The sequence below is a fragment of the Phocoena sinus genome, chromosome 5 (genome assembly GCF_008692025.1).
Source record: "Phocoena sinus isolate mPhoSin1 chromosome 5, mPhoSin1.pri, whole genome shotgun sequence".
NCBI classification, from domain to species: Eukaryota; Metazoa; Chordata; class Mammalia; order Artiodactyla; family Phocoenidae; genus Phocoena; species Phocoena sinus.
The window spans coordinates 17,244,458-17,316,546 of NC_045767.1; the positions used below are offsets into that span (position 1 = coordinate 17,244,458).

General features: G+C 37.0%; 1 protein-coding gene across 5 annotated transcripts; it reads left to right on the top strand.

Moving 5' to 3' along the window:
• Nucleotides 1-13,966: 13,966 nt before the first annotated feature.
• Nucleotides 13,967-57,611, top strand: ANKRD50 (ankyrin repeat domain 50). Of its 5 annotated transcripts, none has more exons than XM_032632749.1 (5): nt 13,967-14,259; nt 15,777-16,729; nt 43,293-43,522; nt 49,434-52,981; nt 54,500-57,611. In XM_032632749.1, exons 2-4 carry the CDS (start codon nt 16,218-16,220, stop codon nt 52,976-52,978), a joined length of 4,287 nt encoding a protein of 1,428 aa, XP_032488640.1. In that variant the 5' UTR covers nt 13,967-14,259; nt 15,777-16,217; the 3' UTR covers nt 52,979-52,981; nt 54,500-57,611. The 5 variants fall into 5 exon arrangements, with proteins under 5 accessions (XP_032488640.1, XP_032488642.1, XP_032488641.1 ...); XM_032632750.1 differs by having other exon boundaries at nt 13,984-14,259; nt 15,846-16,729; XM_032632748.1 differs by lacking the exon at nt 13,967-14,259 and adding an exon at nt 14,266-14,315.
• Nucleotides 57,612-72,089: the final 14,478 nt, after the last annotated feature.

The window sequence follows — 72,089 nt, forward strand, 5'->3', positions numbered from 1 at the left end:
AAACGGCCTGTTGAGGGAATTTCAGGTAGTGTATATTCAGTACATAACAGGTGAGACAGAGAATACCAGTGGGGTCATCATGAAAGAGATCTTTTAAAAATGTGGAAACGACTTTTATATCAAAAAAGGCTACAGTGGCAGTGTTACAGAAATAATAATTAGTAATAATACATTGCTTTGCCTTTATTTAGTAATAATTTTTTCTAAGGCTTTTACTATGAAAAAAGAATCCTACGATGAAAAATGAATCCAATAACTAATTTGATTTGCCCAAGATTAGAAGTAGAAACCTGCTCTCTGGGTTTCTAGTTGACTCTTCTGATAGGTCTTGCTCTCTCAGAGAATCCAATAGTTGTATCTGAGTGGCCAATAAAAGAGACTACAACTTAACTCTGCCATTTTATTTCATCAATTCTCTTCAAATTACATTCAGTAAAGTAAAGAAGGTGTGTCTGTGGGAAAGGACACACAAAATCAAAGGGTGGTTCCTGCAGAGATATTGGCTTGTGCTCCGGACTTCAACTGAGGGGGCAGACTTTACATGTATCATTGAGGTATTGAGAGCTTCTGATTGTCTACAATTAAAATGGGCTCATACACTCAAATAACAGGACAAAATTTGCAATCAAGAAGAGGCAGGCACAGAGATTCAAAGCACAAGGAGGACTTGATGTGTCTTTGCTGGCTCTGAAGCAAGAGCGGGTCATATACAAAGGAATGTGGGTGGTCTTTGGGAGATAAGACAAGGCCCCAGCTGACAGCTAGCAAGGAAATGAGGGCCTGCAAGGAACTGAAGTCAGCCCACCATCTGAAGGAGCTTGAAAGTAGATTCTTCCTCAGAGCTCTACATGAGCAAGCCTGGCTGACGTCTTGATTTTGTCTTTGTGAGACTCTAAGAAGACCAGAATAGCCATACCAAACTTCTGACCTAGAGAATTGGGAGACAATAGATTTGAGTTTTTAAGGTTACTACATTAGAGGTAATTTGTTACATGGCTATAGAAAACGAATACAGTTATAAAGATTCTGCCCCCCAATTAGGGAAAACGGAATCAGTCTTGCTTGGAAGTCTTGCTTGGAAGGCTCCATTAGGTTTCAAGGCCCGGGAATATCCTCAGTGGCTTTCCTCCCTGCCTTCTGAGATCTTAGCTGTGAGTCATCCTTCCTTTATCATGAAAGATAGATCCTATTTGTAGCTGAGTAGTAACCCTGCTTCGTGCCAGGAGAATTTGGGGATGCTGAGAGTCTCCTTTTATTTCACGCTCTTTCTGTCCCTTACAGTCTCAGTTGGCAGCATCCCTGCTGATAAAATAATCCCAAGTACTTTATGGCTTTCTGTGGCTTTCTGGGGGATCACTCCATTAGACAAAAGGCTCATCCACAGATTTCTTTCCTGAGATAATTCTTTTCTATTTTTGGCTTCAGCTGAATTGCTAAAGCACACTGCCCATAAAGCTTCTTAGAGGTCTTCTGGTTTGATTGAGATCTATGAAGCACACCTTTAACCTCGGGTGATTGAACACCCTGAACTTTTGATCTTTTCAGGGTTGCAGCGAAATATAGCCACACCTACAGTTTTTACTCTGTACACACTTTCAGGAGTAAACTCTTAATTTTAGCATCTTTTGCCATCTCTATAGGCTTAGAATGTCCTAAATCAGCATGTCCTGGTTCCTTTTTGCTTAACAATCTCAATTCAATATCCAAGTTTATTATTTATGAGTTCTGCTTTCTATATAACTGCAGGAAACAATTTTCCTAAACTTCCCACTACTATATAACGAGGATCTCTTTTCCTCCAGTTTCCAGTAACGCGTTCCTCATTCTCTGCTGAGCGCTCACCAGCTGCGTTTTTAGTGTCCATATTTCTATGAACAGTCCTTTCAAGCAGTCTAGGCTTTTTCTATCATGCCCCTCGCAATTCTAACAGCCTCAGTTCACTGCCTGCTTTCAAAATCCCTTCCACACTTTTGGGCATTTGTTATGGTGGCACCCTTGGTACCAAAATCTGTATTAGTTTTCTATTGCTCCAAAATAAGTGATCACAAACTTAGGAGCTTAAAACAACATATGCTTATTACCTCACAATTTCTGTACATGAGAAGTCCAGGCAGGCTCAAGTTGGTTCCAAGAATTCAAGGCTAAACTCAAGATGTCGAGTGGCTGTGTTTTCATCTGGAATTCAAAGTTCTCCTCCAGCCTCATTGTTATTGGCAGAATGCAGTTCCTTGCACTTATAGGACTAAGTTTCTTTGTTGGCAGTTGGCCAGGAGTCACTCTCAGCTTCTTGCAGCCACTCTCTAAATCCTTGAGCATGGCCCTGTCCATCTCCAAAGGCAACAATGGTGTATTAAACCCTTTTCTACTTCAATCTTTTTGTATCAAAGAAAAAAAAAGATTCTACCTTAAAATAATCACCTATGGTTGGGTTTAGTTCTACTGTGAGGCTTCAACTGTGATGTTTCATTTTTATTTAGTGTATAATTTGTGGACTTTAGTTCTAATGTAACCTCGCCACGTGAACTTTTCAATAATCATTTCTGCCTTGGCCTGAGCACATACCTTGATTAAAATATGTTCTTCTCTCCAACCTCTTACTCTTGTTATCAAATAACCAGCACCTTGTTCCTCTTGAATTTCAGGAACTGTGTGAGAATTTCCTTTATGTAACCTGTGTACCTATCTGAAAGTCTTGCTTTTATCTTATCAATTACAGATTATAGACTGAAAGCCAGGTACTTACTTATGTAACATTTCTAAATTATTCTGGAAGCAAATAATGAATGTATACAAACAAATACAAGTAAAAAATAAAATATTCTTTATTCACTTTAATTGGAAGTTAGCCAAATTAAACTACCATGTATTATAATACTTAACATTACAAAGGTTATGTTAAATAAGAAATATTTCTCAATATCTTGAGAAGATATGGCTGATGTCAGTTATTTAGTGTGAAGTTATTTTTGAAAAATGTTCACATTGATGTATCTTTTAACACACACCAGTTAATTTTTTAATAATTAACTAAAACTAAGCAAAGACTGATACTAAGCAAAAATTCTACTTCACTTTCCTGTTTGAGGGAACTTCAACCACCAATGACTAAAGAAGATAAAATTAAGTTGCTTTTAACATTTTTAGAGTAAAATAATTTAGAGATAGAATGACAAATTGATTAAAATAAGAACATCTTTATAGAACTAGAAAAGAGCATATTGTCTTTTGTTATGTATTAATTTATATAAGTGACATTCCATTTGAAATCAAACAAATTATCAGTCTCTGTTCAACTATGATATTCACGTTTTCTGCGCCTTAACTCCCCAAAGTCCTATTGAGTAAAAACATAATTTTTTATAAATACAAACCCTAACACTGAGAAAAATGTCAGTGCAGATGGACATACTTTAAAAAATTGTTTTGACTGTATTCCTGTTTATTCCTGTTAGGTGGCACACTGAATTTAGGGGAAGCTCTTTAAATCAGAATTTCTTAGTTTCTTAATCTGGAGTCCTAGGACATACAAGGGTATCATTCCTTTAAAATTAACACAGACTTTGTGTATGTGTACATTTTTTTTCTTCTGGTGGAGAGTTTATGTCATTTGTCAAATTCTTAAAGATTTCTATTTGTCATACTTAAAGAAACAGGACCATCCCAGCAACAGGTAGAGTCTTTCCCCCCTCTTGAATCAGTCCTTGTGAATTTCTTTGACCTATAAAATTTGGCACAAGGGTTGCTGGGTGAGTTCCAGAGCAAGGCCTCAGAGGCTTTCCAGATTCTGCCTTAGCTCTCACTGTACTCCAAGGCCACCTTGCTATGAAGAAGCCTGGCGAGAAAGCCACCTCATTCTTTGCAGCCAAAGAATGATGACCGAAACATGGGAGTGAAATCAGCTGAATGTACCTAAATGAGGGAGCCCAGGGGACACCAGCAGAGGAACCACTCAGCTGATCCAGAGAATTGTGAGAAATAATAAATTAGTGTGGTTTTAAGCCACTTTTTAGGTTAGGGTATGTGATGTAGCAACAGATAACTGTTAGGTCAAAATCTAACACTCCACAAAAAACTGGTTTGGAGACAAAAAGCGAGTTCACCTTGAAATACTTTTCCCTTTACTACAGAGCCTTTTGGACAAATGTATTAAAAAAGGAGACTATTTATCAACATTTGATGATATCTCTCTTCTGCTCTCGAGGTCAAAAGGACTTAACATTGAGTTTCAGAAAAATGTATTATTTTACAATATTTTGTAATAAAAATATATTTAATGGGAAATGGAAACCACCCTACTGCCCATATTGGAAACAAATAATGGAGTAGATTATGGTCAGAAATCACTTGTTCTCAGCAATGGCCCTCTTTTTTCCTTCTTTCCTTCCTTCCTTCCTTTGCAAAATATATATAGATATATTTTAAAAATAAATTTTATTAAGTAAAAATTATATATAGATTTTGTTTCCTTTGAAGAAGTCAAAGTTTCCAGGATTATTTTATCAATACAAGAGTTCACAGGCCTAAACTCATATTCAGCTTCTCAGGGTTAGGTAGCTACTTTTGCAGGTAACATTTGCTCTGCCCTATTATTCCCTGATTTCTCTTTTTTCTTGATTTTTCCTCCTTGGCACAGAGAAGTAAGAAGTCCTGTGGGGGTAAAATTGATCTATGCCAATGTAGGAAATAGAGCCCAAATCTAGGAAATCTTGTTCTCTAGATTGAGAAGCAAAAGGGTTACCTGCCTCAGCAGACTGCAAAACAGGATTACACGTATTACATTGACGGGCAATTGCTTTCTTTAAGGGGCCTAGTAAGCTTACCTTGTTATTTTTCTTCAGCCCAAACTCTTACAACACTGTCAGTGGAATTTCTTGACCTTCTTTATGCAAACATATAGAATCTCCAATTTGAACTTTTAAAAGCTCTCTTAGGGGAGAATTCTCCCTCTGAGAAATTGATCACTTTACATTCACTGTGTCTTGACTCAAAAATAATTATATATTTAGATCATTTATTCTATATCTCCTTTGACCTGTTTATTCCCTGTCTGAATGAGTGCATAGAATATGAATTTAAATGTGGTCTAACTTAAATAGAAGGTGATCTCAATTCACTTGTCACTGATGGTTTACAGATAAATGGTGCTGCTCTTCAATCCATGATTTATTCAGTTGTCATGTGACATTAAAATGCTTAGCTTTCCTCACGCATTTTCATTAAAATAAAATTTTAAAAAATCTTTCAGTTATCAACTCACCACCTGTTTTTATATTAGATTTTCATTGTTAATGTCTTTATTGATTTATTATCAGTGTAACAGAAATATCATAATTTTAAGACAAATTCAAGTAAAATTTCCTCCCTAAGGTTCAGAATGTTAAAATAAATAAAATAGAACTACTCGGTGAATATTAAGTTGAAGGGAAATAATCTGATGCCAATAAAATGAAAGAAATTATTGACTTTCTCATGTCAATTTTTTTCCGAGGATTTAAAAAGAATCTTGATATTTTATTATAAACTTCTAGTCTTCTATCATTTTTCTTAATAGGTGACGTCCCTCCTAGCTTTATTGAACTTCTTCCCCAGTATGCACTGCACAATGGGCCATTTCAATAATGACATGCATTTACCAGAATAATGCGTTTCCTTAGCCTTCTGCTATTTTTCTTTGACAATCCCCAGCCCTGGTTTGCCCCTTCTTGTCTGCTTTCTTCATTCTTGCTCCAAGGATGCTGAGCAGTCCTAGAGAAAGTCACAAAGCTATTCAGATATTGCTAAGTGTCTTCACAATGAACTGTCTCTACTTCTTACAATAGAAACCTGATTTTTTTTCAGGGCAGCAATGTGTCTAGCTAATACAATCTATTTCCCAGCCTACTTTCTGTAGTTCTGGTAAATTAGATGTGTGCTGAGAATTACTGGGAAAGTTTTACTTTCCTGATAAAGGTGCCACCCATTTCTTATTCCCTAATTCTTCCCTCATCTTCTTCCTGGCCCCAATGGATATGAGAAGCTGGAGGTAAAATGTCATCTTGAGACTATGTAGGGTCACCAACTGTCCTGGTTTACCAGTGACTAAGGAGGTTTCTCAGTGTGTTACTTTCAGTTTTAAAACTAGGACAGGTTGGTCATCCTACCATGAGCTGACAAGGAAGTGAAAGATACTTAGGATGGCAGAGAGAAAGATGAAGGGGGCTTCCCGAGTTCTGTTGAGCTACTACGTAAGCCATGCCATCAGGCTTTTTATTACACAAGAGAAACAAGCCCTTATGTATTAAGCCATTGGGTGTGGGTTCTGTTACACTTGCTCAGACACAATCTCTAACCGCACTCACTACCTTGATACAATCTGGTCTCTTTGAAGTGGATCATAGTCCATTTGAATGGTGTAACCTGCAGTTGTGCAGTGAACAGCCTATGCAGCTGTATCTGGTGACCCTTACCCAAACTATACTTCCCTAAAGCCATGAACCTCCTAATGTTTCAACCACGATTTGACCTTACAGACAATCCTCTTTTTCAGATACACTCCTTCTCAAAATATCTCCAAACCATTTCCCTTTCTTTCTTCCATGTGAACTCTTAGAAAAAAGGATTACTTCTCCTTCTCAAAGTGTACCTCTCTCAGGATAAAGTTGGTCATTTCTCTTCCCACCTCCTCTGGGCTCTCAGTTCACCTGATTTGATTGAAAAATATTCAGTTTTATTATCTTTTTTTGATTATAACAACCAATTTGATGAGATTCTCACATAAAGGTATGATCCTTGGGTAAACCAGTTTGTCCCCATGTTAGATATTCTAATATTAAAAGTAAAATTTTGATTTTTAATGAGTTTGTTCACCCAAAATTTAGATCTATCTTTTATCTGCATAAGTTTCTTAATTATGTGTTCTTAGCAAAATATAGAATCCCCTAAGAAAAAAGAAACAGAAATGAAACAAAACCTTTTTATTACTTAAGGCTAATGCTAAACCAAAATGTTTTATTCTTTTTAAATTTTGAAGTAGTCAATCTCTAGGCATTCAGAAATTAAATCAACATTATTGAGATTATGTGCTTCTGATTTAGATTACCCCCGACACACCATCCCAGTTATATATAAAACTATGTTGGCAAATTGAGAGGGCAGCTTCTGATTCTCATTTATTTTAAGGCACTTTGCTAGAACCAGATGTTTTTTGTTTGAAAATATCATATGGCTGTCTGACAGGCTAGAATCAGAGATGTTCTTGTTGAGTAAAGGTTTCTAATATGATAAGAAATATGCAGTGGGGAGAAAAGAAACTTGGAAATAAATATAAATTCTCATTCAGTCTATAAAATTTTAAAAAGTTTACTTCTGTCTCATTTCTCTAGTTCTCAAATGGATAGAAAACTAGGATGGTATAAATAATGTTTCAGTTCTTCAGAACTACTTCAATTGCCCAAAAGACTAGATGAAGAGAGAGACAGAGAAATAACGTAATAATTGCAGAACACTAGGATATTTCTTATTTCCATCAGGTAGTGTTTTAGTTATTTATTACTGTATAACAAATGACTCCACAACTTAGAGGCTTAAAATAGCAATCATTTTGATATCTCTTATGGTTCTGTGGTTCGACTGGACTCAGCTGGACAATGCTGCCAGTGGGCTCACCTGGGGTTCTTCGTGAGGTTGCACTTAATGGTAGCTGGGGCTGGAGTCATCAGGAGGCCCAACTAAGATGTTGGGCTGGCTGGACCTCTCCACATCTCCATCTGACCTCAAGTCCTCTCCATGTGGCCTTCTTGTGTGGTCTCTCCACATGGTCTCTTCAGCAGGGTAGCCAGACTTCTTCAACAGTGATTCCCAAAGTTGAGCATTCCAAGACGGGACACAGAAGCTGCCCGTCCTCTTCAGATCTAGGTCTGGAGTGAATATAACATCACTTCTGCCACATTCCATTGGTTAATGCAAGTCACAGGTCAGACCAGGTACAGTGGTGAGACAACTGCTTAAGCGTGTAAATTTCATCAGGTATGGTTCCTTGGGGGTGTCTCTGTCCTACCTACTCTGGACTGGTAGCATTAACAGTTGGAAGAAAGGCATAAAAACATTGCTTCCTTTTTCAGGAGCATGGGGATCTATACATGTGCCTTTCGGAAAATAATTTGGGATGGTATTTTCAGTATGGTTCTAGAATAGCGATCATCTCTGATAGGGTGCTTGCTGTGTTTCATGGTTAAAAGACTTGGCAGATGGCAGACCTCAAACAATTCAGTTCCAGACTTGGGATTTTAGTCACATTTTTCAGTCAGAAGAATTTTTAAAAACAGAGAGGGCTTACTCAAAATTAAATGAACACGTAAGGGATGAGCTAAAGGAATGATCACATTTTAGGGTAACTGAAGAGTGCTAATAAGAAATATAGGCACCCAGATAAAACTGACTATTAAGGAAATTATCAATTACCTTTCGGGGGTCATTTGACATCTAGCCTAATAAAACAAATGAGCTTTCTGAGAAGTTAACTGCCTGCCATGGGCCTCTTGGCGCTGCACTTCTATATTGTACAACTGTCTCTGCCTGCACCATCACCATTAATATAAACGAGTTCCGTGGTAACGTGTGTGGGATAGGAAGCGTGGGATTCCCAGGAGCCTCTGTGACCTTAGAAAAATGCCTTCCAAGATGAGTTACTCCCACAGACACTTCGTTCAGCTTATTTTTATGCTTTCTAGTATATAATACTTATCTTCCAAATGAATACAAACCTATCTCTCAGAGGTTGCTAATACCAAGGTATGTTGGCCTAGTGAGTAACAGACCTGGAAAAAGGCAAAATAAGGAATGATTCTAGAAGAGCAGAGGACAATAATATCTCTCATTTATCTGGGAACCTATCAAGTTAATAACTATGTACAGTAAATTGAGATTAATTATATTAATATTTCACTGTAATTCGGTCAAAGAATGCATAGTGGACGTAATAAAGTTATGCAAGTCTACTTTGATCAATGACATTTAGCATTAGTTTCAAGTTACTATAATTATATCTAATTATTGCTATTTTTACATATAACCACGTGACATAGGAGTCAGGAAGGTAATATTGCTAAATCAGTTTCGATTGTCCTCATATGTTTAAAATGAGGTTCAGAGACTACTTCATGAATGACTTTTTTTAGGATGAAAGATTTGATAAAAGAATGATGGCGAGTCTGTGGTTGGGTATGGGCTTATAGAATAAAACGTAGGAAAATGCAATTATAAGAATCCATTGGAGGGACACATTTTAGAGGATCCTAATTTGCTTCTTTAAATTCCTTGCTGTATTTGAGAGGTAGACCAGAAGATGAATTCCGGTTTCATTCTGTCATGTGTACCGTAGGCGTAATTTTGGAGTCTATTGAGAGTTTTTGTTCTAAAAGATTGTAGATAAGGTGGAGCCTTGTAAGCAGCTACTCAGTAACCACAGCTAGTGTGTCTGAATTCCCCTTGGCTGGTAATTCTGCAAAATAGATCTTATTTTGGAGTTTGTTTAATTCTTTGAAAGAAAGGCCTATACCTTACACATTTTGTAAGTAAAAAACTCTTTTTAGGCTTGTCTTCAAGAAAAGGAACAAATACAGCTGGCAACAGTAATTTTAACATGTAAGGCTTAAATAAGCATTCTTTTAAAAAGGGTATTTAAGAGGGCAGCCACAGCTGGATGTTCCTATCATTATGCTTACTTTGTCAATCAAAGGCTTTCTATAGTCTAGGACCACATCAAGTCCAATTAACATAACTAACATAACTTGTGCATGTTTGTGTAAACCAAGCACTGTTACTATTAGTAGTATTAAAATAATCTGGAATAGGTTTAGTAGACCTTCCTTCATATTTATTTCCAGCTTCTACCATGGTCGTGTTTCATAGTGTGTGAGATACATTAGCAATGAACAGAGTTCTTTAAATTTGCAGGGAAATCTGAAAGACTGCCAGCAATAACTCTTTTCCGGACTCTTTCCAGATGCAAAGTAACTAACCCCTTCCTCTCAAGGATAGTGTGCAGGATACTAGCTGAAGAAACAAAATTCAGCTTGATATGAGAGGCTAGGTATAGCCAACTCCTGGTCTTGGTAGTAGTCAGTGAAACTTTCAAGCTTGCTGATCCTACCAGGTCCTTGGTGTGCTAGTCAGGTGTGACCTGGCCTGCTGCTGCTGCCTTTGACATGCATGAACTCACCAGGCTGCCACTTCTGAGAATCAGTGGCAAACGTGGAAAGTTAAAGGTAAAGTATATCTGAAATACATGAAACAGAGGCTGAGTCACCCTGTAATAGAGCATATATCAAGTAGGCTGAATGATTTTACAATGAACAGCGTTCTGTAAATTTGTGACATAATCTGAAAGACTGCCAGTGATAACTACTTAAAGAATTACTTTGTCACAAACTACCATGGAAAAAATAGATAAGTAACAAGGATATACTGTACAGCACAGGGAAATATAGCCATTGTTCTGTAATAACTTTAAATGAAGTATAATCTATAAAAATATTGAATGTTGTACACTTAAACTAATATAATATTGTAAATCAACTCTACTTCAATTAAAAGAGATGAATTACTCTGTAAATAAACCTGAGTGACCTACACTAGTTAAACTAGAGGACTAAAATGAGTCCTCTAAATTTTCACAGCATTTCATTGAGAATCACTGAAACTCCAAAATCAAAGTGTTCGTCTTCTGCAGATTTTTTTTTTTTTTTTTTTTTATGCGTTACGCGGGCCTCTCACTGTTGTGGCCTCTCCCGTTGCGGAGGACAGGCTCCGGACGCGCAGGCTCAGCGGCCATGGCTCACGGGCCCAGCCGCTCCGCGGCATGTGGGATCCTCCCAGACCGGGGCACGAACCCGTGTCCCCTGCATCGGCAGGCGGACTCTCAACCACTGCGCCACCAGGGAAGCCCTCTGCAGATTTTTTAAAGTATCGTAATTACTGAAAACAAAGGCTTCAAAGAGAAGACACTGAAATTTATCTCAATCAAAGAAGGAATTAAATGTATTACTTGATGAGAGTACAAATGTTATAAAAGACCCCGTTTTCAAATTTATAATTGGGCTTTGGATTATCTCAACTTGTGGGGAGAATCTTGATGGAGCTGCTGTTTTTAATTGGATAAAATTATATTTTGTATCCAAATGGGTTAAAAATCAGAAGACATATAATTTTGCAGTATCTAAATTTAATTGAAACCATCAACATAAACATACATAAAGAAAATTTATATGAGGAGCTTTGTTTTATAAAAATTTTTGTTGAAAGATGTTACTCTGTTTTAAAAAACACACACCTCAAAAAAGATTTCAGCTGAAAAAATTGTACATTTGAGCTGAAAAACAGAAATTAGAATGTATTTTACAAGAATATATTTTCTTTATCAGAGTTTGCTTTGAACTTACTACGTACCCTAGTACTTACAGGAAAATTTTTCAATTAGAATTATTATGGTCCACCGAGAAGCATTAGTTGAAGGCATCAATAATTTCAAATTTATGCAACCGTGAAGAAGATTTCAGGCAATTTTATGAACAAATTAAAAATAAGGAAAATCATATTAAAGAAAATGCATTCTTTAGAAAAATACCAGTACTTGATGGTGGAGAAAATATGCTAAGAAATTGATTAAAGTATGTGAAAATACACTGAGAGTAAATATGTAAATACTCTGCCTATGTCATTTTTAGCATTCAGGTAATTGGTAAAAAGATGTTTTGTAAAATTTGGTATGTAAATATATATTTATGTTTTAATATATATTTTGTTATTTTTTGAAAAATAATGTTTAAATAGAATACCTCTGTCAAATACATTAGAACCAAGTTTTCAGTCAATAAATATCTAAGAATTATACAATTTTAATTGTTTTTATTGTCTCCTTTTTGTTCTCAAAAATGCCCTGGTTTGGTCAATAAATAGGCCCACTAAGCCAGACTTTTTTTGTTTTTTAAACAGTGGAGATTTCAGACTTTTGGTGAGAGAGACAGTAATTTGGCTGAGAGGAGTTGAAAAGAGCTTAAAAAATATCATTGCTTCATATCAAAAACTGGTGAGATAAATGGATATTCTGAAAAGGAAGAATGGCTATAGCAGTCCCAAGTTTCCTTTGCCATCTGTGTCCATCCATCTTTATAACCTAGCACTATGCCCAGCATAATACCATACCTATAGTAAGTCTCTATAGGTAAGTAAGTGAGTGAGTGTGACAAAAAGGAACAGACATGCTTTACATGCAAGGAAACTTGCTACATATCTACAGGGGTGTGAAGGGCACAGTCCCTGCTTTTCAGAAGTTTTTCTATTAGGGAAAGCAAAAAGCCATAAAAATGAAACGTGAAATAAACTTTAAAGTAAAAAAAATTCTAAATGGGTCTGAAGATTAATTACAGCTTAGTTATTGCTGAAGTTATTTAGAACAGCTTTCCATGATGGTTAGTTACCTTTAAAAAAATAGGCTCACCAAATCAAAAGTTTCTGTAACTTCTCTCCCTATTGGGCAGAAATTATTTTAATTATTGTATTAGCAAATAGTTTAATGGAAATGATTAAACGATGTACATATCTCTTATTTAAAATTTTCTCTAAGCATATAATTTTACAACCATGAAACTGAAGGAGTCAACTTTTCCAATGACAATAATGTATGGCAAACAAGTTAAGTGGTAATTAAAATTGCTTAAGCAAACTAATATCAAAATTGTATCTTTTTAAAAATCAATTTTCATCACTCTAATTCTTGAGGATTTATATTCTTCTGCCTTTTTTGCTTGTGTTTTGGAAAAGAACCTCAGAATTTGCAACAAATGTGTTAAAGTTAAAGATTAAGATCAACAAACCTCAAATGCCATGGATAGCCAGGGAATAAACAGAATGGAAGAGTAAGCACAAGCACAATCCATTTTTCTAGTTAAGAGTGAGAGCTAAACTTTGGAATTCCTAAAAACAGATGGGAGACTGGCTCAACATCTGAGAAATAAGCACATTTAAATTAATGGAGAATGGGGGGAACGCTCATGGTTTTAGCATAAATAATAAAATAATAAAGATACATTTCCTCCTCCATCAGTTGACAGTACTTTCCCAGCAGAAATTTGGAATCTAATCCAGGTCCACGTGAATGCAAACAACTGGCTTGTCTAGTTCAAAAGTAACTGCCCCGTGGTCAGGTCCTCTAGGGCAGTTCATGTTATTCTGCATTCTGACCTCGACCATGGTCTTTTTCTCATATAGTGGCCTCGTGTGGGTAATCAATCGGTCCAGAAGGGCAGGGGCCTGAGACCCAATCGTGATTGCTTTCAACCTCCATCTGGCCATGTCCTTCACATGAGGCAGGTGGGAACATCGCCCCACACCCCTACGATTTTTAGTTTTACAACCTTCTACCCGGTCTTTACTTGCTTCTCTTAGCCCCAGACTGAGAAAGTTAAAGCATCACCGGAATTTAATAGATTGAAAGGGGACCCGGATGACAGGAATACAACGGGCCTGTTGTGGCCTTTGGGGACAAGAGGGTTAAGGGAGTGGCAAGGGGCAACTCTCCCAGCTCAACTGCCCCTGCTAGCATCGGACACGGCCCCCAAAGCCAGCGGAGTCCCTCAGCCTGGAAGACAAAGGAAGGCTCGGGGCCGAGTGGTGAAGAGGGGGGGCAGCGACTCGCGTGAGCTCGGGGACGCAAGAACGCAGCCCCCGCCCCCTTCTCCGCCCTGTCCCCGAGAAAGGCGGAGCCCCGAGGCGGCCCCCAGAAAGGTCTCCCCGCGGCGCAGGCAGCGGGTCCCAGGCGGCTGCACACGCCCAGGCACGGGCGGCGACTGGACGGCGCGGTGGGGGGAGGGGCGAGGCAAGGGGGCGGAGCCGGCGGCCGAAGAAAGGCCTGTTGGCCGGGAGGGGCGGGGCTTGTGCCGAAGGGGCGGGGCTGCTGGGCGGGGCGGAGCCGGCCGGTCCGGGGCTGCCTGAGACAGTCACTGCCCTGACGACGACGGCGGCGGCGGCGGCGGCAGCGGCGGTTGGCCATTGGGGGCTGGGAGGAGCACAGCCAAGGCTGCTGGGGCAGCTGGAACTGGCAGTTGCCGGGGGCCAAGAGGAGGATCTGGATCCCGGAGCGTGCTCCGGGCCGGGCGGAGGAAGCGGCTGCAGCTGGAGTCTGGGGAGCGCTGGCGGCGGCGGCGGCTTCTCAGCGAAGCAAGTGTCTGAAGCTGAGAGTCCTCGGCGGCGGCGGCGGCGGCGGTGGCGGCGGCCGGGACCGAGGTAACCGAGGGGCGGCGGCGGCGGCGGCGGCGGTGGAAGCGAGGCCCCACGCTCAGGTCGGATTCTTGGGGGCATGTGCCTGGGGCTACGACCTGACCCACCCACCCAGACACCCTGTCCAGCCTCCGGCCCCAGACCCGACTTCTCCAGTCGTTCCGCCGCGGGCCGGGCGGGGGCGGGAGCGGCGCCCGGGGTAGGGGCGCGGAGCTGGACGCCGACCGGAGGCGACCCCTCCTCAAGGATTGGCAAGGACGTCGGGCACCCCCTCCCCCTTCAAAAGACACACCCCGATCTCGGGGCGGGGCGGGGTGTCGAGGCGTTCCCAGCCTTCTGGAAGGAAGACCTCGGTGTGGAGGCTGCACCTCCGTCCGTGGCCTCTCCAAGGTGGCCCCCCTGTGGCTCCTTGGGGCTGTTGAAACCAAAGGTGGTTCCCGTCGCTGGGAATCCCGGAGTTCCTTTTGTCTATCAGCTGAAACTAGAGGCCGGAACTGTAGGCGAACACCCACCAGTCCTGAAGCCCTCTGCTTCTTATCCCTTTCCTGCCTGGAGGGCATGCAGCCTTTTCTCCTGCCACAGTAGTAGATTTCATTCCTAACCCCCCTCCGAAACGTTCCCCCCTTCGGCTCAGAGGAAGGAAGGATTCCCATAGTATACGTGTGTTTGGATTTATCTTTCATGTAAGCTCACCCGCCTTTTTTTCTTTCCAATCCATTCCCATCTAGCCACAACCCTGATAATCATCCCCTAGGTTTTTTGCAAACTATCAACAAAGAAGTGTGGCTAGTCGCGTAAACAGAGTCCTTGACTGGCTGGGCTGTGCAAGTTAATGGAGCTTCCTGAACTGGCGCTGTTCTACCAAGCTGGTTGGAAAGACCTTGTTGGCTAGAGTTAAGGATGTTACTGCATGTGCCTAAAGTCTTTTTTTTTTTTTTCTCCTTTCTACAGTGAGGTTTTAAAAATCCAGGGTAACTTGATTAAAATGTAGCAGTTTGGGAAGCCTAACTATAGAGGCAGAAAAATACAGAAAGGAAAATGTAGTTATGATTTTGGGGTAGTTGTCCAACTTTTTGAAACTGCCAAAGATGAGGTGAATGGATTTTTGAGATTACTGTAACTGGTAAATTGTATTTTTTGATAAGTAAGCTTTTAGCATGTGATATTTTGCACTGAGATATTTTTGTTTTATTTTAGTTACTGGTGGGAATTATTGATTACCTGGACATCTTAAACCGAGAAGCCTGTGAACAGGTTCATTAAGAATCTATCTCGAAAAATGCATTTTATGAATGCTTTGAATTAAGGAGGTGTTAACAGTGGTTTGCCATTTTTGCCACATAAGAGACAGTAATCTGAAACAGTTCCCTCCCTGGCAGTTGCCCATATACTTAAAACTGGCAGGGTCTAGTACTTTGAGTGACTATCTTTCAACAAGGAGAGCACTAACAATCTACTGTATAAATGTAATCTCTTTGGTAGCATTTACTATAACGGACACCTTTTCTGCATCTAATTTTCAGATACAGACTTAACGCTTGCGATCTGGAAAAGCATTTTGTACAAATTGAAAGATTGGGCTTTCTCTTCAGTTTTCCAGATGTATTGTCTCATCTGCATACTTGAAACATCCACAATCACATAAACTCCAGATGTAACCATGGAGTTTTGCGACCCATCAAGATATAGGAAAAGTGTTGGCCAAGGTTCGGAACCAGGCAGTTTTCCATCAGTTCAACAATTCATATAAACTAATATATTCTCTGCTGATGATCAGGAATAAAGAGCCAGATAAAGTCATGCACATTCTGTTGGCAGATGGACTATGTGGCTGTTGAATTTTACTGTAACTGGTTACTCTGTCATTCAAAGTCAACTTAATATGCAAGTTACGTCCTAATGGATGTAAAGACCTGTGTTGATGTACCCAAATTCTAGCAAATGTTGACGCTAAGAAACCTATTATGACTAATCCTTGGGAAGAAAAAGTCTGCAAAATGGCTCAAACGAGTTTACTGCAGGGGAAGCAGTTTTACTGTAGGGAGTGGGTTTTCCACAAGCTTCAGCATTGCCTCCAGGAGAAAACTAACTGCTGCAACAGTGCTGTCAACACGCCACCCCTTGTAGTGAATTCTGGGAATAATGCTAGTGTTGTCTCTGGAAAAGGAGCTGCCTGGGGTGTGTTATTGGTAGGAGGGCCTGGCAGTGGCAAGACAGCCTTATGCACTGAGCTCTTGTGGCCAAGTTCACCTACAAGCTTGCAGAGAGGTTTACATCGCCAGGCTTTGGCCTTTCATTTCTGCAAAGCCCAGGACTCTGATACTTTGTGTGTTGGAGGGTTTATTAGAGGTCTGGTTGCCCAGATCTGCCGCAGTGGACTTCTCCAAGGATATGAGGACAAGCTAAGGGATCCAGCAGTTCAAAGCCTCCTACAGCCCGGGGAATGTGAGAGAAACCCAGCTGAAGCATTTAAAAGGTAACAATAAGTATGTCATGGTGTTCTGGTTTCTGTGCAAAAATTAAAGTTTTTTTTAGTTTTTTTGTGTTTGTTTCTTAACTTTGCCAGTGCTTTTACTACCGCTGTATATTTGGGGATAATCTGTGGTTATGAATACACCTGTTTACTTTGTTGAAGGAAATAAAATTTAAACTTTGTATTGTAAGGATATGGATTAAAAGTATATCTTTTACTTGTTTAATAACAGAATGTGAAGCACTGAAGAAACTTAATTTGAGAGGTGTGGTATTCTTGCAGACTTTTTAATGTGTAAGTGCCGTCCAGTAAAACTCAGGGCAAATCTGTTATCTTTTGCTGTGAGTCATCAAAATCAGCGTTAGAATTGTTATGTCATTCTTAAATTAATGAGGAAATAGGTTAGGCAATACCTGTATCACAAGTATGAGATGCCAGGTTTGATGGACAGTGTTCAATATGGAATCACTGTGTATGGAATCAATAATGCAGTCTTTAATATTAAACTTAACTTTTAAGAGACTTAAGTCTCTGTACATAAACAGCTCTTTTCCTCTTACTGCTTTTTCTGGAGATACTATCACTAGTTGAAGAGCTGAGTTTTCATTTCTTATAAGTACTTTCATAAACTGCATTTATTGACACCTTAGAAAATGTTTCAAAGAGCTTATAGTCTAAGTTGAACTTAGTCTAACTAAATTATGTAATTATGCAATTTGTCTTATTGGAATTAGCTATGTAAATTTCTAATACCTTTAAATATTTAAAATCAAGTCTGATAACTATATTTTTGATATATTCTGATTCTAAGCAAATCTTTCTCTATAGTATCAGATTTTCTTGAAAAAGATCCTTCTACTCAGATGGATTTTCTGTAATTTTTTTTCCTGTGTGAATTTTAGTTACTCATTGAAGGGGAATAAGAAGCAAATAGAGCTGTGTGTAAATTGATTTTTATTAATTTTGATTTTCTGATTGACAGAAGGAGCTAATCACTTTGTATTCCCAGTCTGTACTTGGTTAGGGAAAGCCTAGTCTTTCCACTTGGACCATTTTGGTGCTCTTATTAATCTTCCACTGGATCTTTCAAAAACTTGGGTCACTTTCTTTTTCATTAAAGTAATGAATCATTAAATAAATTAGGTAACTTTGATATTGGAAAAGCTGTTTCTGATAATTCACAGAGCTACATTTCCTTCAAGACTGCGAAGCAGTAAGATAACCATAGTCGAATGCGGTCATGAGATCACAATTAAAAGTTAAAAAGAAATATTTTTACATAGTCTATGGCATTAGATGATCTAGGCCTCTGCTTTTGGACAAATAGTTAATATTTCATTGTGGGTTTTATTAGTGACTGATTGACTTGTTAGATAAGTCCTTTAGAGAGTTTTATAGGAATGTATTTTTTTTTTTTTTTTATAAATTTATTTATTTATTTTTGGTTGTGTTGGGTCTTCGTTTCTGTGCGAGGGCTTTCTCCAATTGCGGCGAGTGGGGGCCACTCTTCATCGCGGTGCGCGGGCCTCTCACTGTCGCGGCCTCTCTTGTTGAGGAGCACAGGCTCCAGATGCGCAGGCTCAGTAGTTGTGGCTCACGGGCCTAGTTGCTCCGCGGCATGTGGGATCTTCCCAGACCAGGGCTCGAACCCGTGTCCCCTGCATCAGCAGGCAGATTCTCAACCACTGTGCCACCAGGGAAGCCCAGGAATGTATTTTTGATAGGAATTTTATTTAGGCAGGGTTAGATGTAATTCAACAAGTAGACAATGGAGCAAAAGATAATTATTTTCAAAGAGTTGCAATATTTTGAGGGAGACAGAGCTGGAGGTAATTATAACATGATGGGAGATGAAATATAAACAAAGAAAAGTATTTTTTTTTCATTTTTGACAAAAACAACCTCCCAAACCAGTTTGTGTATTGTTACTTTCTTAACATCTAACACTTGATAATATTGATGGCTTCATATATTCATGTGTGAAACAATTTAATAAAAATAGAAAATTGATAAAGGTAAATCTTAGTTCTTCACAGATCCACAAAGTTGGGGAAATTTCAGAGTGATTCAGTAATTAATGCTTTTTATCTGCTTTTCTTCAGTTTTACTTCCTAATTTTTTATCCCTATTTTTTTTACCCTTAATGATACTAGATACAGTATGTAGTGCTGCAAGCTAACTTCTTACATGAAGTCACATAGCTAAGTGGTAACTTGTTAATTACCAGTTTTTTGAAATCATATTTTCTTCACGATAATTAAAGGCTGAAAGGAACTTTATGTTAATCTTAAACTTCATGTTAAATATTGCTACTTCTTTTTCTTCTGACATGGTAGAGTATAGTCTGTTGATTCTGAGATTTAGTTGTCAAGAAATTTCTTCTGACATCTATCCATTCATTCTTACAGCAAATGTTTATTGAGAGCCTTTTGTGTTTTAAGCACAGTTCAGCTGGAGATATTTATTGAGAACTGTCTGTGTGTTACGTGGAATTCAAATGTGGATAAATCAGTGAACCGAACAGACAAAATATCCTGTCTTCATGGAGCTTTAAGTTCTTACGCTAATATTTATCTTATTTCTATAAAAAGAAATAATATTGATACTTCGGGTATCAATATATAGATACTTGCTGTAGATGCAGCACATGAACATTTTAACACGAATGGAATTAGATCATCTGTTGAAGAGAATGATGAATGAAGACACATTAATTTCTTATTTTTGTTCTTTTCCATTTTTCTTCGCTGGTTAAAGTGAAAAGCCATTGTTACTACATTTAGAATATATATATTTTCTCTGTTTCTGTTGGTGGAACTAAGTTGATGACAATTACATTTTTACTTGTTTTGAGAACCAAATGCTGATTTCTTTCATTCTGCCTCCCACTTCAGGCTTTTATTGCAAAACTTTGCCTTTTGTGTTGAATTGTCTTTTCTAGAGTTAATGTTAGAGGTAGAGTTTCCTAGTAGGCCTCTAACTGTAAAACAAATTCCAGTTGTTTTTGACAGAAGGATCAAGGCACCTAAGTTATGGAATGAGGGAGGGGCTAGTGGTTTTAGATCCTGTGATTGGTTTAGAAGCACAACTGAAGATGGTTATTTTTTCAACCAGAAACTTCTTTCTGAACTTTACTATCATGGTCCTTGAACCCCCAAGGGTCTTTTTTGGAGAGTTAGATGGATGTGGAATGGAAGTACAAAGCTTTGTTCCTAGTGGATATCATTCTCTTATTTCTGGTTCACAATCTGCAAGGCCAGGTGTGAGTCAGTTCTGTGTGTGATGTCAATTTTTCTGAGTCGAGTAAAAAGATTTTGTTCTGTGTAATGTTGATAGGAATTAATTAAACATCTTCAGTGGTACCACAAATTAAGTGTAAATGGAATAAAATCATGATGAAGAATTAAGGATGAATGACTCTAAACTTTGAGAGTTTAGTAGAAAAGTCGTGTGAGAAGTGGTGAAAGACAACAATGGCTTGTTAGAAAAGGATTGGGAGTTGGAAGACTGGACTGTGACCTTTGTTTTTATGTTGAATAAGAATCCTTGGGCTTCCCTGGTGGCGCAGTGGTTGAGAGTCCGCCTACCGATGCAGGGGACACGGGTTCATTACCCGGTCCGGGAAGATCCCACATGTCGAGGAGCGGCTGGGCCCGTGAGCCATGGCCGCTGAGCCTGCGCGTCCGGAGCCTGTGCTCCGCAACGGGAGAGAGGCCACAACAGTGAGAGGCCCGCGTACTGCAAAAAAAAAAGAAAAAGAATCCTTGAATGGCGAAATTTTCTTTCTAATCTTTTTATCTCCCTCTTGAACATTTTATAGTTCTTCACTGGTATCTCTTTAGATTTTTAACTTCTTTTGTAATTATTTATGCGTACATGTTCTGTAATCTCCTCTATTAGGCATATGTTTCTTCGTGACATTATTCATGACTGATTAATATTTTATGCTTACCATAGCGCTTTGAACAGCACTTTGCATGTCGTAAGTGCTAAATGATTATCATTTGAAGGAGTGAATAATACTACTTACCTATCTAGAATGTGCTTGAACCTGATTGAAAGACAGCTGAAGTGCTTGCATAAGAAAGGAAATTGAAATGTTATATCATTTAGGTCAGTTTTAAATGCAGACCAGACTGGTACAGTGATTATTAATTTATTAACCTGCTGTCTGCTCTTCAGCATGTATGAATGTGGATTGGTCCAGATAGTTTTACGTGGCCAGATGTCTGTCTTCTGTCTTAACTGTAGTATTAAGAGTATACTCCAAGTATTTTTGGCAAACTCAACAAAGGGGCAAAGAACAGAATGGGACTGGAACATGTGCTTCCTTCTTACCCTCAGTTGTGGGGTATTTTCAAGGCAAAATATTTCCTTTCCATTATCTGTCTTGAATATCTAAGACTATTTAAGATAACCATCATTATCTATTCTTAAACATTGTCGGATTAAAAGGTCTTGTAAAGGTGTCTTTACAGTTCACATTTTGAATAAAATAAATGAAAATATAATTTTCATAATCAAAATTCTACATTTCTTTTAGTGTAATAGTGTCAGTTTCCACTGAGTTGTCTGTTGCTTCCAGCTCTTATGTTATTTTGACTTTGATATGGACTTCCATGCATTCAAACCCTTGCACTTTCCCTTCCTAAAATCTTTTCCTTTTACCCTAGCCTTTCTCTCTCTTTTATACTTCATGTCTAAGTGCTGCTTCCTTTGGTTCCTGGTACCTTTATCATTTGCTGAACTAGTCCTCAACATTTAATCAGTTCTGTAGTGGCATAACATATTGCTCCGTATTTATACTGTTTAACATCAGCCACGTTCTTAATTCTGCTTGGCCATTTTTTTATTTACTTCTTGATAACTCAGACTTTATTTTGGATCAGAAAGAGTAAAGTAGTGCCCTATAGGTTGAATATATTTTTTATCCACTTCAGGAAATTTCACACATCTATCCAGATTTGGGGGTTTTCTTGAAAAAAAAATTGGAAATTTTGACGGTATTAGATTTTCATTTTTTTTGAAGCAATAATCTGGTGGCACTGTGTCAGCTGCTGTCTTTATGTGGGGCCTACACATTCTAATTTGATTCCGTCTCCTCCACTCTCTATTATTCTATCCCAAGACTACTTCGTTTGTTTATATATGCCAGCCTGGCTCCTGTGGGCATTTGCAAACGTGAACATGTTTTCTATTTCTCTGAGTAGAGAAATACTATAATTTTTATCTCCCCCCCAAATTTGCTATTATATTATCTTGAATTTGTACATGCAAGTACTACTACTTCTTCCCTATCACCTCATTTTATCTTAGCGTACTAAAATCTGACTTCTACGTCTACATGTTCACAGAAAGATGTTTAAGCATAATAGCTTCTGAATCCACTACTCAGTTGATCTTTAGCCTTAGATGATATATGTTAGGACTTTCTTCATTATTTGTGCTTTCTTGCATTCAGAATCTCCTGTCTGACTGTATTCTTTGGTGGCCCTTCCTCTAGGTTCTCTCTGGCCGTTTGTCCAACAAAGCTTCCTTAGATCTTCTCTCTTTGTATATACACTCCTTCAGTAATTTTATTTACTTACAAATTTACTTACAAATTATTTACTTACAAATAAATGTAAGTAAATTTTATTTACTTACATTTATTTACTTACAATGCTCATGTCTAATGTGATAGCAATCAGATCTACATCAAGAGCCTTTGTCTTCATTCTGATCAACATATATCTTTTCACTGGAGTGTCTGTCACCTTCCTCTGTTCAATCCAGCGTCTCTTTTAGCATTTCTCTTTGTTGACTCATTCATTCATTTCTTTTTTTATATATAAATTCATTTATTATTTTATTTATTTATTTTCGGCTACTTTGGTTCCTTGTTGCTGTGCGCGGCTTTCTCTAGTTGCAGTGAGCGGGGGCTACTCTTCGTTGCGGTGCGCGGGCTTCTCGTTGCTGTGGCTTCTCTTATTACGGAGCATGGGCTCTAGGCATGTGGGCTTCAGGAGCTGTGGCACGCGGGCTCAGTAGTTGTGCCTCGCAGGCTCTAGAGCACAGGCTCAGTAGTTGTAGCACACGGGCTTAGTTGCCCTGCAGCATGTGGGATCTTCCTGGATCAGGGCTCGAACCCGTGTCCTCTGCATTGGCAGGCAGATTCTTAACCACTGCGCCACCAGGGAAGCCGCATTCATTTCTTAAACAAATAATCAGCACCTGCTATGCGCCAGATGTGTGCTAATGTCCAGATAACAGGACTAAAGTGGTGAGCCAAACAGGACACTGAGCTCAGTGGGGGGAAATACATTGAACAAACAATCACAAAAATAAATGTAAAAATGGAGCTTTGGTAAGTGCTAAGAAGGAGGGACACAGGCTGATAAGAAAGCATGTAATATGAGGCTTGATCGTTGTCTTGGGGTCTGGGAAAACTGACTCTCTTATCTAAGTTGTTCCATAATTACTCTTATTTCCTAGACCCTTTCTACTTAAAAGTATGATCTTAAGATCAACAATAGTGGCACCACCTGGGAGGTTATTATAAATGCAGAATCTTGAATCCACTGAACTGAATCTGCCTTTTAACAAGATACCTAAGTGAATTCTGTGCACATTGAAGTTTGAGAAGCACTGCCCAGGCTAGATTCTAGAGTTTTCTTTGATTATTTTCTATTATATTTCTCTATTCTATGGTATTTAATCTTTTTCTTGGAATGGTTCTTGAATTCTTTTCCCCTAATCTAGAATTTTTGTTCAACACCTCCTGGGTGCTTTACTTAACCTTAGCCTCTCTATATGTAATTCATTTTGGTAACAGTTGGCCAATTAACCGTAGTAAAACAGTGCTTTCTTTAGGTCATTCCTCTGAGCCTGTGATAACCTCTACAACAAATTTAAATTTCTCTGCTTGGCTTTAAAAGCTCTTCATAATTTGGTTCTCTTCCATCTAAAGTATGTATCATGTTTCCAAACTTCACCAGAACACATTAAGCTCATTTATTCTTTCAAGAAATATTTTTAAGCATATGAGACAATGTTAAAGTCGACAAGAGATGTGGATAAGAATAGTCTTATTTTTCTTAGTGTTTAGTAAGAACTTGATATACATAGTAAGGATATGGACCTTTTGTTTGTTATATATTTTGTAGATTTTTTTTTAGTTTGTTTTTTAGCCCTTAACTTTGTTTTTAGCAATTTTGCTTTTAGCAGTTTTGCTTTTTAGGAAATATCTGTAAAGTATAATGGCTTCTATACAATGAAATGGTTTGATTTTATAAAGTAAAATAAGTAAATACTTATTTTTCTCCCCTTAAAAAAAATCTTTGACGTGTATTCTGATTGATTGCCTGTCTTTACTGTCTAGTTGTTCTAGTGATGTCTTTGACCATACTATACAATTGTTTTAAATTTCAAACCAGTTTCTTTCTTTCATGTTATCTTAATCTCAGAAATATGCCTAATGTCATTTTTTTTTCTATAACACATGTAGTGTAGCTAAATATAGTCTTTGGTAATAAAGTAGAATTTGAAAATGTTCATGTAATTACTTAATAAAAATAGGTATTAATTAAGAGAACTAATTATATCTTACTTGTGGTTATCTTGAGAAATGATTTGGAACATTCCAAAAACTGGTGACCTTTTACAGTTGTGACTCATGATTTGAATATATAGACACTGGTGTGGATTGAATTATTTGCTTTTGTTCTTCTTCTCTCCATGTATCCTTGGTCTTTGCCATGTGACATTGCAGTCCTTCTGCTAGAGGAGAAGCGTACTTCTCTGCCTTTTGATTTCGGCTCAGCCATGTGATTTGCTTTGGCCAGTGGGATGTTAGTAGACATTACCCAAACAGAGGCTTTTAACATGTGCGTGAGTGATTGGGCTTGTCCTTTTTGTGTCTCATTACCTTCAGAAGAACATGTTCTGGCGAGCTTGTTGGTCCAAAGAGGATGAGGGAGATGTGGAGTAAACCAGACCCAACCGGAAGCTTGACTCCACGCCTGGAGTACAACGAACTCATAGACACAGAAGTATAAATGATTGTTATTTCAAGCCACTGCGTTTTGGGGTGGTTGTGGTATATCACTGTTGTGGAAATAGCTAACAATACAAAAATTAAGGAAATAACATTTCAAATAGGAAATTGTTAATTTTCATCAAAAATCTAGGAGTCCTCAATGATTCTTCAATTTCACTCACCCCCTACACTCAATCCATCAGGTACTTTTGTTCTGTTTCCAAGATAAAACAAATACCTCAACTTTTCTTCATCTCCATTGCTGCAACTCCCATTATCCCTTTCAGTGGTGTCCTAACTGGTCTGGTCGTCTTCTTGCTATTGTTGTCCCTCTTATCTTCACAAAGCAGTTAAGGATAATCAGATCTTGTTAACTCTCTGCTTAAAACCTGCAGATAGCTTCTCACTACCTTCAGAATAAAATCTAAGCTTTACATGGTCTAGCCCTTACCTAGCCTTTGACTTCAGCCTGTACTGTTTTCAGCCTTGTTCATTGGTTCTTCATCCACATTGTTCTTATTATTGTTCTGAAATAGGTCACATTCTGGCCAACAGATTTTTGTATGGCTACTTGCTCTGGTATCACTTAGTGTACCAGCTTTAATGTTACCTCCTCTGAGATCTTCCCTTCTCCACTGAATCTTTACAAGTCTCCCCACCCGGTCATTTTCTTAAATCACAACATCCCACTTTGTTTTCTTTATTTCTTAATTTTCAGTGTCTATCATGATTGGAAATTATTTTGTGCATTTTTTCACTTTGACTTTCTGTCTACCTTCTGGAATGAGCAGAGTACTTGTCTATCTTGTGACTTCATATCTCCAGGGCTTAGAATATAGCAGAGACTAAGTATTTCCTGAATTAATGAGTAACTATATTTTACTTTAAAACGTTATAATTTTGTCACATTGATAATTTGTATTGCTCAACCATATTCAGCTTTGAAATATTCTATTTTCCTGTGGAATAATACTATACATATAGATTATATAGTTATAGATGAAAAGTATCATCAGTATTTTTGATGATTTCATTAGTGTCAACAATTCATATTGAAATTTTTTTATCAGTGGAAAATCTTTTTAATAGCATCAGATTTATGTTATGTGACGTGAATCATATGAGGTCATAAATCCATAGTTTCATCTGTAGAATTCTTATCATTCTTTCAGCCATTGTCATTTAAATTTCATATTCACTTAGAAAGGAGAAAAAACTTTTGTAGCTTAAATCTCAGCTAATATGTTTGTTAAATTGCTACTTCAGGGAGAGAAGCAACTTGCAAACAGAGACCTTCACAGGAATTTAAAGGGAAAAAATAATGGTACTAAAGGGGAAGAAATTGTAGAAAATAAATTTACAGAGGAAATGATAGCTTGCTCCTACCGCCAAAGGTTCAGTTATACAGGAAAGTTAATAAAATTGAAAAACAAAGATGCATGTACTTCCTCATTTTGCCATATTTGCTCTAAATCTGGGTTTCCTGTTTCTGTTTTAAAGAAAAAATAATCCACATTTGAAGCCACCCAGGTATCCCGTTAAGTCTGATCTACTCATACTCCATAGGTGACCCCTCCTGTGAGTTTACTTTTTATGCCTATGTAGTTTGACCAGTTTATATACATAGGGAGATATATATGTATATACACATATATATGTGTATATATATCTAGGGAGATATATATATATATATATATATATAGGGAGATATATATGTATATACACATACTTGTTACATGCTCTAGTTCTGTACATTTTTGATTCCACATCAGCAATTCTCAAACTTTTTTATTCTAGCTCCCCTTTATACTCTTGAAGATTATTGCACACACCAAAGAATTTGTTTATGTGGGTTGTATTTATAAATATTTGCTTATTTAAAATTTAAACTGATATTTAAATATGTATTAATATATTTAATAATAAATCTTTATCTATTAACATAAATAACATTTTAATGAAAGAATAACTATACTGTCCAAGACCAAAAAAAACCACTTAGAGAGTGGTGTTGTTTTACATTGTTTTGCAAATCTTTTTAATATTAGGCTTAATAAAAGACAGCTGGATTATCGTGGTTCTGTTTCTGCATGCAGTCTCTAGAAAACTCCACTTTATCCTTGAGAGAGAACAAGAATGAAAAAGGCAAATGACATCTTAGTTTTATTATGACACTGAATAGGGGACTCCAAGAGATCCCCAGACTACAATGTGGAAACCATTGTTCTGTATAAACAGTACTGTGTTGCTGGCACTATTCTGCAACATTTTCTGTGTAACATTTTTTTTTATGTTTAGCCAAGTTTTTATATGTGGATCTACATGATTCACTTTACCATATGGTATATAATTTCATTCTTTATACTATAATTCATTTGTTGTCATGTTGATACTCATTTAAGATGTATTCAACTTTTTCAACTTTACAAAACAGTTACGAACATTCTTGGGTACTCTGGTGTGCATATACTAGGAATAAAATAGTGAAGGGTGATTCGAGGTTGAATACTTAGAAGTGAAATTTTGGATCATAAGGTGTGTATATCCATCTTCAACTCTGAGGAGATAGTACCAACTACCCTTTAAAATTACATCAGTGTATCCTCTTGTAGTACTGTGTAATTTGAGTTTCCATTACTCTACTAGGTCACGAATACTTGCCATAATGTCAGAGTTCTTTATGTCCTGGAAAGTGCATGTGAAATGGTACCTTATTTTAAATATCCTTGATCCTGTGGCTCATCATTTTGCTTGTGAAATTTTTGTTTTGAAATGTACAAAAAAGAATAGAGTCAAATATATCAATCTTTTCTTTTTTAAAATTGTTTTAGTTCTCATAACTTTAATAATTTATTCATTTATAAATTTATTTATTTTGGCTGCGTTGGGTCTTCACTGCTGCCTGTGGGCTTTCTCTAGTTGCAGCGAGAGAGGGCTACTCTTTGTTGTGGTGCATGGGCTTCTCATTGTGGTGGCTTCTCTTGTTGCAGAGCACGGGCTCTAGGCGCGCCGGCTTCAGTAGTTGTGGCACATGGCTCAGTAGTTGTGGCCCGTGGGCTCTCGAGCGCAGGCTCAGTAGTTGTGGCGCACGGGCTTGGTTGCTCCGTGGCGTGTGGGATCTTCCTGGACCAGGGATCGAACCCGTGTCCCCTGCATTGGCAGGTGGATTCTTAACCACTTCGCCACCAGGGAAGTCCCTCAATCTTTTCTTTTTATGATTTCCTTTACACTTTGGCCTTTTTGGGTCTTAATATTTAAAAACCTTTTTCTACTTGATTATTCTAGCAGCATTTGTTGAATGGCTCATCTTTCACTATTGATTTGTAATACCACTGCGGTGAGATACACACACACACACACAGACACACGTGCATGTATTTCCGAGTTCTCTATTTTACTTTGGTTTATTCGTTCATTCATTGATTTATCAAATATGTATTAGATACCAGGAATGCGCCAGATGCCATTCTTAATACTGAGATGTATTAGTAAAAAAGAAGTGGCAAACATCCTCTGTGTTTATGGAGCTTACATTTTGAGGGTTGGGGTGGGTGGTTAGTAGAAAAGTAAAAAGTTAAGAAGATAGTATATAATACATAGCATATCACTGCGCAATAAGTGCTACGTGGAAGATCAAAGCAGAGTTAGGATGGTAGGAGTGATGCGCTGAGTAGGTTGGGGGAGGAGTGTTGCTATTTATGTAGGGGAGGTTAGGGCATCCTGAAGGAAGTATCCAGACTGAGGATATATCAAGTGCAAAGTCTTGAGGTGGGAGTTGGCTTAATATTATCCAAGAGAAGCAAGGGGGAGCCTGTGTGGCTGGAACAGAGTGAGCAAGTAGTTGAGTATATGAGACAAGTCGAGATGTAGTTAGGAGCCACATAATGTATGGACTTGGAGGCCATTGTAAGGACATTCATTTTTACTTTGAGGAGATTAGAAGCCATTAAGTCTTTTAAACAGAGTAGTGAAACATCATATGACATGATTTTAAAGGATCACACTAGCTACTGTGTTGAGAACTGGGGTGGTAAATGTGGAAGCAGGGAAACCAGTAAGTGGCCAGTGCAGCAGTCAAGGTGAGAGACAGTGTACTTGGACTAAGGTGAAGCGGTAGAGGTGGTGAGAAGTGTTGTATTCTGATTATTTTTAAGATTGACCTGATAGCACATTGAAAGGTGGAATATGAGAAAAACAGGAGTAAAGGATGGTTCTAAGATACTTGGCTTGAGAAATTGTAAAGATGGAGTTGTCTTTTACTGAAAAGAAGAAGACTGACAGGAGCAAGGTGGAGTTTGAGGTCAGAAGTTTCGTTTTGCATATGTTCAGCATTAGATGTCTGAAGGTAGGTAAGCAATTAGATTTACAAGGCTAGATTCAAAGGAGAGGTGCTGTCTCTATATATCAATTCGGTTTCAATGGAATATAGGTGGTATTTAAGAGCATTAAGTAGCTTATGTAAGGAATGAATGTAAATAGAGAAGAGAGAAGATCCAAGATCTGAACCTTAGTGTACCTCCAACTTCAAAGGTTGAGAATGTATGAAGAAAAAGTAGCTAGTATGAAAGGAGCAGAAAGCCAGGTGACAAAGTGAAGACAGTGTCATTAGGAGGAGGAAGTGATAAGCTAAGTCAGGTATTTGCTGAGTTGAGGATTGATTTTAGTAACATGGAGGTCTTGGGGTATAGGTGGAGTGGAAAATAAACCTTGATTATAATAAGATCATGAATAAGTGAGAGGAGTAAATAGGCAGTAAATATCGGCAGAATTTTTGAGGCATTTTGCTGTAAAGAAGGGGAGCAGCAAAGTTGAATAATAGCTGGAGAAGGATATGTGTTTGAGGGTGATAAAGAAGAGATGAGATTGATGATTTGAGAGAGAAAGGGTAAAGTGCTGGAAATAAATCATTGAGAAGGTAAGATAAGGAAGGATCTGTTATTAGAGTGGATGGGATAGGAGCACAGATGGTTCATCCATAGTTAGAGGAGGGAAGGCAGTGTATGTAGATAAAAGTGCAGGTGGGTTGGGAGAGTAGATGTTCCAGTGAGTTTGTGGAAGTTCTCTTCTAATTATATGCCTAGAAGGGTGTGTGTGTGTGTGCGTGCACACATTTTTATATTAAATGTTACTTATACGTATTTAAATAATTTTTTATTATCTAGGAAACCAGGTCAATAGTTGCAAGTGAATGTGGGGAGTAAGGAAATCATGGAGGTTTGAGAAGAACGAAGTGTAAAATATCATCTAGGCAAGTGGGGCATAGATGGTTTAGTGTTTCTCCAAGTGCGGTGTAGACCCCTGCAAGGTCAAAGTTATTTTTAAAATAATACTAACACATAACACCCTATTTGTTTTTTCACTCTTGTTCTCTTTTGAGGGTATAGTGGAGGCCACATGAGAGACTGAGTGCACAAATATTCTGGCTGAGATTTTGATTAGGGTTGCATTGAGTCTTTAGATGAATTTGTGGGAATTGACCTGTTTGCAGTGTTGAATCTCCTAACCCATGAATATCATGCTAACAATATTATCTAGATTATTTGTCTGTATTTATTGTCTCTTTCCTCTAGATTACCAATCATGTATTTCTGCCCTTTTTCTGTCTGATAATTTTTGATTGTATGTCAGACAGTGTGTTAAATGACTAGAGCTCCAGATAATATCTTCCATCAGAGAAGGTTTTCGTTTTTCTCATTTGGGCAGAGAGATTGAGAGGCTGATATAATCAGGGATGGAGGTGGGCTGGGGCTCCTTTGTAGTCTTAGTAAGACTGCTAGTTTATTCCTATTATTTTGGTGTGGACCTTCTAAGCTTTTGATTGAGAGTTCCAAAAGGACTTGATAATTCAGTTCTTCCCCAAGAAATATTTATTTAGTCCTTTGACTTCCTGCCCTTTATACCTTCAAATTCTAACAAGTGTCTTGAAGGGGATGGGTTTTGTGTTTAAAGCAAGTACCCTCCCATTAGCAGAATTTTGTCTTCAACATGCAGACTATGGGAGATTTCATGTTGGCTTTTAGACACACTCATCCTAGTTCCCTAGCTTTTTAAATACAACCCAGAATTTAGCAAATGTACCTTGGAGAAAATCAGCCTCTTGTTAGGGACACCTCAGGTTTGCACTTTCTCTGAAAAAGACATAGCTGACCTCTGAAAGTTGTGCTGATTTTATTCCTCTGGTAGAGTCCCTCAGGGTGGCCCAAGCCTGATTCTCAGTCCATACTTAAAATCACCGTATGCCTCAAATCAGCAAATGACCCCTGAGGAGAAAGCAGCAGGTGGTTTGGTTTTTTGTTTTTGTTTTGCTCATTTTGGATCAACTCCCATCCTCTGGAGTTCTAATTCATTTTGTTCTCTTGCTTCAACAGCTTTCTCGTATCTTTAAAAATGTAAATTTTGTAACGGATAACATTTTTTTTCTAGCTATTGCAGCGGGAGTTTTGGGCTGCTGCCACCTACTGCATTTTATCTGGCAGTGGAAGTCCCTATGAGGAAGATTTCTCTGGTTCTCTCCTGTTTTATTTGATTTGTGGCTTTGCTTGTTAAGTAATTCCTTTTTTAAAAATTGGATTTTATTCCCTCCTTTATTTATCTGAATATCACAACTACATTTTCTTTACGTTCTTTGGCAGTTTTATAAGTTACTTTCATTTGGACATGAACACGTATTCTGATTGTCGAGTTTGCTGCTTTCTCTCTGAGCACTATAAATTTTGTAATTTTTTTTTTCACTCTCCTGTTTGGTTCACCACTTCTACCTCTGCTCTCCTTGCTCTGATTGCCGATTGCCTCCACCACTCCCCACCCTCAGTGCCGTCTAGGATGAGGGCCAATAATTGAGATACGAAGCTCGCACTCCAAGCCGATACAAGTGATTTTGTAGATTTAGTCACTGACCCATGATCATTTTAGGTTCAGTTCCTGTCTCCAAAGAGGCTGATTTTTTGCCCTCCCTGCTGCTTCTTAAAAGCCATAGCCCTAGGCAGTAGTCTGTGCTTTTTGTTTCCTTCTTTCATTAGTAATAAGGAAAGCTCCTGTTCCAGCCCCTGGTTTCATACAGTGAGCCTGAGTCCTATTAGTAGAGGCAGGACTACTACCTCGCCCCTTTTACTTCCACCATCTAATCCCCAGGCTGCCATTGCAGACAAGTTTGACAAGCTGAAGTTTTCGGTTCACTCACAGCATTATGCTTCTTTTCTGTTTCTGATACTTTGAAATGTTTATTTTATTTTTGACTCTGGTTATGTTTTTCTTATTTCATTTTGTTTTTATATTCCATCATTCCCTGCTATATTTTAGCAAAGGGGAAACAGTGCATAAAAGCATGAAGTTACAACAATATCTTGGTCAAAGTTTAGAGGGAAATTTTACCCTACATTTTGGCCAAGCTCCTGACCTGACTTTAATTATCAATTGTACTTATTAGATTTTTTTTATTGAGTATATAAATTTGATCCCTAACTGGTTTGAGGTATCTTATACCCTGTTCCACATTTTCACATGCTTTAATTTACTGGAGGGTATTTTCATTCCTAAGGAAGGAAAATAGGGAAACAACCTAAGTGTCCACTGACTTAGATAAATTGATAAAGAAATTTTGATATGCATATATACACATAATTCAGCCATAGTAAAAGAAGGAAATTCTGCCATTTCTGGCAGCATGGATGGATCTTGAGGGCATAATGCTGAGTGAAATAAGTCAGACATAGAGACAAATGCTGTATGATTTCACTTGTGTTTGGAATCTAAAAAACCCAACTCATTGAAATGGAGATCAGCTTTGCAGTTCCCAGAGACAGGGGTTAGGAGGTGGGGGCATTAGGTGAAGGTGGTCAAAAGGTACAGTTATAAGAGGTGTAATGTACAGCATGGCAACTATAGTTAGCGGTACTGTATTGTATATTTGAAAGGTGCTAGGTGACTAGATCTTAAAAGTTGGAAAAAAAAATTATTAACTGTGAGATGATGGATATTAACTAAGCTTATTGTGGTGACATTTTACAATATGTACATATATGTGTTGTATACCTTAAACTTATACAATGTAATATGTCAATATATATCTTAATGAAATGGGAGAAAAAGAGAAAAGTAAAACCTGTGTTTGTTTTCCTAAGACAAGATATATTAAGTAAGAATTATTAGTGATTTAGTTTTTCTACTTCTCGTCTTTTTAAAAAACATTTATTTTAAAGCATAGCCTTTTGAAAGAATTTAATCATTTCATTAATAAAATGACGGGCCAGTATGTCAGCATTGTACTTCCAGATGGTTTTGGAAAGTGCTAGGTATTTAGGATTACCCTTCTAGGTAAACTTCAAATGTATAATATTTTGATGCTAAATTTCACCAGATAGTAGTGAGATTTTAGACGGCAGAATTCAAAGTGGGTAATCTGGTAATATTATGTATAATTTTTTTTTTGGTAGAAAAAACTTTCCTTTCTCAATTGAATTCCCTTTGCAACTTTGTGAAAAATCAGCTTCCTGTATTTATACTGGTCTGTTTCTAGACTTTGATGTGCAAATACCATACTATTTTTTTAAATAGTATTTTTTTAAATTTACAGACTTTATTTTTTTAGGTTCACTGCTTTTAAGGGGAACGTGTAGAGAGTTTCCATTTATTCCCATCCCTGCACACACACAGCCTCCTCCACTATCGACATCCTGCATCGCAGTGGTGCATTTGTTATAACTGATGAACCTGCATTGACATATCATTAACACCCAAAGTCCATAGTTGACATTAGTGTTCTCTCTTGGTGTTGTACATCCTATGGGTTTTAAGAAATATATAATAAATGTATCCACCATTATTGTATCATACACAGTAGTTTTACTGCCCTAAAAATCCTCTATGCTCTGCCTATTCATCACTCCCTCCTCGTAGCCTTGGGCAACCACTGATCTTGTCACCATTTCCATAGTTTTGCCTTAAGAATGTTTGACAGTCAGAATCATACAGTATGTAGCCTTTTCATATTGGCTTTTTTCACTGGGTAATATACATTTGATTCCTCCATGTCTTTTCATGGCCTGATAGATGTACCATAGTTTATTAACATTCACCTACTGAAGGACATCTTGGTTGCTTCCGAAGTTTGGCAGTTATGAATAAAGCTGTTATATACACCATGTGTGCAGGTGTTTGCATGGACATACTTTTTCAGTTCATTTAGGTAAATACCAGGGACACAATTGCTGTTTTGTATGGGAAGAGTATGTTTAGTTTTCTATGAAACTGCCAAACTGTCTTCCAAACTTGCTATGTACCATTTTGCATTCCCACCAGCAACGAATGAGAGTTCCTGTTGCTCCACATCCTTGCCAGTTTTTGGTGTTGTCAGCGCTTGGATTTTGGCCATTCTAACTTATATGTCTCAGCTTGTCTTAATTTGCAATTCGCTAATGACATATGATGTTGAACTTCTTTTCATCCGCTTACCTGCTATCTGTAGCTTCTTTGGTGAGGTGTCTGTTCAGGTCTTTTGCCTATTTTTTATTCAGTTTGTTTTCCAGTGTCCAGGAGCATCTGCCCCAGGCAAGTAAGTGCTTGCGTTCTGTGTCTGCCTGCAGATGTCTGTGTCACCTTAGATTATGGGCTAGTGGGTTGCCCTGTGACCTAAGCAATCTCGTAGGTTCATGAAAAGTCTTGAACTTGCAGTTTGCCTGGCTTATTTTGTTGTAAGACTGGGAGGGAGGCTCTTAACTAGTTCTCTGCTCCTGAGGGAGTGAGCCAGAGAATGAGATGAAACTCAATGTTCAACAGTGAAGACCTTAAGAAACTATTGTACGTATAGTATCTGTCTAATAGTATACTCCTTACAATACTTGTAGGAGCTTTTAAAAGTTAATTAGCCTCTTGAGAAAGAGGCAGTAAGTAAATTCACTGTATTAAAAAAAAAATGGATTTCATTTCAGAATTGCCCTAATGGTCTTTTAGCTGCCTTTCTGCCTGAAAATCAGAAGGCCAGCTACAGAAGCACGACGCTGCCGGCGCTTATTTTCAACATAGGATTGAAAATGGGGGGAGAGCTAGCTCAAGGACTTCAAATTACCTTCATAAAAGTATTAATGTAATATATATTGCCTGAATTTTAATAATGCACCTAGGAAATGTAAGACATTTAATAACACATATCTACACAGGTAAATCCTGCACACTGCTGGTCTTAAAGATGGTGGTTATCTTTGTATGAATGTGATCATCTAATACTATCCCATTATCTCATTTTGAAGATAATATATACATATATATTCACAAACAGAGGAAAATCTGTTTTAGACTTCTAAAGCACTCTTGCTTTGTGTGTGTCTACTTTGATGGGATTGTCATTTATAAAATGATAAAATGTAATCTGGTAGAGATGTGGATCTGTGTGTCACTTGGTGGTGTAGGCATCCCCATATGGTGCTTTTGATGGAATAAATAAAAGGAAACTGAATATGGGGATTCCGAGTCTAGAAAATTTTTTATCTAGTATTTCAGAGTAGCAGTTTTCCTATTAATTACCGTTCATTCATGAAGCAGATTTTACTGAGTGTTTGTGATGTGCAAATAATGGTTTTGAGTGCTGGGAATCTAGCAGTGCACAGGACGGGTGCCATCCCGGGGGAGGCAGCACGGAAGTGGAGGAGCTTCACCCCAGCCTTACAGTGAAAGCAGTACACGAGATAACGCAATAAATTACTTTGAGGATGGGATCAACACTACAAAGAAAACAGGATGAGTTGTTAGAGGAACAGTAATACACGATGAAGGCCATTTAAGACACGGTGACCAAGGAAAACCTCTTCAGGGATAAACTTTGTGTTGAAATCTGAAGGAAGAGAAGTTCGGCCTCGGGGAGCTTTCTAGGCAGAGGGAGTACCAAGTACATAGGCCCTGACTGGAGGAAAGCTTGCTGTTAGGACTGAGAGGCGGACAGTGGCTGGAATAAAAGGGAGGACTCAGGAATTAGTCCTAGGATTTTGACTTAAGAAACTAGGGGGGTGATGGGATACCACTAACTGACATGGGGAAAATGGGTGGGGAGGAACTTATTTGGGGGGTAAATTGAGAGAATGCTTCTTTAAACATGTTAAATTTGAGACGCCTGTAGGACATGCACATGGAGATGGTAGCAGACAGTTTCGAGTTTAGAGGTGATGTCAAGACTAGAAAAAATTACTCAACATTTTTAAAACCATAGTTTGGCTTCTGGTTTTGACATGACTGACTAAGGCCTGGGAAATAGTCTAATAGCAAGAAAGTGAAACTATGAGAGACCTGTAAACCCCAGCCTCAAGATAAATGTGGAAGTTAATACCAAACTGAGATGCAGACAAAACTGACACAACATTTACTCTTTGAAATAAATGTATACCCTGAACATCATCAAGAGCATAAAGACCCTCATTTGGAACCACGGAGACAGGTTATAGATTATGCTAGAAGTTTCCCTGGACCCAGTTAAGCAGAAAGGAAGAACAAAGTGCTGGGAAGAATGAGTCTCACAGATGAGCTCTGTGCAGGAGTCAGACATCTGGGGGTAATGGCGAGGGGGCTGTGGTGAGAAAGGCCTTGTGTACATCCCCACAGCTTCTCAGCTTAATTGGTTGGGGAGAAGTAGAAGCGCAAAGAAGTTCATGCCCATGACTCTGAGTCATAAGGAGATTCTTAGAAGCCTGGACACTGGACACACTAACCTGCAATTGCTGATCCAGAAAGAAGTTATCTTACTGAAGAGCTGTCACAAGATATGTAAAAATATATCTCAAAACCAGTAGGGAGGAGGGGTCTAAAAAACAGCACCAGACTAGGACTTCCAAAACTATGTTGAATAAGAGTGGTGAGAGTGGACATCCTTGTCTTGTTTCTGATCTTAGAGGAAATGCTTTTAGTTTTTCACCATTGAGGACGATGTTGGCTGTGGGTTTTTCGTACATGGCCTTTATTATGTTGAGGTAGTTCCCTCTATTGCCCGTTTTCTGGAGAGTTTTTATCATAAATGGGTGTTGAATTGTGTCAAAAGCTTTTTCTGCATCTATTGAGATGATCATATGGTTTTTCTCCTTCAATTTGTTAATATGGTGTATCACATTGATTGATTTGCATATATTGAAGAATCCTTGCATCCCTGGGATAAACCCCACTTTATCATGGTGTATGATCCTTTTAATGTGCTGTTGGCTTCTGTTTGCTGATGTTTTGTTCAGGATTTTTGCATCTATGTTCATCAGTGATATTGGTCTATAATTTTCTTTTTTTGTGACATCTTTTTCTGGTTTTGGTAATGGATAAAGAAGGCACATATATACGATGGAATGTTACTCAGCCATAAAAAGAAATGAAATTGAGTTATTTGTAATGAGGTAGATGGACCTAGAGTCTGTCATACAGAGTGAAGTAAGTCAGAAAGAGAAAAGCAAATACCATATGCTAACACATATATATGGAATTAAAAAAAACATGGTACTGATGAACCTAGTTGCAGGGCAGGAATAAAGAGGTAGACATAGAGAATGGACTTGAGGATGTGGGATGGGAGGGCGAAACTGGGGTGAAGTGAGAATAGCATCGACATATATACACTACAGAATGTAAAATAGTTGGCTAGTGGAAATTGGCTCGGTGCTTTGCGATGACCTAGGAGGGTGGGATAGGGAGAATGGGAGGGAGGGGATATGGCGACACGTGTATGCACATGGCTGATTTGCTTTGCTGTGCAACAGAAACTAACACAGTATTGTGAAGCAATTATACTCAATAAAGATCTAGTAAAAAAAAAATCTTATATTTTTAACAGTCTATTTTAAGTGAATAACAACTTAAGTTTGAAGGCATAATAAAGCTCTACATTTTACTCTTCCTCCCCCCAAAAACAAAAACAAAACAAAAAAAAGCACCAGAAATGCTCACCAGAAAAATATTGCCACGGAACAAAAAGAAAACCGTAGCCAAATATATTGTCTTAAATGAAAACATAATTAATGAGCAATTGCCTGACTTCAACAGTTGCATGAAGCAGAGATATAAGTGCTTGGAAAAGAGATGGTGAAACAACAGAATGAGATGAAACTTAGCCAAAATATATATGGGGATTTACTCTGTCTGTGAAAAGAGAGATATTTCAAATCAAGTCAATAAGAGAAAGATAATTTAGTAAATAGTTTGGGGATAACTGTGGAGCCACGTGGGGAAAAAAATTGGAAACCTAGTTCACATCTTATGTCAAAACTAATGTGATTAAAAAATAAAATTTTCAAAGCTTTTGAAGAAAACATGAGGAAGTGTTTTTTTTAACCTTTAGAGTAGGGAAGTCCCCTCAGAAATGAAACATATAAAACTCAGAATTCATAAAAGAAAAAAGACTGATGTGTTAACATATAAAACTCAGAATTCATAAAAGAAAAAAGACTGATGTGTTAACATATAAAACTCAGAATTCATAAAAGAAAAAAGACTGATATGTAAAAGTAAAAAAACAGAGAAATTGTACATTTCAAAAAAAAAACCCCTTTAAAAGTCAAAAGAAAAGTAACAAATGATGGAAAATATTAGCAACAAAATCATTTTCTTAATACTCTCCAAAAAAGAGAAACATTAATCTTTTGGAAAATGGATAAAGGATATGAAGACACAGTTTAAAGAAAAAGAAATAAAACTCCTAGACATTTGTAAATAAGATTGACCTCATGGTAAGGAAATGTCAACTAAAAGCATAATGATGCCATTTTCTGCATATCTGTGGAAAATAATGTTAATTGCTGTAATGGAGGGGCTAGGGAAACAGGCACTCTTACGCAGCTGTTGGGAGGGTATGTTTATATAAATTCTAGAGGGTATTTTGACAATATCTGTGAAGATACACACAGATATGCCCCTTAACCTAGCAACTCTAATCCTAGTATTATGTCCTACAGATATACTTGTATATTTTAAAATGGTATGTATAAGAATATAGTAAATTTAACCTGAATCATATGAAGAATCACATTAAATGTAAATGGTAAATACACTAGTATAAATGGCAGTTTGCCTGATTAGATAAAAATGTAAGATCTAATTATATGTTACCTAAGACAAATATACATAAAGAGACATAAAGCTTAATTTAAAAAAAATGAAAAAATATATACCTGACTGTTTTAGCTTACTGCCCTTGGGTTCCTTTGTTTTTGAGGCAGAGATAGCAGTATGCTGATTTTTTTTTTGAATTTTATTATATTTATTTTTTTATACAGCAGGTTCTTATTAGTTATCCATTTTATACATATTAGTGTATATATGTCAATCCCAATTGCCCAATTCATCACACCACCACCCCCACTCCCCACCACTTTCCCCCCTTGGTATCCATACGTTTGTTCTCTACATCTGTGTCTCTATTTCTGCCCTGCAAACTGGTTCATCTGTACCATTTTTCTAGGTTCCACATACATTTGTTAATATATGATATTTTTCTCTTTCTGACTTACTTCAATCTGTATGACAGTCTCTAGATCCATCCACATCTCTACAAATGACCCAGTTTCATTCCTTTTTATGGCTGAGTAATATTCCATTGTATATGTGTCACATCTTCTTCATCCATTTGTCTGTTGATGGGCATTTAGGTGGCTTCCATGACCTGGCTATTGTAAATAGTGCTGCAATGAACATTGGGGTGCATGTGTATTTTTGAATTACGGTTTTCTCAGGGTATATGCCCAGTAGTGGGATTGCTGGATCTTATGGTAATTCTATTTTTAGTTTTTTAAGGAACCTCCATACTGTTCTCCATAGTGGCTGTATCAATTTACATTCCCACCAACAGTGCAAGAGGGCTCCCTTTTCTCCACACCCTCTCTAAGCAGTATGCTGATTTTTAACTGCACAGGGGCTCGGTGCCCCTAACCCCCAAGTTGCTCAAGGGTCAGTTGTATATAGAACAATTGAACAACACTATCACCACTTGACCTAATGGACATTTAAAGAACAGTCCATCCAACAATAGCACACACAGTCTTTTCAAATGCTTATACGTTTACTAAGTTAGACATTCTGGACCATAGAACAATGCTTAATAAATTTAAAGGTGTGCAAGTTATACAAAGTATGTCATCTGATCACAATTGAATTTAAATAATGGTAACACAGGAACATAAAATACCTGGTGGGAGGTCCCCAAATATTTAAAAACTATACCACTCACTTCTCAGTAACCTGTTTCAAAGAAGAAATCAAAGGGAAATTATTTTGAATTGGATGATAGTGAAAATACTTGAGGGAAATTCATGACATTAAAGGATTATATTAGAAGTATGAAACAATTATTTCAGTTTGTATTATAAGGAACTAGGAAAAGAAGAACACATAACCTGGAGTAAGCAAAAGACGGGGAATAATCATCAAATCCTATCAATTTCACCGACCAAATTTCCCTCAGATCTGTCTACTTCATTCTGACCTTGCTGCTTACTACCTTATTTATAACATTGGTTTTAGATAGACAGTAGACCGTCGTGGGTAAGAGTGTAGACTAGGGGGTGACTGACCATCCTGGTTTGCCCAGGAGTGGGGCGTGGGGGGCATGGACAGGGAGGAGGAATGGCTGGTTCTCAGCACTTAGAACTGGTGAAGTCCTAGGCAAACCAGGCTGAATGGTCTACCCTTGTGTAGGTTCTAGAGCCAGACCCTGAACTTCAGTCCCTTCCTTGAGCTTTGGATAAGTGACTTCTCCTTGTGTGCCTTGTTTTCCTCATCTGGAAATGGGTATTACAGTAGTACCCATCTTAAAGAATGTGAGAATCAAGTGAGTTGATGCAGATGTGAAGTACTTAAATGCAATAAAGCAGTGAATTAAAGTTAGCAGTGATGGCCTTGGTGACAGTAGTTCAGGATGGAGATTGTTTTTTCTTTTTTTTCCCTTAAATTCTGAGCACTCTTTCCTTCTAGACTTACTCTGTTTCAGGCTTTTCTTCAACTGTAGCCAGTTATCGTTCTAAACACAGATATAAACATATCAGTTCTGTGCTTAAAGTACTTCACTGGCTCCTTAGTACGCTTAGGTCAGAGTTCACATTTCAAAATACTTTGTAAGTCCCAGTATTTACTCTTTCAGTAATTTTCTTCAGTATGTTTTTCACTGGTCCTTCTCTTCCCCCAGCCTGTGCGTGTCCTATTGCCTTAACTAGATTTTTTTTTTCCTGTGTCTGTTGCCTTACTCTTGAACTTTCTCCTGACTAAGCTCCTCTCCTAACTTTGCTGACCTCTCCCCTTACCCTGTCCTGATCAAAAACAGGTTAGGTGGGGGCTCCCCCCTGGTGGTGCAGTGGTTAAGAATCTGCCTGCCAATGTAGGGGACACGGGTTCGAGCCCTGGTCTGGGAAGATCCCACATGCTGTGGAGCAACTAAGCCCGTGCACCACAACTACTGAGCCTGTGCTCTAGAGCCCATGAGCCACAACCACTGAGCCCACATGCCACAACTACTGAAGCCTGCACGCCTAGAGTCCGTGCTCCACAAGAGAAGCCACTGCAATGAGAAACCCGTGCACTGCAACGAAGAGTAGCCCCCGCTTGCCGCAACTAGAGAAAACCCGCGCAGCAACGAAGACCCAGCACAGCCAAAAATAAATAAATTAATAAAATTTTTTTTAAAAAAGTAGTTAAGGTTATGGTCTCTCTCAAGTGGCACTGATTATAGGATATTACTATAGTATATTATGATAGTATATTTTATATGTACTATATATAGAAATATATATATACTGTATATGTATATATGTACTGTATACGTAGGTAAATATATAACACTGGTTTTACGTCAGCCTTCTTTGTTCTCATAGTAGAGGAACTATATACATAAGGTACAATAAAGGACATTTTCCTAAATTTATAACATTCCTTCTGCCAGGATGGCCCTGCCTTCCCTTTATTGTAAAATTTATTGCAAATTTATTACTATTCCTGGAGAATTTTAATTGATCCTTCAAAACGTAGTTCATCTTGAGCACCTAATATTTGAATGTTTCTCTGACATTTTCTTCCTTTCTTATCTACTTCCCTTGAGTTGATCATTTCTTATCCACTGTGTTAGTAATTTTACTGCTTTTTTTGGTAGCACTGAGCAGCCTACATTGAAGTTATTTGTTTTCCAGTATAGGCTACAACAGTGTGAAGTCTTTACTTAGGATCTCCTATGGGTACAGCACTGCTAGGTTCTGATGTTATACTCATGAGCGAGACTGACATAGTCCCCGTTCTTTTGATGCTTAACCTCTAAAGAGAGAAATAAGAATTAATGATATTGAGTAAGTTTAACATTACAAACTTGATAATGCTGTGAAAGAGAAATACTTGATGTTGTGAAAGCATATTATAGGGTCTTGGTTTTGAGAAAGTGACTCTCAAGCTTACCATTGAAGACCAAGGAGGAGTTAATTACATGAAGAGAGAAGGGAAGCACAGACCAGGCAGAGGAGACTGCAAAGCAAAAGGCCCTTGTGTAATTGTATCTAGTAAAAGTCATGGAAAAAGCTAGTATGGCTGGAGGAACATTGTGAAAAGTTTGATATGCTGCAGTAGGAGCTCTGGAGGGAGTGGCTGGAGGCATGTAGATTTAGTGTGGTTCCTGGGTGAACGAGATGACGGCAGTTTGGAGTAGGGTGATGATACAAACCAGGGTGGGTTTGAAGACTTTTATAAAGAAGCATTGACAGGACTTAGTGATACATTGGATCTTGGTTGCTATCAGGATTGAAAGATTAAGAAGAGAGTTGTAGAAAGGATTATCTGTACGTTTCTGGTGTTCATGATTAGACGGATTCTGTCCTCTTCACCGTTGTATCTTTCAGTACCTCATTCAGCATATGGAATGCTCATGTAAATATTTGTTGAAAATGAATGAGTATTGTTTCAGTTATGAAAAATTGTATTCAACTTCAGTATAAATTATCTGAGTAGGAAATGTGTTGGGATTAAACCTAATAATTTATCCTTTACATTGAAATTTGAACATACATCAAATGGAATCTAGACTGTAGTTTATCTTTGAAAAGTCTTTTAAAGTAAAACTTGTGTATGACAAACTAGATGAAGTGCAGTCATTTTGTGAGAGACATGATGATAAAATCTTCTAAATTCTAGAGAACTCTTGATATCTTTTCTATTACTGAAGTGATCCCCAGTTTCTTTTTCCTTTCCAATACATTTTAGCTTTGTGATAAACAATTCAAGCTTTTATTATTGATAAAAATTTCAGGAAAGGAATAGTGAAATCTTGTTTCAGGTTCCTACTGCCCTTCTTAAGAATGCTGAATCAATAATACACACACACACACACACACACACACACACACACTTTATTGTGGAAAATGTTGTTGTTATTGGAAATGTGAACTATTTAGGACCAGTATTCTCATTAAAGTAAGGAATTGAAACTTGTACAATAGTTTTATTCTAAAACATTAATTTTTTTCTTAAAACAATATTTATAACCTGTAATTCTAGTGTTTGGATAATAAACCTTAATATCATAGCCAGTAACATTCAAAATGCTCATATGGATGTGTTTCACAGGTGTGTCCTGCTCCCTCTTTTGGGAATGAAGCCTCCCCAGCAAAGCCTCTATCTGCTTGTGGATTCAGTGGATGAAGGGTGTAATGTTATGGAAGGTGAACAGACGTCTACCAGCTTATCTGGGACTGTGGCAGAGCTTTTAGCTGGTCACCATGAGTTCTTTCCACCATGGCTATTACTTCTCTGTTCTGCCCGAAAACAGAGCAAAGCTGTTACTAAAATGTTTACCGGTAAGCGTAATTCCTGCCATCTTCAAATGTTTTTCATTGATGAACTAAATAATGCATGTGTTTTTTAGAGGAGAGTACTCAGTTGAAAATCTGGTCATTGCTTCTGCTATTCTGTCAGCTATTCTATCTGTTCTATCAGCTGTTTTCAACTGTACTTTTTAAAAGTTGTATTAAAAACAAGCCATAGAATATTTTAAGATCATTTAATAGAACCTTTTTTTTTTCAAGATTCTTTATCTAGCATCTTTAGTAAAGGTTACGAGTATTTCATGCCATATCAGCTGCTTTATATCTGTAGGGCTGCAATTTTTATGCTGATGTGTCCTGATCAGCTTATGATGTTTCTTCTAACGAGACTGAGAGTAGTGAATATGCGTATTAAAAATCAGTGGCAGTTTCTCTAAGACGTTTTTCCTGGTTTAAGAGGAGAGACAGAGTCAACAGCAATTCAGATACCTCTTGAAGTAGATCCTTTTTTTAACCCTTTTCTGATGTATGAGAAAACAATCTATACAATGTATAGAAGTACCTGATCAGGTTTTTTTCTTCCTTTACTTTTCTTGTTTCCCGACTCTACTTTTTTACTACCACAATAAAGTTGTGGTTTCTCCTATTAGATTATGTAAAGCCCTTTTTTTCTTTGTGCTATGGGAAGTAAAAGGAGCATAAAACAAGGACCACTCACAGGATTTATAGTGTAATTGGAAAGATAATTAAGTTATTGGTTAATTAGCCATATCACTTGTAAATAGTTCTATACATTTTACAGAATGGTGAAACCCTACTAATTTGTTAAAATGGTTTCCTTTAACCAGATTTATTCCCTCTTTTAGATTCCCTTGCTACTAATAACAGCACTTTTGATTTGATTTCCGTTATACTATTCTGTTCTGTTGTTATTGAAAATCTAGTTGATAAAAGTTGGGGGATTAACAGGATAACAGCTAATACTTAATGTAGCTCTTAGTATGTCAGGTCCAGATAAAGTTAAATCCCCTTTTGGTCTATGGCATCCCATTTCTTTCCCTTCCTCATTTGAGACGACCAGTATTATTAGTTTACTTTCTGTCCTTTCAACTCATATTTGTATTCTGTATATTTTTATAGTTCACATAAATGAAACACTGCATACACCATCCTAGCTATTCCCATTTACTGGCTATGTGACCGTATGCAGCTGGCCAACATGACCTGTGCCTCAGTGCCCTTATCTATAAAATGAGGATTACACATTCCTATTACTTTCCCCATAGAGTGTTTGTGAGTCTAAATGACAAATTACATGTGAAGCACTTAGAATAATGCCTAGTACATAATAAGTGCTTCATAAGTGTATTGCTGCTATTATTATTATTATCACTATATCCTTTTGTTTGATAGCATTGTTTTTGAGCCCTATTCCTATTACTACTTATAAACCCAGTTCATTGGTTTTAACTGCTGTATATTATTCCTTCCCATGAATAAATCTCCAATTTTTCCATTATCCTATTCATGGACATTTAATTATTTCAGTTTTTCATTATTACAAAAAATGCTTCATGAACGTGCTCAAACACGTCTTGTGCACGTGTGCTAAAGGTTTACATTACAAACCCAGACAGAATTACTAGAGTGTGTACGTTTTGAGCTTTAGTTAATTTTGCCAAATTGCTATCTGGTGTGCTTGAAATAATTTATGCTCCTGCCGGCAACACATGAGATTTCCCCTTTCTCTATATTTCTGTCAGTTCACGTTTGTTATTTTCAGATCTGCATTTTTCTGCCTTAGGGGCTTGCGTTTGACATTCCCTCTGACGGGAATGACCTTCTCCTGAACTTCTTACTATCTTAACATTTCGATCTCTTCTCAAATACCAGTCTCCTGCAGGCTTCTCCATATTCTTCTATCCGATTTCTATTTTTGCCACCTCAACTACTTAGTCACACATTTTTCTTCCTATGTCTTATTACTGTTTAAAATTGTTTACATTTTACATTTGTTTTCTTACTTGGGTGTCTCCTCCACTAAGATACAGCCTCCATAAGAACAGGAAATTTGCTTGTCTTGTCCACCACTGTATCTCCTCAACATCTAGATCAGAGCTTGGAACAAAGCAAAGAAATGAATTTGTGTTTCTTTGAACTAGGTCTTGGAGAAAGCAGTGAACCAAGAAGGAATAAGGAGGAACTGAATATGGTCTTGTTCTCTTACCATACTCCTTCTTATTAAAAATGCTGAGCTGTAATAAGCATCAGATCACATCTCTGTTGATGATAGGTTTGGAATTTGGTAGTAAACGTTGAAGAATATTACTAAAGTTATGAATACATATTTTCAAGTTGCTTTCCAGAAAGATATATGTCATATATTTCTACCTGAGAGTGTTGGTTTCTCGGAACTTCCACCAGTATTGAATTATATATTTTCATATTTGCAGATTTAGTGTGTGAAAAATAGTATCTCATTTTTATTTATACTTATTTACTATTGAATTCTTCCCCCTTATGGTTAATTTATCAATTTGTCTCTTTTTTTTCCTTTGAGTTAGTACTTTCTCACCTTTACCTAGGTTTCCTCCAGGAAGTTAGTGATATTCGTATTGATTATTAAGAGGGCTTTTATTTCATATTTTTTTATTCTTTGCAGCTATTTTCTTCAGCTTTTTAAAACTGTAGTAATTCTTTTGAAGTCCCTTATATTCACTCTAATGTATTGTCCTTTACTATTGTATATTCTTATTTTTACATTTAGTGATTTTTATCCTTATAGTATATATTCTACCGAATGGTGTGAAATAAGACTCTTATCTGGATACTTTATCAAATCACAGATCTTCTCAGCACTGTTTATTAACTCCCTGTACCACTAGTTGTCAGTGCTTCTTTTATCTTAAGTGTAAGCATATGTGCATGTATGTGTGTGTGTGTGTTATTTATGTATTTCTAAACCATCTGTCTGCTCTTCTAAACTGTCTGTTGGCGTTTTTATGCAACTGTCACATTGGTTTAATACTTTAAATTTTCTTGTACGGTTACTTCCCAGTCGTCCTTGCCATCAATATTATTCTAAAATATGTGTTTTTACTTTTATTCCACTAGATTGATTTGAACAGCTTTTTAAAAATTATAACTACTAATGATGTGAACAAAATTATTACATTTGTTTAAAATTTAGGAAAAGTTTGACATTTAAAATATGCTTTCCTTCTGTCCATGAACATAGCATTTTTTTCACTTATTAAAAATTTTTTTCAGCGTTCCTTATGTCCTGCATGTTTCTGCTTTCTACTGTTGTTTTAATGAAATATATGGATTTTGAATTGAGATGTATGCATTCCAAATTAGAATTGTCAGGTGCAACTTATCTCACAGGCTTGACATAAGAAGAAGTGTTATGTATGATAAGTACTGGAAGTGCTGCTTTAAAAATAATTGACTCTCAATAAATGTTGATCTCTTATATTTCTTTCAGAACCAAACTAAGAAGCAAACCTGTTACTGTGGAGGGTTAGCCTAGATTCTGTCTTAATTACCTCAAGTTTCAATCATGATATCTTAGTTATGTAGGTTTAAATTACAGATATTTATTCATAATAGGCAATATGATCTTTCATGCCAATCATTATCTACAAGATCACTTCGGAAACTTTAAAACACTGTACAATGTAAGGTGGTAGTTATTATTTTTAAAAATCCTTTTTATTAGCAACATGCGAGGTGTTTTCCAGCTTAAAATTGTTTTAATGAATTTATAAAGTCAAAAGCAGATGAACACACAAAAAAGGTTTGGAGGCAAGTTATCTCATATCGCTGATAAATGTAGAATGTTATACACTTCTAGGCATGTTTTAAATTCTTCAGATCAGGAGTGTGTTTTTTCGTAATTAAAATTTATCATTTGAAATTAACTCTGTTGAGACTAATCAGTTATATGTTTAATCAATCAATTGAATGTATGTAAATATATATAATTACAGATTCCATTTTATATAGATTTAGAGGGATGCAAATTTGTTATTTCTTCATGTGTCATTCCTGGTAGGTTGTGTTTCTCAATAAATTTGTCCATTTCATCTAAGTAATTCAAGATTAGTGTCACAAAACTGAATTTTTCAACTTTCTCTCCAAACCTGTTATTTGTCCTTTAGTGGTCTCTTTTTCCATGCTTTTGGCCACACCACAAATGAATGTCAACTTTGGCTCCTGTTCTCTTTCCTTCTCCACACTTACTAAGCTCTATGCAATCTAGCTCTTATTAGTAATTTCCAGCTCCAACTTTTATTTTTATCTGTTGCTGCTACTGCTTTGGTTGTTGAGGTTTTCAGTGATTCTTTTTTGTTTTTTGAATTTTATTTTATTATTATGTTTTTATACAGCAGGTTCTTATTAGTTATCTGTTTTATACATATTTGTGTATATATTGTCAGTCCCAATCTCCCAATTCATCCCACCACCACCACCCCTTTTTTAAAAAATTAATTAATTATTTTTTTGTCTGCATTGGGTCTTTGTTGCTGCGTGTGGGCTTTCTCTAGTTGTGGTGAGCGGGAGCTACTCTTCGTTGCAGTGCGTGGGCTTCTCATTGCGGTGGCTTCTCTTGTTGTGGAGCACGGGCTCTAGGCGTGCGGGCTTCGGTAGTTGTGGCACATGGGCTCTAGAGCACAGGCTCAGTAGTTGTGGCGCACGGGCTTAGTTGCTCCACGACATGTGGGATCTTCCCGGACCAGGGCTCAAACCCGTGTCCCCTGCATCAGCAGGCGGATTCTTAGCCACTGCACCACTAGTGAAGTCCTAGTGATTCTTATGTAGACTTTATCACAGCCTCTATAAGAGGCTGTGCCTCTAGAGTTGACTCCACCTGTTCGTCTTTAGTGATGTTAGAATAGTCTTTCAGAATGTAGATCTGCCTTGGTCCTCACTGACTTCTCACCACAAAGTGAGAGTCTCATTTCCTCACATAGTACCTGGCATATAGTAGGTGATATATACATTTGTTTTATTCAATTGAGTAAGAGTATTTTACTCAGTATTAATTGACCATCACTAATCTTTGCTGAATTTCTAGATTTATTCCTCTTAAGAGAGTTCATTCACTTAGGAGTTTTTTCTTCTGGAAGATGAATTACACAGTTGTCTAATATATCCATGTCTATAAAACAGGATATCATCTCCCTTCGGAAAATGATATGGTTTTCTTTAAAGAACTTAAAGTGAGTTTTGAATAGCTGTAACTAGTATGGTTTTAGGTTGGTTTGAAGTTTATTAAGTTGCTTTATTTTCACAGTGCTGAAATTTTGTTAGCATAATTTGACCAAGTTGCATCTTCAGATTCAAGCTGTTTATTGACAATCTAAGATTTAATTATTTTAATTTGGTAACATGTAAAATAATGTAATTTAAAGGCAGTGACAAGTGATATTCTAACTGTATGCAAATATTCAATTCCATAATTAAGACTAGTGTACCTTCAGTTATGTGGATAGAAATATGTAAATTTTTCACATGGAAAAGATCAGCTTATAAAAATAAACAAACCTTATTTATGTCTCCTGCAACTTTTTTTCCTAATCATTTGGGGGGTCAGAAAATCTTCCCAGTGTGCTTGGCTATGTATGTAAGATGTCTAATGCTCATTTAGTATCTCTTACCATGGAAGTTGAGAAGAGCACTGAGCCACTATACGAATAAGAAATAGTTCCATTTGTGGATAGGAAAATGAAATCGTTTATCTGCCATCAGTGTGTTTCTCCAGAAGGAAAAGAAAACTGACTCATGTACTTCTAGGTATCTATTGACTGGTTTATTAGTATTAATTGACTTACTATTGATTTGTTTGCTTCTCAGTTTGTCACATGTTGAAGACATTCTCTTTGACTATATGGAAACTTTGGTAATCATTTTCAATTGACATCTACTTTTTTGTCCTTAGGTTTTCGAAAAATAAGTTTAGATGACCTTCGGAAGGCATATATCGTTAAGGATGTTCAGCAGTACATTCTTCATCGCTTAGATCAAGAAGAAGCTTTGCGGCAACACCTCACAAAAGAAACCGCAGAGATGTTAAATCAACTGCATATTAAGAGCAGCGGATGCTTTCTTTATCTAGAACGAGTTCTCGATGGAGTTGTAGAAAATTTTATTATGTTAAGAGAGATTCGTGACATCCCAGGAACTCTAAATGGTCTGTATCTCTGGCTGTGTCAGAGACTTTTTGTAAGAAAACAGTTTGCAAAGGTTCAGCCTATTTTGAATGTGATTCTTGCAGCCTGCCGACCTCTGACCATAACGGAATTATATCATGCAGTATGGACCAAAAGTATGTCATTAAGCTTGGAAGACTTTCAGCGCAAGTTAGATGTCCTCTCCAAACTTCTGGTTGATGGACTAGGAGATACTAAAATACTGTTTCACTATAGTTTTGCAGAGTGGCTTCTGGATGTGAAACACTGCACTCAGAAGTATTTATGTAATGCAGCAGAAGGACACCGAATGTTGGCTATGAGTTATACCTGTCAAGCCAAGAATTTAACACCATTGGAAGCACAAGAATTTGCATTGCACTTAATTAATTCAAACTTACAGTTAGAGACAGCTGAGTTAGCTCTGTGGATGATATGGAATGGTACACCTGTCAGAGACTCCCTGTCTACACTAATACCCAAGGAGCAAGAAGTGCTACAGCTGTTGGTGAAAGCTGGCGCTCACGTCAACAGTGAAGATGATCGCACATCGTGCATAGTCCGACAAGCCTTAGAAAGAGAGGATTCCATCCGGACGTTACTAGATAATGGAGCATCAGTAAATCAGTGTGATTCAAATGGGAGAACATTACTGGCTAATGCTGCTTACAGTGGCAACCTCGATGTGGTGAATTTACTCGTCTCTAGGGGAGCAGATTTAGAGATAGAAGATGCTCATGGGCACACACCACTTACCCTAGCTGCTAGACAGGGACATACCAAGGTGGTTAATTGTTTGATTGGTTGTGGAGCAAATATTAATCATACTGATCAGGATGGCTGGACAGCATTAAGATCCGCTGCTTGGGGTGGCCATACTGAGGTCGTTTCTGCGCTACTGTACGCTGGCGTCAAAGTGGACTGTGCAGATGCTGACAGCCGAACAGCTTTGAGAGCAGCAGCCTGGGGAGGACATGAGGATATTGTACTTAACTTGCTACAACATGGTGCTGAAGTCAACAAAGCTGATAATGAAGGTCGAACTGCCTTGATAGCAGCAGCCTACATGGGACATAGAGAGATCGTGGAACACCTCCTGGACCACGGAGCAGAAGTGAATCACGAGGACGTCGATGGCAGGACTGCACTCTCTGTGGCTGCACTTTGTGTTCCTGCAAGCAAAGGACATGCATCGGTTGTTAGCCTTTTAATCGATCGAGGTGCTGAAGTGGATCATTGTGATAAAGATGGCATGACTCCACTGCTGGTGGCTGCCTATGAAGGACACGTCGATGTGGTTGACTTGCTTCTAGAGGGGGGGGCAGATGTTGACCACACAGATAACAATGGTCGTACACCCTTGTTAGCAGCAGCTTCTATGGGTCATGCTTCGGTTGTAAACACACTTCTGTTTTGGGGTGCAGCTGTGGACAGCATTGACAGTGAAGGGAGGACAGTCCTCAGCATAGCTTCAGCCCAAGGAAATGTTGAAGTTGTACGTACTCTACTGGATAGGGGGTTAGATGAAAATCACAGGGATGATGCTGGATGGACACCTTTGCACATGGCAGCTTTTGAAGGTCACAGATTAATATGTGAAGCACTTATTGAACAAGGTGCTAGAACAAATGAAATCGATAATGATGGGCGGATACCTTTCATATTAGCTTCGCAAGAGGGTCATTATGATTGTGTTCAAGTATTATTGGAAAACAAATCCAACATTGATCACAGAGGTTATGATGGAAGAAATGCACTGCGGGTTGCTGCATTAGAAGGACACAGGGACATTGTTGAATTACTTTTTAGCCACGGAGCTGATGTGAACTACAAAGATGCTGATGGTAGGCCTACTCTTTATATTTTGGCCTTAGAAAACCAACTTACGATGGCTGAATATTTTTTAGAAAATGGTGCAAATGTAGAAGCAAGTGATGCTGAAGGAAGGACAGCACTTCATGTTTCCTGCTGGCAAGGCCATTTGGAAATGGTGCAGGTTCTGATCACCTACCATGCTGACGTCAACGCTGCAGACAATGAAAAGCGCTCTGCTCTGCAGTCTGCAGCCTGGCAGGGCCATGTAAAAGTGGTGCAGCTTCTGATCGAGCATGGCGCCATGGTGGACCATACCTGTAATCAAGGTGCAACTGCGCTCTGCATTGCGGCCCAGGAAGGGCACATTGACGTTGTGCAGGTTTTATTAGAGCACGGTGCTGATCCAAACCATGCTGATCAATTTGGACGCACTGCTATGCGTGTTGCAGCCAAAAATGGACATTCTCAAATAATTAAATTATTAGAAAAATATGGTGCATCCAGTTTGAATGGCTGTTCCCCATCCCCTGTCCACACAATGGAGCAAAAGCCTCTACAGTCAGTGTCTTCAAAAATGCAGTCATTAACAATTAAATCAAATAGCTCTGGCAGTACTGGTGGAGGGGACGCGCAGCCTTCGCTGCGCGGGTTACCGAATGGGCCAGCTCACGCATTCAGTTCTCCTTCGGAATCTCCGGACTCGACAGTCGATCGGCAGAAGTCGTCATTGTCAAATAATTCCCTGAAAAGCTCAAAAAATTCATCTTTGAGAACTACTTCATCTACAGCAACGGCTCAAACAGTGCCAATTGACAGCTTTCACAGCTTGTCATTTACAGAACAAATTCAGCAGCATTCGTTGCCGCGCAGCAGAAGTCGACAGTCAGTTGTTTCCCCGTCTTCCACAACACAGTCCTTGGGACAGAGCCATCATTCACCGAGCAGTGAGTTTGAGTGGAGTCAAGTAAAGCCCAGTTTGAAGTCAACTAAAACAAATAAAGGGGGGAAATCAGAAAATGCCAACAAATCTGGGTCGGCTGGGAAAAAAGCTAAACAAAATAATTCTTCACAGCCAAAGGTTCTAGAATATGAAATGACTCAGTTTGATAAAAGAGGACCTACAGCCAAATCTGGGACTAGTGCACCATCTAAACAGATGCCAGCAGAATCGCAGTGCAAAATTATACCTTCAGCTCAGCAAGAAATCGGTCGATCGCAACAGCAGTTTCTTATTCACCAACAAAGTGGGGAACAGAAGAAGAGAAACGGAATAATGACAAATCCCAATTACCATCTTCAGAGCAACCAGGTTTTTCTTGGTAGGGTTTCAGTCCCACGAACAGTACAGGATAGAGGGCATCAGGAAGTGCTGGAAGGATATCCTTCCTCCGAGACGGAATTAAGCCTTAAACAAGCCCTGAAGCTTCAGATTGAGGGTTCTGACCCAAGCTTCAACTATAAAAAGGAAACACCATTATAAAAGGTAACATTTCATCAACATAAAGAATAAATGTCCAAAGTGTAGTTCCCTCTACTTAGAATACTCTTCCCTAATCCACACGGCCACCTCATCACTCTTCCTGTCGTCTTCTCAGCAAGACCCTCCCTCGTCACTCTTTGGAATTTGAATTCTCCCACCTCCAGCACTCCCTTTCCCCCTTTCCTGCTTTACATTAGCCACAGTACTTACTATTTAACATGCTTTATATATTTTATTTATTATGTTTATTATTTGTCTCCTCTCTACTGAAATGTAAGCTTTGTGAGAGTAGGGCTTTTTATCTCTTTGGTTCACCACGGTATTCCAGGTACTTGGAATACTGCTTGGACCTATAGTAGTTTCTCAGTAGAAATGTGTTGAGTAAGTGAATGAATGAGTGGGTGAACGAATATGCTATTTGTGGATCTCAGATTAAGAATTCCCTCCTATACGGTCATTTCCCCTCTTAAAAGTTCTCTGATGGTAACAGAGGCAGGGGCTATTTCAGTAATACTCCCTTTTGGGTTTGAAGAAGGTAGTGTATATAGTGCTTAGTAGGTAGTTAGTGAATGTTAATTTCCTTCCTTTTTCCACCCTGGAAGAAATAAAAGATTTAATCATGAAAGGTAATTTTTATTATGACAGATCCCTTAAGAATCTTCCAAGTAAAATTTACACATATCAGGAATAGGTGTGGAAAGATGATAAATGGATGTATTGGCAAGAGGGTATTTAGGACCCATTATATTTAGACGTAAGAATTAAATGTTTAAACCTCAAAGTTATATTTATTAAATAAAAACTTTTTTTTCTCCTTTTCACTACAGTGGATGCTACAGTAATTACATAGGGGAAGTTAATGGGAAAACAGATGCATAATTTTATATTATGGATACTTTTTCTGAAGTACATTTCTCGTATTCAGGATAAATTCAGATTTCACTAGGAATTTTTGCTAACTTATACTACAATTATATTTATCCCACTTTGCTTAATCATTTTTCATCCTCTAACAAAATTGTACTCTTTTCTTTAACAAACTTGAAATCTTTCTTTTGCTTTTTTGTCTTTGGAGATACATTTTTAGGGATGTTTTAGGTAAAACATTATTATAAATACATTTCCTATACCTCCTAATAATAAACACCCTTCACTGTGAATCTACAGACAACTAGTCAAATCTCATTCAACAATCATTTGTCTAAAAGTAGTTGATACATTCTCCAACGGGATTTATTTTTTAAATATTTAGTTCTGATGGTACAGCCCTCCAACTCATTCTATCTTTTGTAAAGGTTAAGTATAGATATATATTATACAGTAAAACATATGAATTAAGGTAAACACTTTGTGGAATCTTTAAAAGTGATTTATACGTTAAATAATGAATCTCTGAAAGGTCTACTTTTGTGCTTTACATAGTAAATATATGTATATATTCTTTTGTAGGGTTTTAAAACTAGATGTAGTTAGATAATAAGTATAATTAGAAATTAATTTTTTTTTTAACTTTTGCATTAGTTTCCTATTCTGTGAAACAGAGGACATTGTGATTGGAGTGATTCTTCAGCTACTGGATGAAAACATAAAATGCCTGTTGATTTGCTGAAAAAAAAAAAAAAATGAAGAATGTGATATCTGCAGTACAGTTACCTTAAATACTGTAATGTGCCTAAACAGTAAGGCTGCCTTCTCAGTGTAACCCTCTGTACTTAAAAAATTTCATTTTCTGTGCTTTGTATTAACTATCCAAGAGTAAGCACTTTTTTTTTTTTAAATGCAGATACATACTGCAGTTCCTTGATAAAAGCTGAAAAAGATTTTGAGTAAAGTATTTTAAGTTAAGATTTGATAAATGTGCATGTGCCATGATCAAATATATATGAAAAGGCAGTGTTCTTTGTATTTATTTTTTTCTTTCTGTGGCAGACAAAACTTAAGCATACTGTTTCAGTTGTATTTGCCTTGTTGTAGTGTATGGCTTGTTTCCTGTATCCTTAAAAATGTCACTCAATAAAATAAATCATACAACCATTTTATGTTCACTACACCTTCAGCACTGGTTAAAAATGTGTTTCTATTTAATGCCACATCGAGGTGAAAAAAGTTTCATGAAAGATTTTTAAAATGTCTAGTATTTTAGGGATCTGCTCTAAGTAGTTTATATTTGGATTTCCCAGTAGAATCCTCCTAATCTTCGGCTAAAGGTGTCAAAAAAAAGAAAGAAAAGAAAACTCACACACACACAGACTACAGGCAGAATAAAGTTCTGCTTCATTCACTGGGATGCAGTTTCACCTTCCACTCACTGGTCATTCCACCTCCAAGAAGACAGATGATCATTCCTGAGGCATGAAAATTCTCAGGGACAGAGCCAGGCCTCAGTGGCATGTGTGTAGAGGGAGATGCACCTGTCTATCTGAGGGTAGATTTTTGATCCCTGAACAATTCATTGACTACCCTTTCTCTCTTCCATCCAGTTAAATAAAATATCTACCACTGTAAATTGTGATGGTAGCTTCTCTCTCAGTTGTTTCTATTTTGTAAATCACTGCATGACCAAAATAGCCCCCACTCAAAATCGATTGGGTCAATTTTAGTGATTAGTTGGATGAATATTCTTGATGAATATAATACGTGTTTTCCTTCACTGATGACACCACTAACCTATCGGCCATAGCACAGGTGTATTTTTTTTTTTTTTTACTGCTATTTGATAAATGGTAGTGATGGATTTGCACTTTTCTGTCCACATACTCTTTCCTGTTTTTCTCTTTGGACAATCGCTTCCAGAATGATGGATGCCAGGGTTAAGGGTGAAGTCTGTAACCGAGGAAAACAAAGTTGACCGCTCAAATAAGCATGTGACCCAGAGCTTTAGCCTCCTGGGTGGACTCTAAACCAGTTGAGCTAGCTTAGTGGGTTGTGTGCATGTCTGGAAAGATTAAAATTTATTGTTTAGAAACCAAGGTTGTAGGTTTGATCTTTGAAAAAGCCCTGGGATCTTACAAAAAAAAACCCAGAAATTCTGTTCTTTCTATGTGCGTAAGGAGGAATGAGGGAAGAGAATTTGGAGATTCAGCACAAAACCATTGCTACTACTACTGGAAAAAATCTTTAGAAAATGTCTTAGTAACTGAGGTCAGTAATGTCATCTTCATATATGAAGGACATATACATGATACATTGTTCACAGAAATAGAAATGTATAATTGGTTGTGATAAATGTTTCACTTGATCTTCCTATAAGGCTTTTATTTTTGCTTCTGTTTTTCAAAGTCAGCAAAACTTATGTGTTTATGTCATCAGTAAATCATAATCAAGAATAGGAGATAAGTTGATAAGTTCAATTAATATTAAGGTGACATGGCAATATTGATAACTCGAATGTGAATGTTTCAAGTATTGAATTTTTGTCCCTATGGGACATTTATTAAATATGCTTAATAGGACTCTTGCAAAGTAGCCTTAAAAGTGTTAATGATTCTGTTAATAAATATGAACACATCCTATTATTATAACCAACTTTACTCATATCTCAAATACAGTACATTTATGTAATTTTAGAAGATGAAGCTCCAATTTCTTATTAGGTGTATTTTTCTTTAGAAAGAGAACCCTGAAAGCTGCCAGTTTTTCTAGTAAACCTTGAATTATTGGAATTGTATTTATTTAATTTTATTGTTTTTACAAAAATGCACCTTGTGGCCAAAGGGCAAAGTTATGACTCATTACATAAGGGATTTATGTTTTCTGAAGAGCTAAATGTTTTCGTATCCATACTATATACACTTGAAACAGTTGGTAGGAAGAGAACCTGTTGGAAAAATATGATTTTCAAAAGTAAATATTCCTCTGGATGTTTTTATATTAATTAAGCTTTGGAATAGAACAGCAATGGCTTTCAGTTAGAATATGGATGAAAAGGGGGCTGAAGGTGCCCTGCTTTGCTTATTTGTTTCTGTGGGGATTTATTTAATACCATGACCGACAATAGCTTCTGCTTCACTAAGAGAGTAAAAATAGTCCCACAAATATAAAACTCCTAAAGAGCTATTTTTTAAATAAAAATGTTTAAATTTTGTAAATCACTTGATGCCGCAACACAACCATGATGCCACGTGCTTATAACAGTTTTATACCATTCCGTGTGTGCTTCCCTAACAGTCATGAGTTGATAATAAAGGAAGTGATAAAAAATACAGCAATGAAAAATAAAATCTCCATGTTTGTAGGAAAGGTTTTGGAAGGAAAATTGACCAGAACTCAGTATGTCCTGCAAAGTACAGCCAGTTATATCATGTCCTTCACCCTCATCCCCATGCCTACTGGGATCCTCACCAATAATAGTTCACTGATTAGAAAAACAGGAGTAAGTACTTTTTCCAATGTTGTTTGCCTATGCAAATGTTTGTTTTACTTTAATGTCCTCCACTTACACTTCTCAGCAAATGTAGTTTCAGACAAATGCTTTTACTTTTTTCATTTTTCCCTTGGTTTGGGGTATGTAAATAGCCTAAAATGTACATTGAATTTCACATTGTAAAAGTTTTATTTTATTCCTTGTATTATATTAAGCAAAAATCCCTATGTATATGAAAGTGCATAATAAATATATTTGCTTTACAGAGGATATCTTGTTTTAATTTTATCCTTGAACCAACAGAACGTCCATGTGATTGGAGTGATTCTTACGTGCTTGCAGTAAAAACAACTGCTAGTTGTTTTAAGTTAACTTCTTTTAAGTACATACTGAGCAAATGAAGTTTGGAAACATTTCATAAAGAAATGAGATATAAAACCTTTCAAAGGAACGTAGAAAAACAAAAAGATCTAGCTTTAGTATCTTCCTAAAGTTTCTATAAGGACTTAATATTCTCCTCCCACCCCCAAAAACATACTGTATCTCACCATGTCAGGTTTCCTGCCTCTGAAATTGCAGTAATCCAATAAATTGTGTGCATGTGTGTGTGCTCCTTGATCCTCAGAGTATCATGGGCATCTTAAATTTGATATTTTGGGGTTTTATTGCAAACAATGGTCATTTTCTAAATAATTTTCTATGTCTTCCTCACTCAGTAGACTTAAGTCACTTCTTCAAGACCTTCTGCTTCTTCCACCAGAACACAGCGTTGTGTGTGTGTGTGTGTGTGTGTGTGTGTGTGTGTGTGTGTGTCTTTTAGCGGTTTCTAAAAGGGCCAACAAGGCATGTTCTGTTAGGTAATTTTACAATAATTACAGGGTTCTATAGTCATTACCTCACATTCTTTATAAAGTTGTTGGAATAATAAAAGTCTTACTCTAAAAATTTCTAATAATTTTTTTTTTAAACACAAGTGGGTGATGTACATAGAGGAATTTTAAAACAGACTGGTTGACTAAATAAACTTACATGGAATTTTCTAGCTGGTGGTCCAAGGAAATACACTGGGAACTTGGCAATGACTAATGTTTTCACTCCTTTGCTCTAACAGTTGGAGGGAATCCAACTAATAGTAGTGAGATACATATCAAAGGCATAGATTCCCGAATTTCTGGGAAAATTTTATTCATCATGCAAATATATGCACTAATCTCATCTTTAAGATAGGGTCTCTGCTTGCTTGTTTTGCTAATATAGTAAAATTAGGATTATCCAATATTAAAATGGAGTCATTTGAAATTTACTGCATATTTAGATTTCTACTTTTAAATACATACTGTCATTACCAAACTGGCAAAATTTAGCTACATTCTAATGACCATATTCTTAGAAGAATATATTTTTAATGTTTAGAAAAAGCCCCTGTGTACATCTAGCTTTCTACTTATTCTTGTTCTAAATTGATACAAAGGTATGTCCCAAAAGAACTGATGCTGCAATTTTAATGAGTGTCTGTTACTCCTATTTTGTTTGTAAACTTAGGTTGAAATATACACAGCAAGAAACACAAATCCTAAGTTCCTGTCCTATACATTTTTATAAAGTGAACAGACCTGTTTAACCATCGCCCTGATCAAGAAGTAGGCTGTAATCATACTCTCAGAAACCTCCCTTGCCGCTTCCTAGACATTACCCCCAACAAAGAAAACCACTATTCTGCCTTTCTTCACAATAGATTAGTATTGACTATTTATTTAAGCTTCATAGAAATGGAATCAAACAATATGTCCTTTTTGTGCTATTTTCTTTCCCTTAATGTTATGTTTCTGAAATTTATCCACACTATGTGAAACAGTGGTGTACCTCTTTTCATTGCTATAGTATTGTTTGTCTTTTAAAACTGTTGTATAATATTGCATTGTGTGAATTTACCATACTTTCAAAAATCCATTTTACTACTAATGGGTATTTGGATTGTTTTGGCTTTGGGCTCTTGGAAATTCTGCAGGCAGTTACATTTTTGTGCATACTTTTGGTGTCCATATGTATACATTTCTTTTTCATGATGAGTGAAATTACTGCATCTTATGGTATGTGTATGATTAGCTTTAATAATGTCAAACAATTTTCCCAAGTGATTGTATCAATTTCTACACACATCAGCCATATACAATAGTCTCTTATTGCTCTACATCCTTGTCAATACTTGGTATTGTTTAATTTTCTTCTTTTTTCTTTTCTCTTTTTTTTGTCATTCTGTTTGATCGTATTCTAGTATTGCATTTGAGGTTTGAATTTGCATTTCCCAGATGACTAAAGAAATCAGACATTTTACATATGATTTTTGTCTATTCGTATATGCTGACTTGTGAAGAAATTTGCCCTTTTTCCCCCTTGGGTTTCTTGGTTCTTAGAAATTCTTTTATGTTTTGGATATAAATCCTTGTTATAATATATACAATGCAGATATCTCCTCTGATTCTGTGCTTTGCCCTTTCACTCTCATAATGGCATGTTTTAATAGAGGTTCTTATTTAATTTTTAGAAGTTAATGCTTTTTTGTGTCCTATTGTATAAATATTTGCCTGGCCCAAGGTCATGATGATAGTCTCCTATGTTTTCTTCTAATAGGTTTTTGTTTTACCTTGATGAATTATCAAATTAATCCAGCATTATCTATTTCTCATTGTATTTTAGTATCATTTTGTCATAAATCACGTATTCTTGTATGGGTAGATCTTTTTTGTCCATCCTTGAGCCAGTATCAGACACATTTAATTACTGTGGCTTTAGAAGTTTTAATATCTAGTAGTGTGAATCCTCCCACTCTTTTCTTCAAGATTGCCATGGCTCTTCTTAGCAATGTTTTGCGTTTCCATCGAACTTTTTAAATCAGCTTCTCAGTTGTCATTTCAAAAAGAAACGTGCCAAGAGATTTCGACTGAGATTGCATTGAATCTGCAGATCAATTTGGAGCTGGGTGAATTGATCTGTTTATACATTTAGTCTTCCAATCAATGAACTTGTGTATCTTTCATTATTTTCAGTGATGTCTCTTAATTTTCTGTGTAGAGGTATGTGCGTCTATTAGATGTATTCCTAGATAATTTGTTGCTCATTGATGCTGTTGTAAATGGTATTTTTATTTCATTTTCTATTTGTTATATATAGAAGTCGTTTCAGTATATTGATCATGTATTCATAAGTCTTGCTGAATTTTTTAATGTGAGGTATAACTTACATACAATAAAATTCATCCTTTTTAAGGATAGTTTGATGAGTTTTGACAAATGTATACAATATCAACACCACCACAATTGAGATATAGAATATTTCCATCACTTCATAAAGTTCCTTTGTACATGCCCTTTGGAAATCAATTCTCTCTTTTCACCCCCAGCCTCTGACAACCACTGGTCTGATTTCTTAATAGTTTTGCCTTTTTAGAAATATCTTATTTGCATTTAGATATTTGTGTCAACATACGATTTCATTTGTCTTGAGTAAATATTTAAGAGTGGGATTGCTGAATTGCAGGGTGCGTATACCTTCACATTTATAAGAAATTAATGAAACCCTTTACAAGGTGGCTCTACCATTTTGCATTCTCGCCCACAGTGGATGAGATTTCCAGTGTCTCCACATTTTCACCCACACTTGGAATTGTCAGTCTTTTTAATTGAAATTGTCATTGAGATGACTGTAGCCTCACATGCGGTTGTAAGAAATAATAGATACCCTATGTACCCTTTCTCTAATTTCCCCACATGGTAGCATCTGGGGAAACTACAGAACAATATCACAGGCAAGATATTATCATTGATAAGATCCACCAATCTTATTCCAATTTCCGTTTTACACGTTCTCGTGTGTGCACGCACGCACGCGCACGTGCACACATTTAGTTCCGTTCAGTTTTATCATTTGTGTATGTTCCTATATCCAACACAACAGTCAAAATACAAAACAGTTCCGTGCCTACAAGGATCCCTTGTGTTGCTTTCATAACGACACTCACCTGCTTCCTGTCCAGCCCCTCCATTCTTAATTCCTGGCAACCACTAATCCAGTCTCCATTTTCATAATTTTATTATTTCGAAATTGTTAAATAAATAGAATCATAGCATATGTAATGTTTTTGGCTTGGCTTTTCTCACTCAGCAGAGTTCCCTTGAGGTTTATCTAAGTTGCGTGTGTCAGTAGTTGTTTTTCTTTTTACTGCTGAATATTTCATGGTATGTACATGCCACAGTTTAGTTGACGATTCACCCATTGATGGGCATGTGGACTGTTTCCAGTTTTGAGCTGTTATGAATAAAGCTGCTATCAATATCTGTGTATAGATTTTTTGTGTGAATATAAGGTTTCATTTCTCTAGAATAAATGCCCAGACTTCAATTGCTGAGTCACATGGTAATTGCATGTTTAATTTTTTAAGAAACAGCTACACTTTTCCAGAGTAACTATATCATTTTACATTTTCATCAGCAATGTGCGAGTGCTCCAATTTCCTCACATCCTTGCCAGAATTTGTTGTCACTGTTTTTTATTTCAGCCATTCCGATAAATATATAGTAGTAGCTCATGTTTCAATTTGAATTTCTCTAATGACGATGTGGAACATCTCTTCATGTGTCTATTTGCCATCTATATATTCTGTTCAGTGAAATGTTTGTGTTGTTTGCCTATTTTCCAATTGGATTTTTTGGGGTTTTTTAATGTAGAGTTTTTAGAGTTTTTTATTTGTTCTAGATACTAATCCTTTGTCAGATACATGGTTTGCAATATTTTCGCACAGTCAGTAGCTTGTCTTCATTTTTTTTCATATACTCTTTTACAGAGCAAAAGTTTTAAATTTTGGTGCACTCCAATTTATCAATTTTTTTCATTATGGATTGTGCTTTTTCTGTCAAATCTAAGAACTCTTTTCTTAGCCCTAGACCCCGAAGACTTTTGTCCTTTTTTTCTAAATGTTTTACAGTTTTTACATTTTACATTTAGGTTTAGGTTGAGTTCATTTTTTTTTGGCTGTGAAAGTCCAATTACTTTCAGCAACTTTTGTTGAAAAGTTTATTCTTCCTTCACTCATTTGCTTTGGCACCTTTGTCAAAAATCAGTTCAGCATCTTTGTGTGGGTCTATTTCTGGGTTCTCTATTCTGTTCTTTTGATTGAATTGTGTCAATTTGATTGAATTCAATTTGATTGAATTTGATTGTGTGTCTCTTACTCTGCCAATACTGCTCTATCTTGATTGCAGTAGATATACAGTAAGCCTTAATATAAAGTATCATGATTCCTCCCATATCACTTTTTTCCAGATTTTCTAGGGCCTGTGCCTCTCAGTGGAAATTTTAGCTAGTCTAGAGCTAAGTAAATTTATTTATATCTTTGATTTCTTTCATCAGCTTTTGTAATTTTTCATTTACAGATCCTGTAAATGTTTTGTTAAGTATATATCTAAGAAATTCATGTTCTTTGAAGCAATTATAGATTGAGCTTTTAACTTCAGTTTACACATGTTCTTTGTTAGTGTACTAATTTTTATGGGTAATCTTGCAGAATTCACTCATTTTTATTTAAGTGAATTTAACAAGGTCAGTACACAAACACAAAAATATTATTTATACTAGCAACAAATTGGAAAAAGAAAATTTTAAAATACTATTTACAAAAGCATCAGGAAAAAATTGAAATACTTTTTTTAGGGATAAATTTAACAAAATATGTGCAACAAATATACACTGAAAACTACAAAACATTGCTGAGAGAAATAGAGTGATGTATTGGCTTCATGAATCAGAGAACTCAATATTCATAAGAAGTGCATTCTCCCCAAATTATCTATAGATTCAATCAAGGTCCCATCAGGGTATTTGCGTGGATATTAACAAAATGATTTGAAAATTTACATGGAAATGCGAAGGACTTAGGGTAGTCAAAATATCGTTGAAAAAGAAAAAAATTGGATTTACTGTAAAAGTAATCAAGATAGTATGGTATTGGCATAATGATAGAGATAGATCAGTGGAACAGAAATGAGTTCATGAACAGATCTACACATATTTGTTCCACTGACTTTCAACAAAATGCCAAAGTAATTCAATAGTGAAAGGATAGTATTTTCATCAAATGAATATTTGTGTCTAAAATAAAGAACTTGTACTACACAATAATAAGAAAACCTAATTTCATCCTAGTCGAAAAAATGGGCAAAATATTCAAAAATACTACATTAAAGAAGATATACAGATGGCAAATAAACATGTGAAAAGAGGCTCAACATTAATTTGCAGGAGAAACCAATTTAAAATCACAATGAGATTTAACTATATATCCACAAGAATGGCTAAAATTTTTTAAAGGCTGACAAAGAACTTTCTATTCCAATAAGGTGGAACATAGTCATACCCATGTTTTACATATTCCTTATGGCTGCTCTCACACTATGAAAATATAGTTAAATAGTTGCAACAGAGATTGTATGTATGACCCATTAAGCCAAAATTACTATCTTTCCATTTACAGAAAAAAAAAATTTGCATTATTTATTTGAGATCTTCTTTCAAATATAATAATTTAATGCTACAAAATTTCCTCTAAGCAGTGCTTTAACCACATTCTACAAATGGCATATTGTTTTTCTTTTGCATCCAGTCAAAAGTATCTTCTGATTACCCTGTGATTTCTCTTTTTGACCCAAGTGTATTTAGATATGTATTGTTTGCTTTCTAAATATTTGGGTATACTTTCAGATTTTTCTGGAAAGATACATTTTGATTACTCATTCTTGGCTATTCCATTGGCATTAGAGAACATACTTTTTATGATTTCAATCTTTTTACATTTGTTGAGGTTGTTCCATGGCCCAGAATACACCTATCTTAGTAATGTTTCATGTATGTACAGTTGAAAAAACACTTATACTGTTGTTGGATGAAATGTTTTATATATATATATATATATATATATATATATATATCAATTATGTCAAGTTGGTTAAGTATTGTTCAGCTCTTACGTTTTCTTGTTTACTTGTTCTATTGAATGAACAAGGAGTACTAAAATCTTTAATTATAATTGCAGATTTGTCTTTCTCCTTTCAGATCTTTCAGATTTTGTATATGAATTTAAAACCATTGTGCCCTCTTGATGAATTGACCCCTTTACCCTTATTCAATGTACCCCTTTATCCTTGGCAAAATTCCTTATTCTGAAGTCTCTTTTGTCTGATATTAATGCAGCCATTACAACTTTCTTCAAAGTCTTTTTTCCTGGTATATTCTTCCATCCTTTTACTTTCTGCTTTTTTATTATTGGAGTACAATTGCTTTACGATGTTATGTTAGTTTCTGCTGTACAATGAAGTGAATCAGCTATATGTGTACATATAGCCCCTCCCTCTTAGATCTCCCCCACCATCCCACCCATCTAGGTCATCACAGAGCACCAAACTGAGCTCCCTGTGCTGTACAGCAGGTTCCCACTAGCTATCTATTTTACACATGGTCGTGTATATATGTCAATCCTAATCTCCTTTACTTTTAACCTATTTATTTATTTATATTTGAAGTGGGTTTCTTATGCATGGTATGTAGCTGGTCCTTGCTTCTTTTTATCCAATTAACAATCTGTCTTCTGATTGGAATATTTGATCATTTACATTTACTATAGCTAATATAACGGAGTTTGTCTACTGTCTTGCTACTTGTTTTTTGTTTTATGTTTGTCTCCTTTGTTCTTTGTTCCTTTATTCTCTGTTTTCCTGTTTTATTTTGGAGTATCATTTTATGGTTCCATGTTATTCCAACTATTAGCTATTATTTATAGCTTTTAATTTTGTTTTTTAATGATTGCTCTAGGGTCTACTGTATACATCATTAACTTATCACTGTGTTCCTTCAGATAAGATTACACTTTACATATAGTTTAACAACCTTATAATATGTTTCCATTTTCTCTTTCCCACACTTTGTGTTATTGTTATCATATATTTTATATCTACACATGACTTAAACCCCACAATGTATTCTTACTATTTTTGCTCTAGACATTCAGCTATTTTTAAAGATTAAAAGAAAGCCAAAACTTTATATTTACCCATTTTTTACCATTTCTAGCACTCTTCATTTCTTTGTTTTATTTTTTTTCACATCTTAATTGGAGTAGAAATGCTTTACAATGTTGTGTTAGTTTCTGCTGTGCAACAAAGTGAATCAGCGATACGTATACATATGTCCCCATATGTCCCCATATCCCCCCCTCCCCTGACCTCCCTCTCACGCTCCCTATCCCATCCCTCTAGGTGGTCACAAAGCATTGAGTTGATCTCCTTGTGCTATGCGGCTGCTTCCCACTAGCCATCCATTTTACATTTGGTAGTGTATATATGTCAATGCTACTCTCTCACTTCATCCCAGCTTCCCCTTCCCCCACATGCCCTCAAGTCTGTTCTCTATGTCTGCGTCTTTATTCCTGCCCTGCTACTAGGTTCATCAGTACTACTTTTTTAAATTCCATATACATGCGTTAATATATGGTATTTGTTTTTCTCTTTCTGACGTACTTCACTCTGTATGACAGACTCTAGGTCCATCCACCTCACTACAAATAACTCAAATTCGATTCTTTTTATGGCTGAGTAATATTCCATTGTATATATGTGTCGCATCTCCTTTATCCATTCATCTGTTGATGGACATTTAGGTTGCTTCCATGTGCTGGTTATTATAAATAGTGCTGCAATGAACACTTGATAAATGCGTCATTATGGCAAACGGAATATTGTATGTTTTCTCAGTGTATTAGGCTAAAATTCTCAATAAATAATTCTCTAATAACCTGCTTGCTTCAACCTATTTAAAATTTCCTAAAGATTCCATTCAGTCATCTGATTATGTTTACTCAACACTCTGAACCTAATTTTAACCTCTATGGAAAATACTCATATTTAAATCTGCTATTTAATAATGTACTATGTTAAAACAATAACATAATTTGGGGGAGGAAATTTTAAAGAGTGTGTGTGGACTTATTCAAAATCCCATTAGTGATAATAGTGTTAGATATGTATCTAACATTAACAGATTCTTAGGTTTTGACTATTGTCACCACTCTGAATCTCGAACTATTTCTTTTTAAATGTAAAGATCAGCCATGGCCAGACATTATAAGAATTATCACATGGAAATGGCACAGCAAGAAATTCCTTATAAGAAGGCGGACCACTGAATGTGGATGTGGCTTTCTCCAAGGCCAATATTGTGAAAGGCGAGTGTGTGGCTCTGAGCAGCACTGAGAGTGCAAACACACTACTCGCTGAAGTCACATCAGTCATGCTTTTGTGGGAGGGAAGGGAGATGCTGGGAGTCATGTCTGTTCACATATTTGATTTGAGTACTTCCAGAACTGCTTATTTACTGATTTGGTAATAAATCTAAGCGGAAACAATGGTAAACAGATGACTCATCATTCTTGCCACTCTTTTAACCACACCTAGCCTTTGTGATCTAGCCTAGTTCAATAGTTTAGGAATTGGAGCATAGTGGGTATTTGCGCATTACTTTGAACATTTTCTCTTAAGAATTTGAGGATGAGTTTTATATTAGACACATACAGCACCATTATTACATATGACATTAACTTTATGTATCAACTGGGCTTGGCTATAGTGCCCAGATGTTTGGTCAAACACCTGTTTAGATGTTGCTGTGAAGATATTTTTAAAATGTGATTAACATTTAAATCAGTGGACTTTGAGTAAAGCAGATTACCCTTCATAATGTGGGTGGACCTCATTCAATCAGTTGAAGACTTTAAGAGAAAAAGACGGAGGCCATCTGAGAAAGAAGAATTTCTGCCTCCAGATGCCTCCGGACTCAAGATGAAACATCAGTCTTTCCTGTTCTCTACCCTGCTGGCCTGATCTGCAGAATTCAAACTTGCCAGTCCCACAGTCGTATAAGCCAATTTATTAAAATACTCTGTATCTCTCTGTCTTTCTCTTATTATTCTGTTTCTCTAAAGTATCCTGACTAATACAGTAAATTTTTTTTTTTTTTTTTTTTTTTTTTTTTTTTTTTGCGCTGTACGCGGGCCTCTCACTGCTGTGGCCTCTCCCGCTGCGGAGCACAGGCTCCAGATGCGCAGGCCCAGCGACCATGGCTCACGGGCCCAGCACTCCACGGCATGTGGGATCTTCCCGGACCGGGGCACGAACCCGCATCCCCTGCATCGGCAGGCGGACTCTCAACCACTGCGCCACCAGGGAAGCCCAGTAAATTTTTTAAAAAAATTGAATTCAAGAACATGATAAAGGAGATAAATTAGCCATAATAATTAAGAGAATTTCTCATACTAATATTACATTTTTATCAGAATTTCCAAGATAAGTTGAATTTTGTAATTTTCTTTACTTTGATTAACTATATATGAAGAAAAACCACAAGTTAGTTATATGTGCATGAATGTTCAGCTCAATACATGGACTTCAGAAAATAATACATGGTGTGCACAAAACATGCATTCAACATGAGGGTATATCCACATAGGTACAATAACGATAGATCAAACTCATATATCCACTCACACAAATCATTAATACTCAAGGAGATTCAAATCATTTTGAGAAACTGGCTGGTTTGTTCCAAGTAAGTGGAAAACTCAATTTCCTTTAGGGAAAACTTCTAATATGATACTACTACTTAGCAATGGTGTCAAATTTTTTTTTTTTTTTTTTTTTTTTGCGGTACACGGGCCTCTCACTGTTGTGGCCTCTCTCGTTGTGGAGCACAGGCTCCAGACACGCAGGCTCAGCGGCCATGGCTCACGGGCCCAGCCGCTCCGCGGCATGTGGGATCTTCCTGGACCGGGGCACGAACCCGCGTCCCCTCCATCGGCAGGTGGACTCTCAACCACTGCGCCACCAGGGAAGCCCCAGGAAACACTTCTTTTTCATTACTGTTGTACTTTCTGTTTTTTATTGTTCTTTTTCTTCGTTATGCTAAACAAATTGTCTTCTTTTCTCCCACTGTAATCTTCTTTTTGATAGGACTTGAGTCTTACTCATCTTTGTATCTTTTAGATTGTCTTGTACATAGTAAGTGTTCAATTACTATTCTTTTTACTGCAGTTTCTTTTTATTCAGAAACAGCTGCATGGTATTGAGAAACATTTCAATCCTGCTATTTTAGGCCACTTGTTAAAACACACTCTCGGCTTAACCAAGCTCAAAGAGGGATCAAACTCAGTACAAAATAGTATGCATTTTCTTATTCCTGCTTTCCCATCTGTTTGTATTACAGTCACTCAGTTTGTATTGAATACCACAGAAGAACAAGCCAATTATTCATCACTTACTAGTTTGAACATATGTGATTGACTGCTTGATTGCTTTTAGCTGATAACCTGACCTGACCTCTTTGTATTGGAGACTATTAAGTTGAATTCAGTTAATTATTTTAAGAAGAACTTAATAGCTGTCACTAAAGTCAAGAAAACATACATGTGCCTTTTAATTATTCAGCAAACATGGAAACCCAGCAGTTTTCACGGATTCAAAAGAATAAGTGTGGACATTTGATTCAGATTTGAACTTAGCTCTTGCTAACCTCAGAACCCAGATACTTTCCATCAAGCAAAATTGCCTCCTTCTCCTAGGAATCCTTTCTCCGTATTACAGTGGTTCCTTGCGAAATTTGGATATGAGATTATATTTTTAACAGAAAAAAGTTTTTAAAAATTCTATTTGGTACTATATCAATTTAATATTATTAAACTTTTGAACTGAGATTATATTTTCACCTGATATTTGTTATGTAAAATATTAAAAAAAAAAAAAAAAGTGTGGGTTGTCAGCCCCATTCCGCGTCGCCAACACATCACTTCCCCTGGCTAACCATCCTTTTCTCTGAGAATCCACCATAAGTTCTTTTGGTGCAATAATATAGGCATTCGATCTGAGACCTGGTAATAAGTCATTTGATGTAAATTTCAATAGAAGCTAAAATGGAAATAGTTGAATCAGTGGGGAATATAGCCCATTAAAAATGAAATAAAATTGGTGAAATAGAAGAAGAAAATGTGTATCAAGGTGGAAAGTAAAAGAAAATGTGTCAACTTAAGCCGAAGGAAATGTGTTTGGGGGAAACTAGAAACTAAAAAAATTCATGAGAAATGTGAAGAACCTGGCCTGGACATAGGCAGAGTTCAAGTTACCCCTAGATTCTAGAAAAAGGATGTTTAGAAATAGCAGGAAATATTTGTTTAGGGAGCCACTGCAGGGATGAATAAATGCCAATTGCTTTCATTGTCTTTGTTACTCTGTTTAAGTTCCAGTGAGGTTAGCCTGGGTCATATCCCCGTCTCTTAAGAGGGAGAAGACGGACATCTAATTATATTCTTGAAGATAGTATCCAATAGGAAATACAGAATTCTCAAGAGGGAATCAGGGTGTTATTAGGAAAGGGAAATAAGTGCTAGGAAACCCCAACTAGAAAATGCCAGTTATAACTGCTTATGTAAACTGAGATGTATCAAGAACTGTGAAAGCTCTGAGATTTTACTCTACTTGCAAACTCACAAGTCACAAGCCTGCCACAGTTTCACAGATGCCAGCAGAAGACACAAGACTTCTGGATCAGAGACAAAAGACTTTATTACGCATACCACAGCAGGCAGCATGAGCTTCATGTTTGCTTTGGTTCTCCCTGTCCCTAAGCTCTACAGGGATGATAGGGAGGCAGGTCCAGAAAGATTCTACATGCACAGTGGTTGTACATCAAAGCTAAGGAACTCAGAGCCTGGGAAACCCTCATTCTTATAAAGGGGCTGCTAGCAAACTTGCCCAATCCTTACCCCGGAGAGAGACATTGTCTTTATTATTTTGGGCCGCAAAGAATCTGCCCTCTGAACTGGAAGGAGATAGTCTATCTCCAAGGCTGTTTGCTAAACAAACATCTTTGAAAAGCTAGTGCAGAACAAAATATGTCACAAGACAGGCAGAAACATGAGAGATCTAGGGAGAATTGTCTACCAGCGAGGTCAGAGGATGAGCTGACAGAGGCAAAGAAACATTGAGAGATGAACATCTGATTCAAATCAAAGATGGAAGGAAAGCCAATGTCAAAGACATTAAAACTCAAGTTCAAAAGGACTAGAGGATAAAGATTAAGGACAAAGAGCTGAAAGATTTGGGTTTTGTAGATTCAGGGAGACCAAGGTTGTGGTGATGGTGCAGGTGTTGGTGGTGTCCTCAACCACCGATTGTCACTTGTTTGGGTCAGACAGGCTTAGAACACCAAGAACAGGGTGGACATTTTTGTCAATTTGTGCCTCCATCTGTTTGGTAGAACTTGAGGAATTATATCAATGTATTTATGAAGAAGATACAGGAACATGTTGAAATCAGGCAGAGCTCAGTTTGGGATTCAACCAAGAGATCAGCTCTACGCCATCGCCAAATGACAGAGCTCTTACCCGTGATGCTGCACTGAATGAGCTGTTCTTTGGTTAATTCCCAGAGTAGTACCTGGGCCCTTCATAATTTCCTAAGAAGGAAGAAGACTGTGGCCATTGTGCTTTGAAATATTTTCCCCATGGAGCCTAACTATGTATGATATAGATGTCTTCTCTGTCCAAGCTTACAGGTACTTCTTGGGAGGAAAAAAAGCCATTCTCTGTCAGTGCAGATCCCAGTCCTTCCCACAGGGCAGTGATGAGAGTGCAAGTGTGGGCCTTGAACTAAGAGTGACACCCTAGAACCTTAATGGGAGAAGATGGGCAAGTGTGGGCAAGATCTCTCATTATCCTGCCTATTATCTCTCTTGTAATGTTCCTCTTAGGAATATTTGAAGAAACAGTTCTTGGTTTCTGTTTTAAAAATATGTCAATGGCTTAAAGGGTAAAAATTAGTATTAAAGAAAAAACAGTCTGAAGGTAAACTTTTTTTTAACTGAAGCATACAGTAATATAGATTGAAAAGTCAGGATTTAAAGCAGTTAGCCCCATAAAGGTAGATACTTCTACCCAAACAATTTAAAATTGTTCTACCTAAACAATTTAAAACATATTTTAATGGAAAAAAATTCTCAGTCAATTTTGAAAATTAAGCAATGGAAAGGCTAATGAGAATATAAAATAAAACTTATATTAAGCAAGAAATGTGTAATGGCTTATAAAGTCATATAGAAGCTTTATCCTATGACAAAGTATTTCCTCCTTTTCTGGTAGTGACACTATTCAAATCTTGAGTAATGAATTACTCACAGTACTTTGTAACATATCAAAGAGAATTTTGACCTCATTGTACTAAAGCTGCTATTTAGTATATATTTCAGTCAAATACATTCTTCATTTGAGAATGAAGATTTGAAGGTGATCCAGAATTTCTAATGGATAAAAAACAATTTTTAAATAAGAATAACTATTCCTCTAAGTTTTGAAAATGCATGTATGGATTGGTTTGAAAACCCTCACAGTTTTTCAATTAATTTGTTGTTAGTGAGGAACATTATCTCTGAAATGAATGTTGTTATAATCCTGCTTAAATCAATATTTTTAATGTAAAATTCACCTTGGATCAAAGGATTTCCAAACCCAGTTGGCCATCAGAATCACTTTAGCAACTTCCCAATATTTCCTGAAAATCAGTTGTGCTTGTGAAGCACTGCCTCGGGCCATCTAGTTCAACTTCTGCCTTTAACAGAATGACTCAGAAAACTTGGTCTCGATCATATGATAGATCTTCTTAA

Coding starts and splice junctions, on each gene's coding strand:
- ANKRD50 (XM_032632749.1), top strand. CDS start 16,218: ATGACTAATCCTTGGGAAGAAAAAGTCTGCAAAATGGCTCAAACGAGT. Junction 16,730..43,292: donor CCAGCTGAAGCATTTAAAAG/GTAACAATAAGT, acceptor TGTGTTTCACAG/GTGTGTCCTGCTCCCTCTTT. Junction 43,523..49,433: donor TGTTACTAAAATGTTTACCG/GTAAGCGTAATT, acceptor TTTTGTCCTTAG/GTTTTCGAAAAATAAGTTTA.